The following is a 71,173-nucleotide window of genomic DNA, read 5'->3' as shown; positions in this document are numbered from 1 at the left end:
GTATCATCAGCAGACTGGCTGAGGGTGCACTCAGTAATGAGATATGGATTAATGAACAGTCTAGTTTGGTACCAGCAAACCACAGGATCACAGGGTGTTAGGGGTTGGAAGGGACCTCTGGGAGTGCAGCCCAGTTTGGTATCCTCAGCAAGCTGGCTGAAGGCACACTCAGTGCCTTCATGCAGGTCATTGATGAAGACTCAGGCTGTGCTCACTGACAGTGAGACCTTAGGTAGGTTCTGTTTTTCGTGAGTGGACACTGCCCTTTAAAGCAAATTTGTATCAGCCAGAAGGTGGCAAAGCAGAGCAACAGCTCATGCCAGATTTAGAAAGCAGGGCTGGTAATGGACAGCTGAAAGGATTGGGTTTGTTTATTCTGGGAAAAAAGAGAACAGAGTAGGATGGGCATAAGGCTTTGAAAAGATCAGAGGGTTGCAGAGGAGCTGTGGTGGTGGCTGCAGAGAAGCAAGTTCAGTTTGCACACAAAGGAGAATTTAAGGTTAGATGTAAAGAGAAAACAGTCCAAGCTTTTGTTTTACCTCATATCTGGCTGCAAATACGGATGAGAAAGTGGGAACTTGTACCTGTAACTCATGGAATCTGTGATTTGTTTTCTTAAATGCAATAAAAAGCAGCTTTTAGAGATGATCTTGGTTATTTTGACCTTCTACCAGTGTCAGTGGGCTGAGCAGATTGCTCCACTGAGATCCCTCTTCAGAACCTCTGTAATTCTGTCACCTTAATTGTAGGATTAGTTTTGTTTTGTTTCCCTCCAAACTTTTTCTTTTACTAATAATACTCAGTTCAAGGTATGTGGTATTTAAAGACTTTATGTGGGGCGTTTTTCATTACAAAAATGAACCAAATTACTTTTTTTTTTTTTTTCCTTAACTATAATACTTTGGAAAAGTCTAAAATGGAGTGAAATTCTACATCAGCAACCTCTGGAAGTTTGCCGTGGAGTTGCTTGAATTCAGATTGCTGTTGAGATGCTGAACTGGAGGGCACCATAAGAAACAAACAGACTCTAAATCAGTACGGGAAGCTTCTGTCCTACCTGTCTGTACCTTGAATTCATATTCCTTAAGGTTTTTTTCTCTTCCAAGAGTTTCTAGCATTTGTTCCTGGTGCTGTTTATGGAGGTATTTTAAGTGGCAATGTATTTGTGTTACTTTCCATCAAGCTTTCAATATGTTGTGATGCAGAGCTGACTAAATGCTTCTTTGCCTGTAATAGCTCACTATATTTTAGGCCAAAATATGCTAAATATCTGTTATGTCCCTACCCTCTGATATTGGGAAGAAATTCTTTACAGTGAGGGTGGTGAGACTCTGGAACAGGTTGCCCAGAGAAGTTGTAGATGTCCCCTCTCTGGAGGTGTTCAAGGCCAGGTTGGATGAGGCCTTGAGCACCGTGGGCTAGTGGAAGGTGTCCCTGGCCATGGGAGGGGGTTTGGAACTGGATGATCTGTAAGATCCCTTTCGACCCAAACCATTCTGTGAATGAATCTGCATTTCCAAAAGTATTTTTCAAGCCTATTCAGGCAATAAAGGGATGTTTGAGTTTGAAGTTCATATCTGGCACAACACATTGTCCTTCAACTAGGAGAGAGTGGTGCATTTTCTAGGTTCTCATCTGTTTTGGAGCTTTCTTCTTACTCTTTGATGTCCTGTATCCTTAAAGGGGCACGTGCTACCTGTGGTCCTTACTCTAATTTTTCCCTTCTCTGCTTTGACTAGTGGGAGAAATTCTCTTGGACTTGCTAACCTTGAATGTGAGTCTCCCTTTTGTTTAGCTCCTTCTGAAGAGAATTAAACCTTTTTTTGTCTAGCTAAGCAATGTGTAGTCTATTGCACATACAGTAAAATCAGGTTTTACAGTGAGCATCAAGTGAGCAAATCCATGGATACCTGGCAGGACAGATCTGGGCTTCCTTACCAGGTACCACCTTGCTCTACATTAAACCAAACAACGTCATTTTCAGATGGCAAGGCACCCCCAAGGAGAGTTTCACAACCCCTGTACTAAAGCAGAGACAAGAATGCTTTTTATTATCAGAAAAAACAAATGTTTCATTTTCTAGGAGCCAGACTGCAGTCTTCAGAGTTTATTGGGCAATGAAATTTATCCTTATGAAGGTGTCGGTGTGAATACGTCCAATAATGACCTTATATAAAAATTCAACCCAAAAACACACAGCCACTAGCATTTAGGTACTTTGCTCATTGTTCGTAGGCTAAAAATATCTTGGCTTTCTTAACTCTTGGATTGAAGGAGATGGGACAGCCAGACAGGAAAGAACTTTTTTACTCATTTTTTACTTATTTGAAACTTACTTCAATCAACCTTAGCATGTGTGCAGTCAAGAAGTTTATAGTCTTTGTTGCTAACTGGAGTAGAGAATGTTTCTTAAATATAGGAGTTGCACATTATCATCTACATGTGAGATTGAGGCACCCACAGCAAGTCTGCAGAGGATACCAAGCTGGGTAGTGTGGTTGATAAGTCTGAAGGATGGGATCCATCCAGAGGGACCTTGTCTGGCTGGAGAAGCAGGCTGAGGAGAATCTCATGAGGTTCAATAAGGCAAAGTGCAAAGTCCTGCACCTAGGTCAGGAAAATCCTAGATAGCAGTCCGGGCTGGGGGTGATGAGAGCCCTGCAAAGAAGGACTTGGGGGTGCTGGTGGATGAGAAGCTGGACATGAGCCAGAAATGGATGGACACAGAGGGCCAATGGCAGCAGCATCCAGGGCTGCGTCAAAGGAGGTGTGGCCAGCAGGCAGAGGTCGGTGATTCTGCCACTCTTCTCTGGCGAATCCTCACCTGGAGTACTGTATCCAGCTATGGGGCCCCCAACACAGGAGAGACATAGGAGTGGGTTAGGAGGAACGCCGCAAGGATGATCAGAGGGCTGGAGCACCTCTCCTATGAAGACAGGCTGGGAGAGTTGGGGTTTTTCAGCCTGGAGAAGAGAAGGCTCCAGGGAGACCTTAAAGCAGCATTTCAGTATCTGAAGGGGACCTACAGGAAGGCTGGGGAGGGACTGTTTAGAAGGGGCTGTGGTGATAGGACAAGGGGCAATGGTGTGAAACTGGAGCAGGGGAGATTTAGGTTGGACATTAGGAGGAAGTTCTGCACAATGAGAGTGGTGAGATTCTGGAACATATTGCCCAGGGATGTGGTTGAGGCCCTGTGCCTGGAGACATGGGAGGTCAGACTTGGTGTGGCCCTGGGCAGCTTGGAGGTGTCCCTGCTGACTGCAGGGGTTGGACAAGATGACCTTTGAAGGTCCCTTCCAACTTAATGCAATCTGTGAATTTGCTTAAATCTTAAGTATATTTTTCCTGTGCTTGTGATGTTTTATGGAAATGAAATGTGTACAAAATATGAAGTGGAAACTGTTACTTCAGAGTTTCAAAGGAGCAAAAATATTCTAAGAAAGAAGAAATAGTAAAGAATCATTGAATATTGAAATCTTAACATCCTACATGGACTGTATTGCTTGCTGTTGCTTATTTTCCCTTCCCACTGCTGCTTTATTTTTCAGCTTGGAATGAACAAGATGAACATATCCACCTTCGATCTAATGCTTAATGAGGAAAAAGGTCAGGCTGCTTGGTTGGTTTTTTCTTCTTCTTTTTATTTTAATCCTGTGCCCTACTGTTAATTAGGACTTTATATTTGCATTACTTATTTCCTAGATCTTAAATAACAAACCAAATGTGATGCTTTCATATGAGGGTGAGGAAGTATTTTGAAATGGGATGGTGCATTCATAAAAGAGCTGACTCAGACCAGGGTTAAGTAGAAGCTATAGAAGGAAAGGTCAGGTATACAGATCTTTGTAGGGATTCATTTAAAAGTGATTAAACTCATAATTAATGGACCTCTTGTGTATACAGACAGAAATATTTGTCATAATTTTCAGGGAGTGAAAGCATTTAAAGGGATTAAAATCACCCACGTCTTTTTTTTTTGGTAATTTTAATAACAGAGATTTGTCAGGGTTGGAAGGCAGCTCAAGGATCATCTAGTTCTAGCCCCTCTGCAGTGGGCAGGGACTCTTTCCACTAGATCAGGTTGCCCAGAGCCACATCCAGCCTGGCCTTCAAAACCTCCAGGGATGAGGCTTCCACCACCTCCCTGGGCAACCTGTTCCAGTGTCTCACCACCCTCATAGAGAAGAACTTCTTCCTGATATCTAATCTAAATTTCTCTTCCTCCAGTTTGGATCCATTCCCCCCCAGTCCTATCACTCCCTGACACCCTCAAAAGTCCCTCCCCAGCTTTCTTGTAGCCCCCTTCAGATACTGGAAGGCCACAAGAAGTTCTCCTTGGAGCCTTCTCTTCTCCAGGATGAACAACCCCAACTCTCTCAGCCTGTCCTCATAGGAGAGGTATTCCAGCCCTTGAACTTCTGAGTCTTCAGCTAGCAAACAGAACTATCCATGTCTTAGCTAACACAGCAGGGCAAAGTTCTCCAAATCCTTCTACATTCCATTAGTGTATCAGTGAAAATAATAATCTCCTAATGCTGGTGATTCATTTATCCTACTGGACAGGTTTGTAGCCACCAGATTTCAGAGAGGCAGCCCCAGCTCTCAACCACTCTCCCATTTAAGCCAGATAAGGCTGGAGAGATTGCATTAAGGTGTCTGAATAGCTGATTTTTTGTGTGTGTGTGTTACCATAATTTTTTTTTAATATCTTAAGAGCCTTTTCATTGAGGAAATTGCTGAGTAGAGATGCATAATTCAGTAAACAATTTTTTTAAAAAATAGGACTTGGAGAAGAAATTCCATCTGTCTAAAAATAGCACAGGCAGGTGACTTACTACTTTGACACAAAAGCATAATTTCCAGGTTTCATTTGCAACCCTGCTATGTTCCTGACATTCTCTTGCCCAGAAACTCAGCCTGAATTATTCAAATGATTTAAATATTGCTGTGTCTTGTACTTCAGGTGTCTTAATACAAAGCAGGTTGCTATCATTTATTGAGACCACTGCCTTTAAGTGTCTCGATTTTCGTTTGTTACCATTTCTTCCTTAATTATTGACAGCACAGTTAATGGAGATCTGGGGCTAATCCTGACAGTGTTGTGCCAGCAGCTCAGAGCCTTTCACTGTATTTCTAGCAATCTGAGGGTTTTCCCCCTTTTGTTTAATTGCTTATCTCAAATCTAATTGACTTGTCACGCTCAGGCTTTGAAATGGCTACATTTAAATATTCTTTTCTTTGAAAATTAACTTTTTTCTTTCATAGCTTTCTATTTCCCTATTAACTGATAGCCAGTGATGTGCAGCAAAGCTGTCACGCAGAACTGAACACTTCAAATAGTTCTTACCTATTTATTTTCTTTATCTATTTATTAGATCCCTGGGGAACATTTCCTGAAATTCAGATGATCTTGTTCTAAAACTATATTTAATAACTTCATATTTTTGGAAGCCTGAAACATGAGAATTGGAAGAAGTTTCATGTGCTTGGCTTTTCCTTTTCAAGTAATTTTAACTCTGGTCTGAAACTTTAAAATATTTAGAGCTAAATCATTTCATAATAATCAGTGTGTTGTGATTAGAGTTTTAAGTTAATTTTAAGTTCCTCATTACGTTTTTGGACAGATGTGAATGTCCACAGTGGTCATTTTCTGCTGGGTCTGTGTGTTGTGTTACATTAGCAGCAGCAATCCCACTGTGACAAAGCAGATTTTTCTCTATTAATATCCTCTTCTCTTGTGGCAGCTGGTCTTGCAAGTTGGTCTGAATTCTCTCTCCCTTGTAGGCACAGATTGCTTTTTTCTTTCCACATTTTGCAGTCATCTTCTTTTCTTGCTGTGGAGTCGTGGTAGCTTTCCCTGATAGGCTCTTCTAAAGCTTGAATGTTTCTTGGAGCTTAAAGAATCATGGAATCATAGAATGGTTTGGGTAGGAAGAGACCTCCAAAGGTTATCTAGTCCAGTCAGCAGGGACTTCCTTCACTAGATCAGGTTACTCAGAGCCCTGTCAAGCCTGACCTTGAGTATCTCCAAGGATGAGGTCCCAACTACCTCCCTGGTCAACCTGCGCCAGTGTTCTACCACCCTCATGGTAAAGAACCAGTCTTCTCCTCTTTAGGCTGAACAACCTCAGCTCCCTCAGCCTAATAACATTTCTTCACTCCTTATTAACATCTAGGTTAGTAATTTTGTATTTCACAGTATTCCCTGAGAAAGGTTTTGATTACCTGTGGCAGAGTAACTCTGTTGATTTCAATTGCACACCAAGTATCGGTCTGAATGTTTCAGTAATCCGAGCACTCTCCCCCTTGTGACAGCAGAGCAGACCTATCTCACAGGCACATAGTTTTGACCTATTTCTCTTGTAAAGAATGAAATTAATGTGGTGGAAAGGCTGAAAGAGCATTATGACTCTTGAGTATTCTTCTGTGGGCTCTGGCGAATGACCATTGTGTTTATTAAATTCTTACTGGGGAGAAATTGCTGAGGCTTCAACACAAAATCCTTTTGTTTCCTGCCATCTTTTTTTCACTGCTCTGGAGCTATTGTGTCCAAACCCTTTCAGAGATGCTCTCTGGCACATGTGTGTGCAGAAAGGAAGTTCTTGAAAGGGTGGATGTTGTCCTTTGTTTCATTGGAAGTGAAAACCTCAGGTACTCCCAACTCTGGGGGTTTCACAGATGGGTGCATTGAAGAAAGTTTTGGAGTTGGCTACTAAACATACCCTAAAAAAAGAGTTCTGAGGATATCATCCTCCTTCAAGTTCAGCCACTGCCTTGGACATTTGTAATAACACAGTTAAATCTCCTACATTAAGGATACATCACAGCTCAGTTAGGGTTAGGATGCTGGGGGGAGGCCTTCTCGCTCTCTGCAGTTCTCTGAAAGGAGCTTGGAGTGAGGTGAGGGTTGGTCTCTTCTCCCCAGAGTCTGGTGATAGAATGACAGAAAATGGCCTGAAATTGAACCAGGGGAAGTTTAGGTTGGAGATGAGGAACAATTTCTTTGCTGCAAGAGCGGTCAGGCATTGGAACAGGCTGCCCAGGGAGGTGGTAGAGGTGTTCAAGAGACATGTAGACATGGCACTGTGGGACATGGCTTAATAGTGGTGTTGGGTTGAAGATCGGAATTGATAATCTTAAAGGTCTTTTCCAGCTGAAATAATGGTATGATTCTATGAATTAGCTCTATTTTTCACCAGAACTATGAACATTGGTAGGAATCATGGAATTATTTTGGTTGAAAGAGACCTTTAAGATCATCAAGTCCAACCGTTAACCCAGCACTCCCAGGTCACCACTAAACCATGTCCCTCAGCACCGTATCTACAGGGCTTTCAAACCTCTTCCAGGGATGGGGTCTGCCCTGAGCAACCTGTTCCAGACCTTAACAACCCTTTTATGGAAAACTAGAATGGTTAAATTGGGCTCTTCCAGTCCTAAAAGGTTCTACAGCATCAAAAGCAGCATAAATTAGGAATCCACAAACGTGCTTATAGGACATTTTAAAACTGTCCTTCACACAGTTCCAAAGAATTGAATACCAAAGGTGGTTGGAGTGGAATAAACTGATTTGGCAGCAGGGCAATTTCAAACGTTTCATTTTAATTAAGTTGTTCAGTGCTGATCACTTTTCTGTTTGTTGCCATGTGTTCTCCATACTCTGTATTTACAAGAGAGCTGAAGATGACTTTCTCAAACCAGAGCCCAGAGAGTATCATGTATCCAGCTGTATTAGAGTCCTGGATACCAACACAATGAGATAAGGGTGAAGGAAGAAAGGTTGCCTTTATACTTCAGGCACATTTGTTTGTTGAATCACTCTCCTAAAAATAGGGCTTCATAAAGTATTCAACACCAATCTAATTAGTCAAGAGAATGCTGCTTTTCAAAGTGGAAAAGCATTCCCCAAAAGTGATGCAACATTTGTCTCTAATGAGATGATACAGGAGAATCTGAGCTAATTGCTTTGATAGACTTAAACAGATTAATAATGTGCAAGGGATAACTGAAGAAAAACTCATTTTGACTCTGGGTGGTTTGAAAATGATGCTTTTTATATAGCTAAAACTTGCTGTTAGCTCTAAAACCCTATGACCGTGACTTGAGGGCGTTCAGATCCTGAATGGATTTTGTAGGTTGTTCTTCAGAGAAGGGAAAGCCTGGGAAAGGAGATTGCAAGCAATCTCATGTCTGTAAGCAATGTTTTGTCTAAGTTCTGAGTGTTGGCAAAACTTTGTATCCCAAATCTGGTGATTCCACAAGTGACACTGGGCTTTGTGCATCAGGGGAGCAGGCAGTCATTGACTGCAGACCTTGAAGTAGCCTTGGTGAGACACAGAATGGTAAGGAACACTTAGAAGTTCACCAAAGAAAACATTAAGGAGCTTCTTTGTGTTTCTGGACTGGAAAATTTTGCCTTAATTGCCTTACATCAACTTAGTAATAAACTAAATGTCATATTGGTATTCATGTCATATGTGAGAGATCTCAAGAAGGCCAGTGGTCACCTGGGGTGCATTAAGAAGAGTGTGACTGGCAGGTCAAGGGAGGTTCTCCTCCCCCTCTACTCTGCCCTAGTCGGGCTACATCTGGACTCGTGGGTCCAGTTCTGGGCTCCCCAGTTCGAGATAGGGAACAACTGGAGAGAGTCCAGCAGAGCCTCCAAAGATGCTGAGGGGCCTGGAGCGTCTCTGTGAGGAGGAAAGTCTGAGGGCCCTGGGGCCATGGAGCCTGCAGAAGAGCAGCCCCAGAGGGGATCTGAGCAATGCTCAGCAAGAGCTAAAGGAGCTGTGGGGGGCAAGAGGCTGGGGCCAGACTCTTGTCAGTGGTGCCCAGTGACAGAATAAGGGGCAGTGGGCACAAACTGAAACCAAGGAGGTTCCACACAAACATGAGAAAATTCTTTGCTGTGAGAGTGCTGGAGCCCTGGAGCAGGCTGCCCAGAGAGGTTGTGGAGTCTCCTTCTCTGGAGAGCTTCCAAACCCACCTGGCCATTGTGATGCTGGGCAAGCTGCTGTGGGTGCCCTGCTTTAGCAGGGAGGTTGGACCTGATGATCTCCAGAGGTCCCTTCCAATCCCCACCATGCTGGGATCCTGTAAATCCAGCCTATTAGTATCTAATCTCAGTTTCTTTTTATTTGTACCGCCCTTCCTGTTTCACCAGTAGATTAAAACCTTACCAACATCACAGCTGAATGCGCAAAGGAAAGGGGCTTCCTAAAAGGTGACATTTCCAAAAGTGAGACAGTTGCATTAAAAAAATCAAACCATATTTTTCAGCAGATTAAAATTAAGGAGAAATTTTCCAAGTTGGGGGGTGGGGGGGGGGGGTGAGAAAGGATTTGAAGGGGCTGAAGGGGGAAAACAATCTAAAACTATTTTTAAACATATTGTAATGAAACTGTACTGCAAACCAAATCTAAACAGCATGCCCTGGCCCACAGGATAAAAAGAAGTAATTGGTTTCGATGTGGAAAGTTGTGTTACTCATGGTGAGATAACATGGATTGTCTGGAGTTATGAGATTACAGAGGAGAGGTATTTACTACATGGGCTGATGAAAATCAGGCCTTTGGATAGAATCCAGTGTCTAAAATAGTTTGGATTTGGTCCAAAATCCAAATATTTTCTATCCCCATCCAGAATTCTTCAGATAGAATACTATGATGGAGAACAGGAAAGTGGTTCACCAGAAGAGACAGGACTTTTGTGCCATTGAGTTGGAAGATTCTGGACTGGTTAGAAATGTAGGAATTTGAGTAGTCTAATGCATGCTGTATATGCCAGAGCATCCATGGTCAGGCTGATCCCTCCTGGGATTTAAATCTCTTCTTTCAGTCACAGAACAGTTTGCCAAACCTAACACAGCAGTGCCACTGTCCCTTGCCATTATCCCTTTAGAAGAGAATCACACAATGGTATGGGTTGGAAGGGACCTTTAAAGTCATTGCACTCAGCAGGGACATCTGCAACCAGAGCAGATTGCTCAGAGCCCCAAACAACCTGACTGGGGATGGAGCATCTCCCACCTCTCTGGGCAACCCAGGCCAGGGTCTCACCACCCTCAGTGGAAAAAAATGTCTTCCTTAGATTAATCTAAATCTCCCTCTTTTAGTTCAGACCATCACCCCCTGTCCTGTCATAACAAGCCCTGCTCAAAAGTCTGTCCCCAGCTTTCTAGTCAGCCCTTTAAGTACTGAAAGGCTACCAGAAGGTTGCCCTGGAGCCTTCTCTTCTCCAGGCTGAGTAACTCCAACTTCACAGCAGAGGGCTTCCAGCCCTGCCAGCATTGCTGTGGCCTTCTCTGGCCCTGCTCCATCAGGTCCCTGTCTGTGCTGTGCTGAGCACTCCAGAGCTGCCCCAGCACTGCAGGTGGGGTCTCAGCAGAGCACAGCAGAGGGGCAGAATCCCCTCCCTGCCCCTGCTGCCCACACTGCTGGGGATCAGCCCAGGTCATGGCTGGAGCTGGGCTGGCAGCACTCAATGCTGACTGACATCCAGCTTTGCACCCAGCAGCACCCCCAACTCCTCCACAGGGCTGCTCTCAATAAACTCCTGGTGAGAGCTCTCTTTAAACTTGCAGCTTCTCATCTCAGCTGCCTTATCATATCAAATGTGTTCTAAAACCAGCCTGCACCAGTGGTAGGGTGAAAAAGAGCCAGACCCAGGCTGGTTTGAGTGACTCTCATCCTCTTTCTCACTGCTATCTTCCTTAGCTCCCTTTTCTTTGTTTGCCTGATAACCAGTTATTGAGAAAATGCAAAGGGTGTCCTTTGTTGAACCAGATTTAAGAGGATTAACTCTTCTTGGAGAGCCCTCTGCTCTGCTTAACTTTTCTTTGGTGTTACACAGTTAAAAGGCTACCACACAGCCACTCTACACATGCTGCTGAGTGAACAATTTCTATCCCAAAACATCTTCTTTATGCCATTCCTGCCCAACAGAAAGGTGCAGTAGTTGCACCAAGTGCTAGGTATTGTATAGCCTGCAGCTTGTGGAGTTCAGCACAGAACTGTGCTGGAGTTCAGTGAGAAAACCTCGCTTCCATGAGCATCCTCCTGTAAAGGATGGCTGGTTACGTGCTGATTAGCTGTGTACCAAGAGCCTTGCAGGGAACCTTACCCACCTTTTCTGTCGTTCATGGCACACTGGATGCAGTTCTGGACTCCCCAGTTCAAGAAGGACAAGGACTTGCTGGAGAGAGTACAACAAAGGGCTACAAAGATGCTGAGGGGACTGGAACATCTCTGAGACAGGGAAAGGCTGAGAGAATTGGGGCTTTTTAGTCTGGAGAAGAGAAGACAGACTGAGGGGAATCTCATCAAGGATCTCATCAAGGCCTAAAGGGTGGGTGTCAGGAGGATGGGACCAGTCTGCCTTCAGTGGTGCCCAGTAGCAGGACAAGGCACAAACTGGAACATAAGAAGCTCCATTTAAACACAAGGAGGAACTTCTTTCTTATGAATGTCTATAAATATCTGAGGGGTGGGTGGCAGGTTGAAGGTGCCAGGCTGTTTCCAGTGGTGTCCAGTGATAGGAGAAGTAATGTGTCTAAGCTGGAACACAGGAAGGTCCATCTCAATGTGAGGAGAAACTTTCTTACTGTGAGGGTGCTGGAACCCTGGAGCAGGCTGCCCAGAGAGGTTGTGGAGTCTCCCTCTCTGGAGACATTCAAAACCTATCTGGACATGTTCCTGTGTGACCTTTTCTAGGTCAGCCTGCTTTGGCAAGGGGATTGGACTTGATGCTCTCCAGAGCTCCCTTCCAACCACCTCTATTCTGTGATACCTGTGCTCTGATTCATTTTTAGTTTGTACATCACCTAAATCCTTGTGTCCATTCACAGTTCTTCAGCTACGTAGTCCTCAAGAAAAAAGCCACATAAACAATGAAGTCTGACTGACAGTGTCTGCCTGAGGCAGCCATTTTATTCCAATCCACTGTGCTGAGTAAAAATATTTAAATATTTTCCACAGAAGATGCAGCTGAGTGAATTCTCTTGCTGCTTTTAGCACCGTTTCAAGCTACGTGCAGTACAGAGAAATGATTTGTGTGATTAGCTGGTGATAAGTACTGGGAGGGTGAGGGAGAGCTGAGGCAGAGCATTGCAGAACTGGTAGAAAATACAAGGTTACTTCAAAGCATCTCTTGCTGCTTGTGCAAAAAAATAAATTGATGGCTGTTATTTTCTGGTAATGGATCCAGTGCAATTGCCCTAAATAGCAACCTGAGCCACAGCAAGGCTGAACAACCTTCTCTGCACGGTGTGGTCCTGGCATTTGAAATTGATATTTTCTGATTTGACTGGATTACAAAAAGTTAATTCTCATTAAAAATAATAGAGGAATTATTTACCCATTTTATCCTGACACGTAATGAAAATGCCAAGGCAGCACCCAGCCATAACGCTGAAACTCGACAGGGAATTCTACCTTGGCTTTGATGAAACCTCCTCTGCTACCTTCTTAATCAGGATAAGCCCAATCAAACACCAAAACTTCTCAGCTGAAAACCTGGCAGAGTCCTGAGCTGTTGCCAAGTGCTCTCCAATCCTATTTCTGTGGACCAGATGTGGCGATTAAAGGACAGATTGTTTTGATATGAGAGGTGGCAAGGTGTTCCATGTGACATTCACGCTGACCTTCACTCACCTCTCTGTCAGCAAGCAGCATCTCATCACTCTTCTCATCCCTTCCCCAGTTCTGCCCAGCCAAGGATTATTGGAGCGCTCCAGAGTATGGGAAAGTAGAAAGGGATCCTTGAAAAACAGTGCCAGGCTCTTCTGGAAAGCTTTGTCCTGCAGAAAATCATAGAATCATTAGGGTTGGGAAAGACCTTTAAGATCGCTTTTAATGACTTTTTAATTAATCTTTTAATCACACACTATTCTGAGAATCTCACTCTGTTATTTAGACTTCATAGAAGGGTTTGGGTTGGAAGGGACCTTAAAGATTATGTGGTTCTGATCACTACCTCCCTCTAGCCCAGGTTGCTCAAAGCCTGATCCAATCCGGCCTTGAACACCTCCAGGGAGAAGGCATCCATGACCTCCCTGGGCAACCTGTTCCAGTGTCTCAGCACCATCACAGTATAGAATATCTTCCTAACATCCAGTCTAAATCTCCCCTCTTCCAGCTTCAATCCTTTTGCAAGCCCTTGTCAAAAGTCCCTCCTGAGCTTTCTTGTAGCCTCCTTCAGGTACTGAAAGGTTGCTCTAAGGTCTCCCTGGAGTCTTTTCTTCTCTGGGCTGAACAGCCCCAACTCTCAGCCTGTCCCCACAGGCAGATGCTCCAGCCCTCTGATCATCTTCCTGGCCTCCTCTGGATCCATTCCAGCAGCTGCATGTGGTTCTTGTGCTGGGGGCACCAAAACTGGGTGCAGTGCTCCAGGTGTGGTCTCAAGAGAGCAGAGTAGAGGATGGGAATCACCTCACTCATCCTGCTGATCAAGGGGGTGTGTCCAGCTGGCTCCTTTCTAGTCCACATCCTTCTTGTGAATACCATTATTTTTTTCCCCTTTATGTAGCATCTGAAACTTTTACATTTGCAAGTAGCACATCTGAAAAGAATGTGGTGCATAAGTGTCCTTCAGGGAATATTTCTGAGGACTATATTTATGCCTACTTGTTCTTCCTTTAGTGGTCTTGAAGGAAGGAGCTGCTGTTGCTGTTAAATATAGCTGTGATGTGATGTTGGTACACAAGGAATGCTGTAGGATTCTAAGTCTTTATGTTCCATTTCTACCTCAAAAACCCTTTTCTTATTAAAATCAGCCAGGACTTTAGTAACATTTGCTATTTTTAGCATGACATTTGTGTAAGGAATAAGGCAGGATTGACATGCAATTCTAAATCAAACCTGTCACTGCAGTAGTCCTCAGTGCCATCTTACATTTGAGTTCTACGTTTCTAGTTCTCTTTCTCTTTGAATCACATCACCCAGGTTTGTCTCACATTAATAAGTCATCCCAGCTCAAGAGTTAAATCTCACCTGGTCAACTTGAAAAGCTGTTTTGAGGGAATAACACAATTTACATCATTCTGAAAGTCTTTCATGAAGAAAAATGGGCCCTGGTGAGACCACACCTGGAATACTGTGTCCAGTTTTGGGCTCCCCAGTTCAAGAGAGACTGGAAAAAGTCCAATAGAGAGCTATGTGGATGATGAAGGAACTTGAACATCTCTCCTGTGAAGAAAGACTGAGAGGCCTGGGGCTGTTTAGTCTTGAGAAGGCTGAGAGGGGATCTTATGAATGTCTATTAATACCTGAGGGGTGGGTGGCAGGATGAAGGTACCAGAGCTGTTTCCAGTGGTGTCCAGTGATAGGACACGTAATATGTATAAGCTGGAACCCAGGAAGTTCCACCTCAAGTAAGGAGAAACTTCTTTACTGTGAGGGTGCTGGAGCCCTGGAGCAGGCTGCCCAGAGAGGTTGTGGAGTCTTCTTGGGAGACTTTCAAGACCTGCCTGGATACGTTCCTGTGTGACCTGCTCTAGGTGATCCTGCTCTGGCAGCAGGGTGTTGGACTTGATGCACTCCAGAGGTCTCTTCCAAGCCCTACCATTCTAAGTCTCTGTGATTTGCTCATACAGCATAATCATATGGGTGGAATTACTACTTGTGATGCTCAGCTCGTTTCATAGGTATTGAAAGATCAGTGCATTGCTGCTGGCTTTTCCCTTTTTATTACACAGATCTTTTTCTGTGAAGTGATTATTTTAATTTTTTTCCTAAATGCATTGGGTTTCCATTTTCATGGATATTTTCAGCCCTCGAAGCAGCCTCCTTCAGATCCATCCAGTTTTATAAACAATTTTTAAAGGACATTAATTGAGCTAGTCATCTGTTGATAATTCTGAACAGGAGCATATGTGGAACTATTAAGTTAAAAGATACATCCCTGTGTTCACCCAAACTGTGCTTTAACTCTTTGGTAACAATTGCACTCATGTAGTTTTTAAGATACAGCTGCTTCACATCCGGATATAAATAGAATATCCTAGCAAGATTATATTTACCCAAAGCCTTCTTTTGGTGGTTTTGTTGACATCCAAAATTGTGATTTTAAGCACTTTAAATGGATGCATCCATATACATAGAATCACAGAATGGTTTGGGTTGGAAGGGGCTTTAGAGGTCATTGCTCCAACCCACTGCCATGAGCAGGAACTCCCTCCACTAGCCCAGGTTGCTCAAGGTCTCATCCAACCTGGTCTTGAACACCTCCAGGGAGGGGGTATCCACAACCTCCTTGGGCAACCTGTGCCTGTGTCTCACCACCCTCATCGTAAAGAATTCCTTCCTATCACCAGTCTCAATCTCCCCTCTTCCAGCTCAAAGCTCTTGCCCCTCATCCTGTCACTACAAGCCCTTGTAAAAAGTCTGTCCCCAGCTTACTTGTAGGCCCCCTTCACGTACTAGAAGGCCTCTAAAAGGGCTCTCCAGTGTTCTCTTCTCCAGGATGAGCAGCCCTACCTCCCTCAGCCTGTCCCCATGAGGAGGTTCTCTCCCCATGATGAGGTTCTCTCCTTATCATCTTCGTGGCCTCCTCTGGACCCACTCCAGCAGTTTCATGTCCTTCTTGTGTTGGGGTGCGCAGAACTGGGCACAGTACTCTAGGTGTGGTCTCACAAGTGCAGAGTGGAGGGACAGAACCACCTCCCTCATCCTTGTTACTCGTTCAGTAACATCTTCAGGAGCTACTGAATGGGCCGAAAGACCAAAGTGAGACTTGGTGAGGCTCAAGGTTAGGCTTGATGGGGCTCTGAGCAACCTGATCTAGTTGGGGATGTCCCTGATTACTGCAGGGGAGGTTGGACTAGATGACCTCTAAAGGTGCTTTCCAATCTCATGCTTTCCACGACCTCAGCAAGCAGCTCATGTGTTTTCTCCTTCTGTATTTTTCAGGCTGTTCTATTGGAGCCAGGGAGTCATGAAAGAAGCTCAAGAAGACAACTTGGATAACAAACGGAAGATAAAAAGGAAACAAAAAGAATGTGGCATATAAAGGGTATAATACCTGGAGGTATTAGATCTGACTCATATTTATAAACATGAGACAAGCTTTCACAAAACACAAGTTATCTTAGACAGTCATCAAGCTTGGAGCCATGCTGTTGAACTAGAAATTCTCCTTTTCCCCATTCTCCTTTCTGACAGATAACAAAGGATTGGTGAATTATGATTTTCCCAAGTTGGAAGCACTAATTTTTATCTATCTTAAGTTCATCCTTATGAATATATAAGGATCTAAACATTTGCCTATTTAATGTGGATTATAATGGGAAAGTGACTCATTAACAAAAATGGCCACTTTTAAGGACTTGGTTTCAAACTGAGCTGGAGCCTCCCAATGCACTTTGTACAGTTTGGGGAAAGGTGTACTCCTTTGGGAGGCCATGATGACATGTAGTAAAAGGATATCATCTTACTGTTGATATCTTTGAAGACTCATAAACAGAAGCAGAAAAATGAATGGTGGAAAGGAGTGTGACGGAGGGGACACGGATGGAGGGCCACCAGCAGTGCAAGTTCCCGTTGGTTGGCAGCGACGGGTGGACCAAAGTGGAGTGCTCTATATCAGGTAAGGTTCTCTGAGGTGGTTGCTGCTCCTTTTCTTAGTAGTTTTGACAGAGTGTGTGGGAAATTGGTGACTCAGCTCAACTTCTGTATTCAAAATCTTCAAGGTGCTTCTTATTCTTTTTTTGGAAGCGTGAGATGATTTTTTTCTGCTGCTGTTAGTGGAGTCCTCTTATGTCAGTTGTGTCATTTGCATGCCTTTAACATGCTCTCCAATCTGATGCTGCTTGGTCTTGAATATTTGATAACTCTTACTCTACACTTTGCTTTAGGCATGAATAGTTCTTTATTACTTCTTATTGTTATATCGATTTTTAAAGCCGAGTGGTAGCAGATTTAACCTTACTTAATATCTTTATTATTCAATGGAACTAACCAGAGGTTTAGTTCTGCACCACATGAGATGATGAGAAATCTCTGTTGCCTTTTGCCTGCTCCCAGGTGCAGGGGCAATGCCTTTGCTTTTCACCAGCATGGGTTTTTTATGACAGCCTTCACTGGTTGAATTCAGAGCAGTGATCAGGCACTTGAACAGTTCATGGCAGATAAGGTGGAGTGGGACTCTCCTCTTCCATCAGCAGCAAGCCTTCAGCTCACTTCATGCAGTGCCATATGACTTTATCCTGACATTTTGTAGCTCTGGAACTACTGGAACTGGGACTGTTTAGTCTGGAGAAGAGGAGGTTGAGTGAAGACCTCATTGCTCTCTGCAACTCCCTGAAAGGGGAGTTTGGAGTGAGGTGGGGGTCAGTCTCTTCTCCCTAGTATCATGTGATAGAACAAGAAGAAAGGGCCTGAAATTGTGCCAGGGGAGGTTTAGGTTGGGTATTAGGAAAAATGTCATTGCTGCAGGAGTGGAACAGGCTGCCAAGGGAGGTGGTGGAGTGCCCATCCCTGGAGGTGCTCAACAAATATGTGAACATGGCACTCTGGGACATGGTTGAATGGCCATGGTGGTGTTGGGTTGAAGGTTGGACTCGGTGATCCTAGAGGGCTTTTCCAAGCCAAACAATTCTGATTCCATGGTTCCTCTTCCCATAGTCATTTCTGGGTTTATGCTCCAGGTCCCCAGTACACTTCTGTATTATACTTACTCTCTTTTGGAAGAAAATCTAAGTGGTGTGTCTACCTAGTAGCTGCAGAAAACATCCAGTTTTCTGTGCCCTGTGAGGTTTCTGTGTTCAGTATGACTGACATTCTCCAGCCAGATTTACTCCTATGGATTCCTCACATTTCTCATGTAGAGAAAACAGAACACAAGCCTAAATCCAAAGTTTTAGGCATTTTATTTGTTTATTTTGTTAGCTTATTGGATTTTTTTTGCTTCACCCTGGAACAGTCACAAAGAAATGCATTGCAATTACTCTTAAATGAATGAGTTCAGGCAAACAGACTATAAATTAAATGTTATTGGAAACAAACAAAAAAACAGATCAAAGTTAGCTTTAACAAAATCTGAGTACATCAGGTTTACATCACAGAAATCTAAATGTTTATCAACCCATTATTTGCTTAATCTTCTTATATTCTCTGATTAAAATAACCACATCTTCACAACATTTTCTGTATTACCAAATACAAAATCCTTTAATGAGTCAGAGCACACTCCCAATTTTGCACTAAACCACCATAAAAGATCAAATGCATTCCAGGATTTCTTGTTTATGTTCTCAATTAGCAGAATCAGACAGAATCCGTGTCAGCGATACGCATGTCAGAGAGAAATCTCCTTCCCCTTGTATTGCTCATTACAGCTATAATGTACTGGGCCTCTGCCTTAGTTAAAAAATCAATGAGAAAGAAAAATTGGGGGTTGGTTGCCTTTTTTTTTTTTTTTGTCCTATCATCTCTATGCAGGCATCAAGACAAAATGCTTTGATGTTTTGATATTGCACCCTTAGTAAGTTTGCAGGTGACACCAAGTTGGTTGACTGTGTCAATGTGGTAGATACAGGCTAGGAAAGCTTTACAGAGAGATCTGGACAGGTTAGGCCCATGGGCCAAGGCTAATGGTATGAAGTTCAGCAAGGCCAAGTGCCAGGTGCTCCACCTGGGTCACAGCAACCCCACAGAAAGCTATGGAGTTGGAAAGCTGCAACTTGGAGAGCAGCCTGGGGGTACTGGTTGATAGTTGACTGAATGTGAGTCAGCAGTGTGCCCAGGTGGCCAAGAAAGCCAATGGCATCCTGGCTTGTGTTAGAAACACAGTGGCCAGCAGGGACAGGGAGGTGATCATCCCCCTGTACTCAGCACTGGTGAGGCCACACCTTGAGTATTGTGTTCACTTGTGGGCCACTCACTACAGGAAGGACACTGAGGTGCTGGAGTGTGTCCAGAGGACAGTGAGGCTCATGAAGGGCCTGTGAAGAGCACCTGAGGGAGCTGGGGTTGTTCAGTCTGGAGTGGAAGAGGCTGAAGTGAGACCTCATTGCTCTCTACAGCTATCTGAAGAGAGGTTGGAGCGAGGAGGCGGCAGGCTCTTCTCCTTGGTGTCAAGCGACAGGACCAGAGGAAATGGTTTCAAGCTGCACCAGAGAGGTTCAGGCTGGATATTAGGAAATATTTTTTCACAGAGATGGTTCTCAAACATTGGAATGATCTGTCCAGGGCAGTGCTGGAGTCACCATCCCTGGGGGTGTTCAAGCAGAGCGTGGATCTGGTGCTTAGGGACATGGTTTATTGTTGACCCTTCAGTGCTGGGTCGAGGTTTGGACTGGATGAACTTGAAGGTCTCTTCCAAACAGATATATTCTGTGATTATATACCTGATGATCATACCTGGTTTTGAACTTCATTTTCTACATGAAGCTTGTGCTGCTTCTTCAAGCATTTGGCTTCCATGTTTATAAACCAGTAACTGTTGGTGTAATGCTGGCTGTTATTTTGCTTTTCTATCTTCTTTTTATGGCTGTTCTCTTTGTTCAGGAGATCTTTCTTAGTGTTTCTGTTCTGAAATGCCTTACTCAAAACACTGGTTTTATTCTGGTTGACTCAAATTGACCAGTTGCCTTTTCCACCTTGGGGTAGCTTGTATTGTCTTCCCACATTTTTCCCATGTTTGTTTGTTTTCTCTTTAATCCACTGGTTAATTTTCTGGTTGCCTTCTGTAGGCCATTCAGATTGCAGAAAGGCACTTCATGTGGGCTACAGCTCTTACAGCCTTGTTTGGTGAAAGTAGGAGAGGGTGGTTGGAAAGGTTGGAAGTCAATAATCCAACCTCCTGCTTGACTTGGTCAGGGTTTCACCTGCTGCAACTTCAAGGACTGAGTTTCCTCAACCTCTCTGGGTAACCTGCTCTAGTGCTTCAGTGCCCTTCTGAGGGAACAGCCACCCTGGAAATACGCAGGATGGCTATTGAGAGAGGAAAAGGTCAAACAGTATTGACTCAAAAGCTATCCAAGGGAAAATGAGTGTGTATATTAAGGTCTGACATGCTTTAACTAGGATAGATGATCCCAGCTGAATAAGGACTCCTATTTGTGCTTCCTTATAAAGCACACATACTCTTCTAGCAGCTGTCAACAGTTGCTGTGGATTAAATCCATTAATTAACTAGTTTTTATTACCTGGTTAAAGCACTGAGTTGAGTCTTGGTGCTTCTCTTAGTGAAGCAGTGCTGCTGCCTCAGAGTAGGACCTACATCTGCTCCTCATCTGAGTGCTTGTGAGTATTCATCAGGGCAGGACAGGAGCAGAGCTCACAACTGTCACTAACAGATCTTGATATATTATAATTTACTCTTGCTTCTTTCTATGGGAGGCCAAAAACTTCTGGATGACCTCAGTGCTGAAAAAAAAAATGGTAGTTTCTTACAAAGGAGGCAGTCAGTTGTCCTTTGCAGTACAGGAGTGTGAGGAAATGTGTGGCCAGCAGGTCAAGCGAGGGCATTCTGTCCCTCTACTCTTCTCTTGTGAGACCCCACTGGGAGTACTGCATCCAGCTCTGGAGCCCCCAACACAGTAAGAACATGGATCTGTTGGAGAGTGTCCAAAGGAGGGCCACAAAGATGATCAAAAGGCTGAAACACCTCTCCTCTGGGGACAGGCTGCTAGAGTTGGGGTTGTTCAGGCCGGAGAAGAGAAGGCTCCAGGGAGACCTTAGAGCAGCTGGTATTTGAAAGGCACTATGGGAAAGCTGAAGAGGGACTTTTGACAGGGGTAAGAGGCAATGATTTTAGACTAAAGCAGGGTACAGTTAGATTGGACATTAGGAAGAAGGTCTTTAGTATGAAGGTGTTGAGGCACTGGAACAGGTTGCCCAGAGAAGCTGTGGATGCCTCATTTCTGGAAGCATTTAAGACAAGGCTGGATGAAGTTTTGAGCAACCTGGTTTAGTAGGAGGTGTCTCATCTAAATCCAGCTTCTTCCAGTTTGAAGCCATTCCACTCATCCTATCACTGCATGCCCCTGTAAAAACTCTCACTCCAGCTTTCCTGTAGACTTCCTTTAGATACTGAGAGGCCACAGTAATGTCTCCTGGAAGCTAAAGAAGGGGATACAAGTGATACTGACTGAGTTAAAATATGTTCATGGTAGCATCTTGGTTTAATCAGCCTATAGCTGAAATGAAAAGAAACAAAAATAAAGAGTAATTCCCCCTCTTGACCTCAAATCATAGAATCACAGAATTGTTTGGGTTGGAAAACACCTCTAAGATCATCAATTCCCACCTTCAACCTAAGAGAAAAGACCTCTAAGATCACTGAGTCCAACCTAATACCACTGTGGCCATCAAACCATATCTCCAGGTGCCATGTCCACACATTTCTTGAACACCTCCAGGGACAGTGACTCCACCACCTCCCTGGGCAGCCTGTTCCAATGCCTGACTTCATTTGAGGGGAGGACAGGTTTGGCTTTGCTGATCTGTCACCTCATAGGCCTGCCATTATTTGGAGATTGCTCTTTTGTCTTGCTTACCCTCAGAGCTGTCACTGTCACACACCTAGGCAGTTCCTTCTAAAATAATTATTTCAGGGCAAGTCTGGCTAATAACTTCCTGATTTAAACTGTCAGTGTAACTTTAGATGTCCCTCACAGATGTTGCTTTCTATGTGACTTTGTTCTGATGCAAAATGAGATGTTTATACATTGGGTTTAAGGCAGGAAAGTTTGTCATGGTTTGGAATTTTGACTCTTGGCTGGTTTCATGGTCCAAAGTTGGGTCGTTTTTGTTAAAAGAAGAGCTATTTACAGCTGCCATTAAGAGGCAGTGTTCTAGCCTCATAAATTACCCTATTCTTTCCCCCATAAACAGTTTAGATGGCTGGGTAATAAAGAGCAATCTGCAAGTTAGAGCCTTGTGACAAGAGAACTTTTTTTTTTCATCTTATGAATTAGTGATTTTTGCTGTAACAGAATTTCCAATGTCCTATTTTTGGATCTGGAGATAATGATTTTCTGGTGGGAGTTAGAGAAACCTAAGCATAGTTTATCAGAAACTCACTGGACTGGCTTCTTGGTGTAATATGTCTCACTTGCAGTGAGAGGCTTCAAATTGTAGGTGAAGGAAACCAAACCATTTATGCAAATAAGAGACCTGGGTTTCATGGAATCTTAGAATTGGTTTGGTTGGAAAAGACCTCTGAGATCATAAAGTCCAACCATTCACCTACAATGGCCATTAAACCATGTCCCAAAGTGCCATGGTCATGTTTTTCTTGAACACCTCCAGGGACAGTGACTCCACCACCTCCCTGGGCAGCCTGTTCCTCATCTCCAACCTAAACCTCCGCTGGTGCAACTTGAGGCCATTTGCTCTCATTCTATCACAGTTACTGTTCCCCTTTTTCTCTGTGGGTTTTCTCATACACATTTTGTTAGTTTTTAATTCTTAAATTAGATTCCAGTCCTAAAAAGTGGAGATGAGTTTGGTGCCTACATGGAACTGCAGTGATGAGATGGAGGGGGAGGAGGTCCATGGGGACTGCACTCTGCCCATGCATTACACATTGTAGGAGAGAGGAGGGAGAAAAATAATCTTGGTGTTGTTAAGGCTTTCAAGCAGGACTGGAGTATGAATAATAAATATCAATAATCTCAGTTAACTGCTCTGCACTTGCTGTGTTTGCTTTCTATAGTCAAATCTTCCTTTAAAATGATTAAGGGGGGCTGTTTTTGAGAGGGCTCATCTCAGTTCTTGACTGAAAGCAAGGAGAATCATGAAACAACATAGGAAATTTTAGCTGTGTTATTTTAAACACCCCCAACATGTGCTGTTAGAACAGTAGATAGAAGCCATGACCTGTCAGCAGCTTGTATTCATCATTTCTGTTGCTTTGCAGTCCCAGTGGGTCTTTATTATCCTGCTTGGAGCAGGTGAAGACTTACTTGCTGACTGATGGAACATGCAAGTGTGGCCTAGAATGTCCTCTTGTTCTTCCCAAGGTAATGAAAAGCATCCTTTTGGATCTCTGTGCTATGATCTTATGAACCATATCAGCTGATGTGCTATCTGTTCAGCTCATCCATGTAACATCAGTGGTACAGACCCACAGATTCACCATCAAATACAAAATCAATCTCCCTTCTGCCTTCTCCCCTCATGAAAAAGATCTGACTCAATTGCTGTGGTGTTCAAACATTACACTGGACCCCAACCATCAACAGCATCATGTGAGAATCAAAGCAAGGCACTGCCTTACCTCACCTCACAGCTTGAGTCTCAGCTCCACAATTTTATTGTCTAGAGGCAAATTCTAAACTTCCCTTCTTCATCACAGAGCAATCTCAACCACACATGGTCCTTGTCTCTTAGGTTTTTATACTGAAGAGTGTTAAACTTCTCTTGCTAGCTGACAACTTCCATGATTATTTACTTACTACTGTTATTGTTGTTATTATTATTACTACTACTACTACTACCACCATTACTATTATTGTTGTATTTATTATATTTTATTATTATATTCACTTACTATTGTTTTTCATTATTGTAATATCTAATATTTATTACAAATCTATATGATGTTTGTTATTATATTATTTATAAGTTAGCAATGTATTGTAAAGGTTATCTCTTGGGCAAAGTAGGGGCAGAGGTGGGTCTAAGGAACAGAAAAATTCTGGCTGAGGTGTATTTGGGGAGTTTGCTGCCTGTCATCATGACTTTAAACACTGGAATTATTCACTCTCAGGTCTTTAATTTTGATCCTGGAGCTGCTGTGAAGCAGAGAACTGCTGAAGATGTTAAAGCGGACGAAGATGTCACCAAACTATGCATCCACAAAAGGAAAATTATTGCTGTGGCTACACTTCATAAAAGCATGGAAGCACCACATCCTTCACTAGTCCTAACTAGTCCTGGTGGTGGAACAAGTGAGTAAAATGATGCAGAATAATTTAATTACCTGGTTTTACATATATTTATCTTCACTGTGCAAAAAATAACTCCCCGGTAGTATACAGATCCAAGATAAAAATGGAGACAGTATTTAGAGAGATGGAGGAAGATAGAAAATGAGCCTCAAAAGCAGGTCAGCCCAGACTAAGAGCATGAATTTCTTGGAAAAGATATCAGATTGTTCTAGACAAAGAAAATACATTAGCTCTCATCTTTTGGAACTGTAGTAATATGTCTGATATTCTGTCACATGGGAAATTAGAGAAGCAGAATAAAGTGATTATAAAGGGATTAGAATGTGGCTAAGGACTTGGCTAAATGGGAAATTGTATTGCAAGGCAGAATATACAGCAAGAGAAGATCTCCACTGTAATTTCTCAAGGATTATTTTTGGGGACCAACCTGGATTAGCATTTTAATTATCCACATCAACAAAAAAGGAGGGAGGTTGTTGATGGATGAAGTTGACAGGTATTATCCAAACAAGAGAAGATCAAAACATGTTGAAAATCTGGGGGATCATTGAGACTTGGAGTTGAAAGAAAAGGTGTAGCAACAAATCCTGTTAATTGTGAGGTTATTCACCTGGGGACTAGTGAAAAAAAGCTATTAGCTGTAAATTATTGAGGAAAGAAGCCCTAGATATCATAGCTGATCAAAGATGCCTGTGAGCAGTACCAGATGGCAGTGTGGTGCAGATCAGTGTGACTGGGAGAGAGAGAAGTACAAATGCTGTTGTGTTCTCCCTGCCTTCCTGCACCCTCTTCTTGCTAGCAGTACTCCTGCTGAAATAGAGCAGAGCCTTTTTCTTTTAGTGGACTGCAAAACCTGCCTTCTGAAAGTCATCTAAAAGTCTCTAGGTTGTTCAACCCACCAAAATGGTGGCTGAAAGGAGGCAAAATTGTTGTCAATAAGGGCATCATGAGATTCAGCACTGGAAAATAAAGCTCCTTAAGCTAAAGGGCATAGTCAGCACTGAAATAAACAGCCACAAAACCAGGGGTGCATAAAGATTTCCAGTTAAAATTAGATGCTTTCTAAGGATTCCAAAACAAGGGTTATGAAGTAGTCAAACAAATCCAAATGGGGAGCACAACAGAGAGAAGTTACCTTAAGACAGAGCTCAGTATGTTTCTGGTTGTATACTCTGATACATGCAGCTTGTGGGAAGTGGCCCTGGATAATGTGAGAGGGCCCTTTTGCACCCCAGTCTTGCTGCAGCAAGTGCTGGCTAGTTGCCAACCCCTCTACAGCTTGACCTCAGAGTGGGAAATTTGAAGAGCATAAAAAGAGATACTGAATTTCAAATGTGCAGACAACACTTGAAGATACCACTGCTGGTCATAGTCCTGATGTGCTCTTGCATTTTCAAATTGCTCTGTGATTTTAAAGCTTTGTTTCAGTTGGGTTTTCTGCAGTGCCATTTAGGTTTTTAAAGAAAACAGTGCAAGTTCCTACATTACAATGCATTAATCGTGTTTTATTCTTTAGGAGTAGTACTTAAATTGCATTTCCATTTTCAAAAAAATTAGCAAAATGAAGGAGATCAAACCAGCTAAGTATTAAGAAGCAAGTCACATTTATGTAGTCTCACTTTCTCTGTTGATCAGAATTTTGTGTACTAAGCAAGGAAAAAAATTTCCTCACAATTTGCCTTCATAAACAGAATATCTTTGGATTTGCACACTTACATTTGACCGTTTGCTCAGGTCCAACATCGCAGGTGAGGGTTACATGTTCCATTTTGCACTTCAGTCTTGGGATCTGTCCTCTAAATAAGGCTTGGCTTGTATTTTGGGAAAGGTAATATGTTTGTTTCTCTCATGATGTAGCTGGTTGAGCAAATAGGATGAAGGCAGGATCGTCAGTGCCATCTGTCTCCTATGGGCAGGCTGAAGGAAAGAAGGGAATTGGGTTCTTGTGAGTAGAGGAGTTTAAAGGCACCTCTGGATTCATTTGAACATGGAATCTTTAGCTGATCATTCAAGTTTAAGCTTGCATATTCAGAGGCTGCATGCCAAGCACTCCAAGCTGAATTACAGATTCCCAGAGCAGCAGAACTGGCAGCAAGTCCTCCAGACGTGGAGCTGCTTGTGATGTGGAGCTGCTTGTGATGGTATTCTTAAAGCACAACGTTGGGGGAAAAGCTCTGTTAATGTAAATCTGATTTTGGCAGGCACAAAAATGATCTTGTGCTTCTAGGAAGGTCTAGCCCCCCAGTGGGATGTACAGGAAATGTTTCCATTGTAGAAGGGTACACCTGCAAATATCCCCAGGGTGTTTACCCTGAAACCAACAGGTGAGGTTGAGCCCCTTCAGTTTAGCATCTTCACCCCAAGGAGAACCCCTGTTGCAGAAGCTGCAGGTAGAGCCTTAACTCACTGAAGTGAGAGTACAGTTCCCAGGATCTGAACTAACTCAGAGACCTGGAAGTTAGTGCCTGTGGTGCCAGCAAGTGACACAGAGCTGTAGAAGAAGCTGCACCCTGCCTTGGACAGCCTTGGTGAGTCAAAGTCTCTGCAATCAAGTGGTTGGCTGAAGACAAATCTGGGCCAAAGTTATGTGGCACAGCTCCCCACTCATCCTCATCAAGGCCGGAGTTTGGGGCAGGACTCTTTTCTCTGTAGGGCATGGAGAAATTAGTCTAAGCCCTTGTTGGGCTTTGTTCCTCCTGTACTCAATAGATGGTGCCAGAGGCTCCTTTTCCCTCTGAGAGCAATTGCCTGCTCCTTCTGCCAGCTCTTCTAGCCCTAGCCAAAGTGTTGATGCTGGAGGTTCAGGAGTAGGACCCTGGTGATGATAGTTAGAAGGACAGAAGGCAAAGAGAAAGATTGAAAGCTGTCCATAATTATGCAGCCCTTATGTGGGATATGGAGTTAAAGTCTACACAGCTATACCATGTAGTAGGGCAGCATGGACCATCCCATTGGGGATTTCGGTGGGTTGCCTCTCTTGAGGCAAAAGTTTAGCCAAAAGGCTTCCCAGCTTTTCTGAATATTGCACTGCAATGTGTGATACTGGGTTTCAAAACAGTAACTCTTGTGTTTTCACTCCCAGGTGCAACTCCAGTTGTTCCTACTAGAGCAGCAACTCCAAGATCAGTGAGGAATAAATCACATGAAGGAATTACAAATTCTGTGATGCCGGAATGTAAGACTCCTTTCAAGTTGATGATGGGGGCATCTAATGCCATGGGTAGGCTTTATGTGCAAGAAATGGCTGGAAGCCAGCAACAAGAACTTCATTCTGTCTATCCTAGGCAGAGATTGGGTAGTAATGAACTCGGACAGAAGTCTCCGTATCGTGGCAGTCACGGTGGGATGCCCAGTCCAGCTTCATCAGGATCACAGATATACGGAGATGGCTCAATCTCTCCCAGGACTGACCCACTTGGAAGCCCTGATGTTTTCACAAGGAACAATCCCAATTTTCATGGAGCACCCAACTCTAGTCCTATTCACATGAACAGGACACCTCTCTCTCCACCATCAGTAATGCTACATGGTTCTCCCATACAGTCATCCTGTGCAATGGCTGGAAGGACTAATATACCTCTTTCCCCAACCTTGACCACAAAAAGCCCAGTAATGAAAAAACCCATGTGTAATTTCTCAGCTGGTATGGAAATACCACGAGCAATGTTTCACCATAAACCGCCCCAGGGCCCACCCCCGCCTCCTCCACCACCTTCTTGTGCTCTTCAGAAAAAGCCATTAACATCAGAAAAGGATCCACTTGGCATACTTGACCCTATCCCTAGCAAGCCAGTGAACCAGAACCCAGTTATCATTAACCCAACTACTTTCCATTCAAACGTCCACTCTCAGGTACCTGTGATGAATGTAAGCATGCCTCCTGCTGTCGTCCCTTTGCCAAGTAATCTTCCTTTGCCAACTGTCAAACCTGGGCACATGAACCATGGAAGTCACGTTCAAAGAGTGCAGCACTCTGCTTCAACTTCCCTCTCTCCTTCACCGGTGACATCCCCGGTTCATATGCTGGGATCCGGGCTTGGAAGGATCGAGGCTTCTCCCCAAAGATCACGTTCTTCTTCCACGTCATCAGATCATGGCAATTTCCTGCTGCCTCCAGTAGGACCACAGTCATCCTGTAGCGGTATTAAAGTCCCTCCCAGGTCCCCACGGTCAACAATAGGGTCACCAAGACCATCTATGCCATCTAGCCCTTCCACCAAGCACGATGGACTTAATCAGTACAAGGAGATCCCTAACCCATTAATTGCTGGAATGAGTAATGTATTAAATCCTCCAAACAATGCAGTTTTTCCCACTGCATCGGCTGGAAGCGGTTCCTTGAAGAGTCAGCCTGGTTTGCTGGGAATGCCTTTAAATCAGATCTTGAACCAGCACAACGCGGCCTCTTTTCCAGCAAGCAGTTTACTCTCAGCAGCAGCCAAAGCACAGCTAGCAAATCAAAATAAACTTGCTGGTAACAACAATAACAGCAGTAGCAATTCTGGACCTGTTGCCAGCAGTGGCAACAACGAAGGACACAGCACTTTAAATACCATGTTCCCTCCTGCTGCCAACGTGCTTCTACCAACGACTGAAGGGCAGAGTGGCCGAGCAGCACTCAGAGATAAGTTGATGTCTCAGCAGAAAGATCCTCTGAGGAAAAGGAAGCAGCCCACCACCACAGTGCTGAGTTTGCTGAGACAGTCTCAGATGGACAGTTCTGGAGTTTCCAAAGCTGGCTCTGATTTGATAAGAAAGCAAAGTCAAAGCTCCTTTCCCATCAGTTCTATGTCCCAGCTACTTCAGTCCATGAGTTGTCAAAGCTCTCACATGAGCAGCAATAGTACCACCAGTTGTGGGAGCTCCAATACTGCTTTACCTTGCTCTGGTAACCAGATGCATTTCGCAGACACCAGTATGAACTCTGGCAGCCTCCAGAACTCGCTGGCACAGAGTTTACCCCTGCGAGGGGAAGGTGTGCACTGCCAGAACACAAACACTAACTTTGTCCACGGTACAAGCCCGGGCACCACCAACCACCTTGCAGGGTTAATCAATCAGATGCAGGCCAGCGGCACCTGCGGGATGCTCGCTCAGTCAGGAATGGCTTTAGGAAACTCATTACATCCGAACCCACCTCAGCCCAGAATCCAGGCATCCTCCACTCCAGTGATACCAAACAGCATTGTTAGCAGCTGTAATCAAACAAGTCCTGAAGCAGGTAGGTTTCCTCCTGAAGGGATACCCCGAGGTTTGGCTGCTGGGAAGTACATGGCGACTGGTTTGAGATGGGTTCCTTTCACCTATCTGCTTATTCACCTTCAGTTTGCCAGTATAAAAATCTGCCTGTTTCAGGCTGCTGTCCAGCTCATAATAAAACAAATGAGATAATACAGTGGCAGACAAAAACATGTCCCCCTTCTTCTGAACAAAATCTTCCTCTGACAGCTCTTGCTTCCATTAGCTTCCACACACTGCCTAAATAAAATCCATGACCTTTTGTACCCACCCAGACCTCAGCTTTTGTCACTTGCCCAAAGAAACTGGGATTTTTTTTTTTGCAGCGTGCTCTTGCTACTTCAACCCTAGTGTGCCATGACCAACCTGGCAGTGTATATCCAGGCTGTCCATCTGTTCTTTACTGCTTGCATTCAAGGGCTGGTGTTACCACAGACTGGAGCAGATAGTAGAAGTATAGAAGTTTACAAAATAACCTTTTTCAGGTGCAGCCAAGTCTGTGTTTACTTTTATCATGATCATTTTACTAAGCTGGTAATTAAATGGTTGAATGAACTGTACATTCAGTTGGAAGAGGGTAGAGAGAGACTTCCTGGTTTATTCATCAGTGAAGACTTGGAGAGGAAACAGGTATGTTGCTGTCAAGATGAAAGGGAGTCAGCTCAAAAAGTTGTGTTTCATTTAACTACCACTGGTTGAACAACATTGCAGTTCTGGAAGCTGGTGCTCTGTTAATTTCTTAAGCAGCAGGAAAACCTTCCATCTGATCTTTCAGTCTGCCAGCTTGGTTAACTTTTCAGACCCTGTGTTTGATTCAATCACATCTAAGCTACCTCAGGTCAAAGGGAAGTGACTGGAAGCGTGCAAGCAGTCTCTCATTAACCCAAGGAAGAACCTGATAGGCACTCCTGAGCTTCATTCCTTAAAATACAGGGTGGGATTCTGTAAAACCTGAATTGTATGCAAATAATTCTGTAATGTTGTGCTGCTCACAGTTTCTGATGACTTTTAAGGGTTTCTCTCCTTTCCCTGGGGGAGAATCAGAGTTTCATTTTTTTGCTTTAGCTATATCGGTGGTTTGTGTCGCAAGCAAGCAGCTCTCAGTCCTTGCATGCCTGTTTTGCCTTGTCATGGTGACAAAGAGGAGTGGTGCCTGATATAGCCTGTCTCTTCTGAGACTTTGTTCTCTCTTATGGACTGAACAAAGGGCTGGCTTTGTTCTAGGAGCTTGCTTCCCTGTCCCACTAACCAGATTCTTTCAGCAGGAACTCTGAGTCTCCACCTCTGCTGTGACTTCAATGGGGACCACTGGGATGTAGGAACAACTGATACGACAAAAGGAAATAGCTTCACATTGCACCAAGGGAGGTTTAGGTTTGACATGAGGAACAATTTCTTCCCAAAAAGGGTTGTCAAGCCCTAGAACAGGTTGTCCAGGGAAGTGGTGGAGTCCCCATCCCTGGAAGGATTGAAAAGCTGTGTAGTTGTGGTGCTGAGGGACATGGTTTAGTGGTAACCTGACAGTGCTGGATTAAAGGTTGGACTGGATGATCTGAAAGGTCTCTTCCAACCAGAAGTAGTCTGTGCTTCTAAGTGTAGATTCTTCTGAATTGTCATTGCCTGCACAGTAGAAGACTGCAAAGTTACTGCAACATGGGACTGAATCATCTTACCCTCCAGAGAAGTGAAAAGACTGAATGTTACCTGAGATAAGAGCCTGGACACCAACTGAACATTACCTGAGATAAGAGCCTGGGCACCAACTGAACGTTACCTGAGATAAGAGCCTGGGCACCAACTGAACGTTACCTGAGATAAGAGCCTGGGCACCAACTGAACATTACCTGAGACAAGAGCCTGGGCACCAATGGTTACTGTCACAAAGCTGAGCAGTAGTGATTCACCCTACCTGGGGTAAGGGTTGAAAAGTCCAAGATTAGCAGCAGATGAGTGTTATATCAGATGAAAGACTATTAAAGTGGACTTGTAAGAAGGGGCATCCAAATTCATCCCTGTGCAGGATCTTTGTTCTAGTCCTCTGCTGTGGCCATGCCCTGCTTTGGTGTGGTGCTAGCTGGGACCACTGGTGAAGGCTGCTTTTGGGCTGATGGCATGGCTGGTTGACATTCCTCTGGTAGTTCATCAGTCCATTGCTTGGATCATCAGGCCAGCTCAATTTCTTCCCAAGAAGGCAGATTCATCAGAACAAATCTCTGTGTGCCCAAGCCCCAGCAGGAAAGGTTTCACCTTCACAAACAGCCAGTTCAGTTCCCATTAATACAGGGACAGTAATATCTTCATAACCCCACCTGGGGACTTCTCTTCTGCTGTGGTGCTTCTGCAGAATGTTTCTGATTTTCTGTTTCACATCTTTATCAGTGATCTGGGGATTGAGTACACCCTCAGTGAGTTTTCAGATAACATCATGCTGGGTGGCTGTGTCAATCTGCTGGAGAGCAGGAAAGCTCTGCAGAAAGATCTGGACAGGATGGATCCATGGGCTGAGGGCAACACTATGAGATTTTATTAGGTCAAGTGTTGCCTGCTGCACTTGGACCACAGCAACTCCATGCAATGCAATGCTACAGGCTGGGGGAAGAGAGGCTGGGGAGCTGCTTGGCAGGGAAGGCCCACAGGGTGTTGATTGATGGCCAGCTGAACATGAGCCAGCAGTGTGCTCAGGTGGCCAAGAAGGCCAACAGCATCCTGGCCTTTCTCAGGAATGGTGTGTCCAGAAGGTCTAGGGGTGTGATTGTCCTCCCCCTGCTAGTCATTGGTGAGGCCACACCTCACATAGTGGGTTCAGTTTTGGGCCCTTCACTGCAAGAAGGACATTGAGGTGCTGGAGTGTGTCCAGAGAAGGGCAATGAAGGTGGTGAAGGGTCTGGAGAAGTGACTGAGTCACCTGGGGTTGTTTAGTCTTCAGAAGAGGAGGCTCTACAGCTACCTCAAAGGAGGTTGGAGTGAGGTGGGGGTCGATCTCACATGCAACAAGTGACAGGGCAAGAGGAAGGAGCCTCAAGTTGTGCCAGGGGAGGTTCAGGTTGGATATTAGGAAAAACGTCTGCCCGAAAAGGGTTCTCGGGCACTGGAGCAGGCTGCCCGGGGAGGTGGTCGAGTCATCACCATCCCTAAAGGTGTTCAAAAAACAAGTAGATGTGGGACATGGTCTAGTGGTCAGGGAGATGCTGGGTTGACAGTTGGGCTTGATGATCTTAGAGGCCTTTTCCTGCCTTAATGATTCTTCTGTGAATCTATGTATTGTGAGTTACTCTGTGCTCTTCAAGCGTCATTGGATGGAGCAGGGCAGTGTCAAATGTGCTTTGCAGAGCAGTTCAGTCATCAAGATGTCTTCAGGAATCTCTTGTGCTCATGTTTTAGTTTGTGGCTTGGTTTGTTGGTTTTATTTTATACTTTCTTTTCCTCTTTGTGTTGAAATATTTTAATTGCTAAATCTGTTTTCTCTTTCTGTGCCAGCATTCAGAATAGCTACTAATCAGAAAATAGTTCTGGAGGGAAAAAACATCCTGAGAAGCACCACAATTAGATAGCTGGGTATTGCTTAAGCTTTTAATTACATTTTAACCTCATGGACCAAGGCTTATTGTTGCAGCCTTTGGGTTCTCCTTCCACAGACAGCATCTTTAGTTTCCAGGTAATTTGCACTACGAGTGTGATGGAATGTAAAAGGAATACATAAAAAATAAGCTTTTTCTCTTCAGGCAGTAGAAAGATTTTGTGGTCTTCCAAGTTTGAGCCCTTGGTGTTCAAGGCCAGGTTGGATGAGGCCTTGAGCAACCTTCTCTAGTGGAAGGTGACTCTGCCCATGGCAGGCGAGTTGGAACTGGATGATCTTTAAGGTCTCTTCCAACCCAAACCATTCTAGCCCAGGTTGCTCAAGGCCTCATCCAGCCTGGCCTTGAACGCTTCCCAGGGAGGGGGCATCCACAACCTCCCTGGGCAACCTGTTCCAGGGTCTCACCACCCTCACTGCAAAGAATTTCTTTCACATCTGAGAATATTCTTCAGCAGAAGCAGCAGGCAGCTGCTTGCTAGAGGGTGGAGTGGAGACTGTTGAAAGAACTCCTGTGTTTTAGTGCCTTTTTAGTTAGCCAAATTTGCAATAAAATATTTTCCCTCATCTGCAATGCATCTCCCACAGCTGTGAGTGGGAAATGATACAGGATGAGATCAGACTGAGTGAAAATAGGAAGAGAAAGTAGTGTAAGGCTTCATTTGTGTGTTCCTTCATTTGTATGCTGTTGTCTTGACAGCTTTTTACTAGAAGGCTGCTGCTGCTTTCTGTTAACAGCTGAGCACAGAAGAATAGTTTTCCCAAAGTCATTTTAAAAACAGCAGTGATGGTAGAATGCATAACTCAGAAGAGACAGGGGGAAGGAGGAGAGCCAAGATGGAAATCCAGTCAGGTATTTTCAACAATAACCTTATTTGAAGGATTTCTGTTGTCCTAGAAACTGCTTTGGATTTTTTTTTGTCCTTCCCTCAAAATTCTCACAGGCTTATTCCAGCTCAGTCACTGCTCAGAAGTTGCAGAGAATGCACAGTGCAGGCCTCAGTGGTTGTCATCCTGAAAATAACCTGCTCAAGCAAGAGGTTGAAAACCACTGTTAAGAAGGGGGGCAACATTATAGCTGGTTTGTTGTAAGTGAAGAAAGCTATGACCACAGTGCTGGGAGTCAGAGAATGATAGAACCGTTTGGTTGGAAAAGACCTCTAAGATCATTGAGTCCAACCATCGACCCAGCACCACCATGTCCCAAAGTCTGCATGCTTTTTGAACACCTCCAGGGATGGGGACTCCACCACCTCTCTGGGCAGCCTGTTCCAAGGCCTGATCATTCTTGCAGCAAAGAAACTGTTCCTAATCTCCAATTTCAACCTCCTGTGGTGCAGCTTGAAGCCATTTCCTTACATTCTATCACCTGATGCTAGGGAGAAGAGACCAACCCTCACCTCACTTCAACCTCCTTTAAAGGAGTTGTAGAGAACAATGAGGTCTCCCCTCAGCCTCCTTTTCTCCAGACTAAACAACCCCAGTGTCTGACAGAGGGCATTCAGTGTGGATGTGGAAATAGGAGAATACATAGTGGATAGTTTCTCTTACAGCAATGCTTTGTAAAGTATGATTTGCATTTTCATTTTGAATTGGGACACTTTAAGTGCGTTCTTTAGTACAACACAGATACAGTTCCTGCTCTGTGACTTGGTAGAAATGCTCTGAAGGCTCTACTATTTTGCTTTTGGTTTGGGTTGTCTGGTTTATAAGGAAGCTGTATCTAAAGTCATTCTTGGTCCTTCATGTTTTAATGCAGACCCAGCTCCATTGCTGCTGCAGAAATAGTAGATGGTCTTTAACTCTTTCTTGTATTTTTGGTTGAAATAAGTAGCTCATACCTCAAGTCCTTGTTCTGAGGGCAGCCATTGATGCTTGTTGTACAAATCTTCATGTTCATGTCTTAATGATTGTTAACCAGAACTCCAAACCTTCTTTTGAGTACCTCTGACTATATCCTACCTTCCCAGAATCATAGCCTGGATTCATAGAATGGCTTGGGTTGGAAGGGGCCTTAGAGAACATCTAGTTCCAACCCCTCTGCCATGGGCAGGGACACCTCCCACTAGCACAGGTTGCTCAAGGCCTCATCCAGCCTTGCCTTGAACACCTCCAGGGAGGAGGCATACACAATCTCCCTTGGGCAACCTGTTCCAGTGTCTCACCACCCTCACTGAAAGGATTTCTTCCTAATCTCCAGTCTAAACCTCCCCTCTTCCAGCTCAAAGCCATTCCCTCTCATCCTATCACTACAAACCCTTGTAAAAAGTCCCTCCCCAGCTTTCTTGTTGGTCCCCTTTAGGTGCTGCTGAAGGGGGCCTACAAGAAAGGTCTTCTCATGAGTCAGAAAGACAGAACTGCTCATGTTCATCCTGAATCGTGGAGATTCCATTTTGAAACTGGGGAGGGACATCTGAGAGAGCTCTCTGAGGGCTGTTGTGGTCCTCTCAGAAGAAGAGGATCACAGTATCACAGTATATCAGAGGTTGGAAGGGACCTCAAGAGATCATCGGGTCCAACCCCCCTGCCAGAGCAGGAAGATGGAATTGTGTGCCCTGTTAGTGCAGCACTTTCAGTCACAGTTATGGAAATTATACCTATTTGGGGTGGGGGGGGAATCAGATTTTGTCTTTTGGATTTGGGGCCAGCTGTTCAGCAGGTGCCTGGCAGCACTTTATCTTATCAACACTGGGAGTGCTTGCATTTCTTCCTCTGGAATATTGACTTGCTGGAGATGATATTTTGGAAGAGGTGCAGAAATCATACTGTGGCAATTGAGTCTGGAGCTGTAAATATTGTCTTAGCTACTGCCCAGCTCAGGACTTTGCTGCACCAGTTCCTACCCTGTGTTTCTGTGAGGCAGGTCCAACAGCAGCTGAGGAGGATGTTTGCCTGTGTTTTCTTTTCAAGCTGAAGTCTGGCTGCTCATCGCCTCTTCAACTCCCCAACTTCTCAAGTTTGGATTGAAATAAGGACACATTTTCTTCCTCCTACTCAGAATCCATCAGGCCTTTTTTTTTTTCCCTAGTAGCAATTAATTGTGTAGTTAATCTGGAGAATGGGCTAGCACTGAATGCACTCTGGAGCTCCAGAAGCGGTGTTTGATGGGGGTTAGAAAACAGAGCAGTGTTTGACAAACAGCTAGCAACAGTTTTACAACTTTGAGATTTGCTTCACACCAAACACTCCTCCCTGGGCTTACTTACCTGAGTGGAATGGAAAATGTGGCAGGATGAGAGGGAATGGATTGAAGCTGGAGGAGCAGAGACTTAGACTGGAGATTAGGAAGAAATTCTCTCCAGTGAGGGTGGTGAGACACTGGAACAGGTTGCCCAGGGAGGTTGTGGATGCCCCCTCCCTGGAGGTGGTCAAGGCCAGGTGGGATGAAACCTTGAGCAACCTGGGCTAGTGGAATGTATCCCTGCCCATGGCAAGGGAGTTGGAACTAGATGATCTTTAAGGCTCCTTTCAACCCAAACCACTCTGTGATTCTATGAAAACAGGCTCATAATTTAGAAGCAGAGATTAGGTCCACTTGAAAATACCCCAAATTAGGGTTTATATTCCTGAGAGTTCTGTAGATAGAACCATTTCCTCGTGCCTGAATGAAATCTCTCCCCAGTGCTGCTTCACACATCAAATATCATTACTACTCCCAAGGGAAGCCTCTTAGCCACCAAGAGAAAATCTATTTCTGTCCTTGCCCAAATGCAGAAACAGAGTTCCTCTCAAAGTATGGCCTGAAACCATCTCTTGCCTTTGCAAGTCCTGTGTACCAGAGTGTCCTGCAGGTCAGGCTGAGCTGGTGGTGGCCTGGTTATATCCATATGGCAGTAAGGTTTTATGTGGCAGGGCATAAGATTTTATGTGGGAGGAGTAACCATCTGAAGATGCTCTGGTGGTACCTGGCCATCTTAAACTGGGTTGCAACTGGAGACACTGACCTTAAGCATGCTTCAAAGTGCAGTGACAGTTTTGCTTCAGTGAGCAGTTGCTCAACCAATGTTATTTAAGAGGCTCTATGTATTTTTAAATATGGTGGGCATCCATCTTGTGTCCTGAGTGCTACAGCTGATCCTGCTCTTCAAACCATACAAGAATAGCTTTGTAATGGTGTTTCTAAAATCTGTTCCTTGATCTTCAGGACTTTTCCTAATGTTTAAATCCCTGGAGTGTCAGTTTGCAGAATCCCAGAATGTATCAGGTTGGAAAGGACACTCAAAGGCCACCTTGTCCAACCTCCCTGCAGTGAGCAGGGTTGTCTCCAACTCCATCAGGCTGCTCAGGGTCCCAGCAAGTTTGACCTTGAATGTCTCCAGGGATGGGGCCTCAGCCACAACCGTGGGCAACCTGTTCCAGTATCTCACCACCCTCATTGTTCAGAACTTCCTCCTGATGTCCAACTTAAATCTCCCCTGCTCCAATTTCACACCATTGGCCCTCATCCATCCCCACAGGCCCTTCTAAACAGTCCCTCCCCAGCCTTCCTGTAGGTCCCCTTCAGATACTGAAATGCAGCTCTGAGGTCTCCCTTGAGCCTTCTGCAGGCTGAACAACCCCAACTCTCCAGCCCTCTGATTATCTTCACAGCCCTCCTCTAGACTCACTCCATCACATCCATGTCCTTCTTGTGTTGGGGCTCTGGAGCTGGACCCAGCACTTCAGTGACAGAATCCCCTCTCTCCATCTGCTGTCCAGGCTGCTTTGGATGCAGCCCGGGATGCCATTCTCCTTATGGGCTGCAAGTGTCCATTGCTGGCTCATGTCAAGTTTCTTATGCACCAGAACCCCCAAGCCCTTCTCTGCAGGGCTGCTCTCAATCTCATCATCTCCCTGCCTGATACGGAGGATTGCCTTGACCCAGGTGCAGGACCTTGCACTTTGCCTTATTGAACCTCACAAGATTCTCTTCAGCCCACCTCTCCAGCCTATCCAGGTCCCTCTGGATGGGTCCCATCCTTCAGTCTTATCAACCACACCACTTAGCTTGGTGTCATCTGCAAGCTTGCTGAGGGTGCACTCAATGTGGCTGCCTGTGTCTTTGATGAAGGTATTGGACAGCACTGGTCCCAATCCAGACCTTTGAGGGACACCACTTGGCCCCTGGCTCCATCTAGACATCAAACCATTGACTGCTACCCTTTGGATGCAATCATCCAGACAATTCCTTCTCCACTGGACAATCCACCCATCAAATCCAGATCTCTGCAGCTTAGAGAGAAGGATGTTGTGGTGGACTGTGTCAAAGGCTTTATAGATAGATGGAATCTGTTGGTCTTCCCTTGTCCACTGCTGTACTTACACTGTCATAGAAAGCCACCTGGTTTGTCAGGCAGGACTTGCCCTTGGTGCAGCCACGCTAGCTCTCTTGAATCAGCTCCCTGCCCTCCCTGTGCTCCAGTAGAGCTTCCAGGAGGGAGCTGTTACAGTTGTATTTGAGTTCAGGTTCTCTAGGATTTGTGTGATTGACTTTGAGGAACCAGAAGTCAGAGATGCAGGGAGTTCTGGCTTTTCTGTCCTGCCTCCTGTTGTTGTGGGCTGGGGATTAATCTTGGCTGAGTCACAAAAAGAGCAACAATACTACAAGGGAATGAAATGTGCACACAAAAAATCTTTTCCACATGTCCTCTCAGTGGGTCATGTGTGCCTTGATGGGTAAACACATGCTTGAGGGGATCTTTCTTCTGTTATGTTCCAGTCTGGAGACACTGCCAGAGGTGGCTTCTCTTCCAGGATTAGGATTGCAAAAATGATCCAAAGGCTGGAGCGCCTCTGCTGTGAGGATAGGCTGAGGGAGCTGGGGGTGTTCAGCTTGAGAAGGCTCTGAGGGGACCTTAGCACTGCCTTCCAATACCTGAAGGGATCCTAAAGGAAGGCTGCAGAGGGACTTCTCATAAGGGTGTCTAGGGACAGGGCAAGGGGGAATGGTTTGAAGCTGAGGGAGAGCAGGGTTGGACTGGGTCTTAGGAAGAAGTTATTTACTGTGAGGGTGCTGAGACCCTGGAATATGTTGCCCTGCTTTGGCAGGGAGATTGGACTCAAGCTCTAGAGGTCCTTTCCAACCCCTTCCACGCTCTTGACTCCCTGATTTCTGAGCTGGAAAGCTGAGGAGGGAGGTGGGTACCATGTTCTCAGGATATATGAGGCATTTTCCAGGTCTGGTGATATCAAGAGACAGAACATTTGCTATTCCTGCCTGACCTGGAGTGTTAAACACAGAACTGTAAGTGGAAATCCAACAGGACATATATTTTCAGTGCATGGTTGGGTTTTTGTTCCTCAAGTGCTTATCTGTTCTTTTTTTTTTCTGTTGTTGCAAACTGCTGCCCAGATAAATGCAGTTGTCATGAACCTGCTTTTATTGCTTTGTTAACATATTTCTCCTTGCAGCAGAAGAGGCTGTTCCTCTGTGTTCTGATGACAATTTGGTCTTGCTTTATCTTTTTGTTAATTTATTATTTAGTTTCTGGTCTGAAATGTGGTAATGGTAGCTGGGAGAAGAGAGGGCCTGATCTTTTCTTCTCACAAATTCAATGCAGTGCCTCATGGACTCTTTTAATGTTGTACCTTTTTAGAGTTGTCAGTAGCAGGAAAATGATATTTGTACTTAAAACTGGTGTAAAGGTTTGATTCTGTTCTTAGCAGCTAAGAGCAGAGTTGCACATCCCTTTTCAAACAGCATTGGTTTAGAAGAATGAGAATTGATACTTTCTGACATCATGAAATCTTATTTGGATGATATTTGATCCCTTCTGGTCTCTCAGGGAAGCTGAGAACTGAAAATTATTTTGTTGCATCAATGCCATAGCTAAAGACATTTATAATTATCCAGTTAAGTAGGAAGATCAAATCCAAGCCATATCCACTTGCTCTCCTCTCACCTGTTTTTTTTGTATATGGCCACCCTCAATTCAAGACTGCTATAAGTGAATAATTCATTTCATACTTCACATTTGGAAAGATGATCTCAAAACACCTCCTTAAACTTTATTATGCTTTCCCTCTTTCCATTTAGCCCACTCAGAGTAAATCTACCCAGCTGGGTTTTCTTACCAAGTGGTGGATATATCCAAACCACCCCAGTTATTGACATTTTTGTCTTTAGCAGTTGTTGGAGTTTTCTGCCAGCTAACCTGCCTTGACCATAGCATATTTTACTCATTAATCACTGTGGCATGTAATGATTGATGATCTCTGGAGGTCTCTTCCAACCCCTACCATTCTGTGATCATCACTGTGGTTTTTTCTTAAGGAGTCCAAAATAATGCTTTAAATAATCATTCTCAAAATCTCCATCAATGGAATAGAGCAGGAAATAGAAGAGCAGAAGTTTCACATCTACCTTTAGAACCCAGGAGGTTCCACCTGAAGATGGGGAGGAACTTCTTTGCTGTGAGGGTGCTGGAACCCTTGGAGCAGGCTGCCCAGAGAGGTTGTGGATTCTCCTTCTCTGGAGAGATTCCAAACCCAGCTGGACACTGTGATCCTGGGCAAGCTGCTGTGGGTGCCCTGCTTTAGCAGGGAGGGTTGGACTGGATGATCTCCAGAGGTCACTTCCACCTGGGATTCTGGGATTTAGATGTTACACTCACATTCTTTCACCCAACAACATTCATGTCTCCCATTGATCCTTCTTCTCATATTGGTTCATGACTAACAACATCTAGCTCTGGTTGCTTTAAGTTTGTGCTAATCAAAACGTGCAAGGAGTGAATTCCTATGATAGCCCCACTCAAGGAATCTGAAGGAAAATAGAGTTTAGAATGGAATTGGGTTTTGTGAGGGTGGCAGAGCACTGGAACTGGCTGCCCAGAGAGGTTGTGCAGTCTCCATCTCTGGAGGCATTCAGAACCCACCTGGATGTGTTCCTGTGTGATTTACTCTTAAGTGGTCCTGCTCTGGCAGGTGGGGTTGGAGTAGATGATATTCAGAGGTCCCTTCCAAGCCCCCACCATGCTGGGATCCTGTGTGTGATGAGATGTAGCACAACACATAGTGTCTGAGGTAGCTGATGGTAAATACATTCACGTTTAAAACCCACTCAAGTCTGGATGCTCTTTCTGGATGCTGGATTTTCTTTCCCCTGCATGGGTGTCAAACACTGGTATTTTGGGTTCACTGGGTTGGATGAGACCTTGAGCAACCTGTTCTAATGGAGGGTGTCCCAGCCCATGGCAGGGTGGTTGGAATGAGATGATCTTTTAAGATCCCTTCCAACCCAAACCATTCTGTCAGTCTATGAATCTGTTTACTTCGTTACTTCATCGCTTGGATGATTAACATGCTGAGTGTTGACGGTTTGGGGTTTTTGTGTTGCAGGGGGTTCAGGACCATCATCATCAATAGCCATAGCTGGCACCAGCCAACCTGCCATCACAAAGACAACATCTGTGCTTCAGGATGGTGTAATCGTCACTACTGCAGCTGGAAACCCACTTCAGAGCCAGCTGCCCATGGGGAGCGATTTCCCTTTTGCTGGCCATGAACACTCGCTTCATTTCCCGCAGAACAGCTCTTCAAACAACAATCTTCCACATTCTTTGAATCAAAACCTCCTCAATTCTCTGCCTATCTCTTTGCCAGTGAATCAGCAACATCTCCTAAACCAGAATCTATTAAATATACTCCAGCCTTCAGCAGGAGAAGGCAAGTCTGAGGTCAACCTCAACCCTTTAGGTTTTCTCAACCCGAATGTAAATGCTGCTTTAGCTTTTCTCTCCAGTGACGTGGATGGGCAGGTATTGCAGCCTGTTCATTTTCAGCTTCTAGCAACCCTCCTCCAGAACCAAGCCCAAGCAGCTGCCATGCTTCCCCTACCATCTTTCAATCTGACCATCTCAGATTTGTTGCAACAGCAAAATAACCCTTTACCCTCAGTAACACAGATGACAGCCCCACCTGACCATTTGCCAAGCACTCAGTCAGAAAGCAACAGGGTGGAGACCCTTTTAACCAACCCCCTGGGCAACCCCATTCCAAGCTTTTCAGGCACTGACACTACTTCTAACCCCCTGCTCCTCCCAGCTGTCTCTGGGGCCTCAGCATTAATGGCCTTGAATCCCCAGCTGGTGGGAGGTGTCCTGAACTCCGCATCGGGCAACACCGCTAATCATCCAGAGGTTTCCATAGCCACCTCCTCCCAAGCAACCACTACCACAACCACTACATCATCCGCAGTGGCAGCACTGTCTGTCTCAACCCTGGGTGGTGGGACAGCAGTGGTGTCAATGGCAGAAACATTGCTGAACATATCTAATAATGCTGGGAATCCATCTGGTCCAGCTAAACTCAACAATAACTCTGTGGTGCCACAGCTACTTAACCCTCTACTGGGGACAGGTCTGCTTGGTAAGTTCAATTTCTTCACAGATATAAAAGGAAAAAAAATTAAAAAATGAAAGAAAGAGGGTTGGGGAGGGGGAATTTTGGATTCTAGTTTCTATCTTTAAGGACTCCACTTGATCCTGCTCTTGGGTTTTTGTGAGGTTTTTGTATGTCACAGCTTGTTTGTTGAGAGAAACCTAACTGTTGTTGTCAGAAATTGAAGCCACCTTCTAAGTGAATTCAGTAACATTTTAATACTGGGTTTGGGAAACTTCTTTTCTATTCCATTCTTTTAATCCTGATGCCACCTAGCCCTTAAAGAATGCTGGAAGCAATTGGCCTGGTTCCGTTTCTCAAGCGGTCAGAGCACACAGGCGCATCCCTGGGGTGCAGCGGTTTGTTTCAAGTGCCTGTGGCATCACAGGGTTAGGATGAGTAGCTGTGCAGTAGGGGGAAAACAGCCAAGTGCCTTTTGCCAACTGAATCTAAAGTGCCTAAACCATAAGCACACTCCCCCCTGAAGTAATCCATGAAGCACGCAGAGCAGGTCCTTGCTCAAGTTCAAAGAGGAAAGTTGCCCTTTGAGTCCTTTCAGTGTGGTTTTAGATTTTCTCATTGCTCTTTTTGATTGGGTTTTTTTTTTTTTTTACTTCAGCTTGTAGTTTAGAAAATCAAGGTGGCAATCACCTACATCCCAAAACAAGCCCTTAAAAAGCCCTTCATACAAGGGTTGGGTTTTTTTTCTCCTGTGCCCTGTGATGATTTTTGCCAAGGATATGCAATGTAGTTAGTACTCCTCTGTTGTATGGAGACTGTGTAATATACTAATAGGAGGAATTAAAGAGTGGCAGAGAGCTGAGAAGTATTTTAGCATAATATCTCATTGCTTGCCTACTAATTGGCTCTCCTGAACTTAACCTTGCTTTACATTTTCCGTGTGAAATGAAACTAACAACAATTCCACAAATGGAAATGTTAAGGGAAAAATTAAAACTTTTCATTTACATAAAAAAACCCTTAAAATAAATAAATAAAACCAACTTAGGAAATGAATCTATTTTAAGCTTCTTTAATTCAAAAAGTCAGGTTCAACAGCAGACTTCTTTCTTTTATTTCTTTCCATAGACCTAGAATTTTTGTGTCAAGTGAGATTTTTTCCTGTGATACAAAATGTTAATACAATTGTTTCTCTAGAATGGTTAAAAAAACCAAAAGTTTTTTAGAGTGTTGGCTGTGACACCCTGTGAGCCCAAAAAGCCTTTGCTTATTTGCAGTTAGCTCACTTTATTTTGTCACAATTAATAAAAAACTGCGTTTGTTGGGTTTGGGGTTTTTTAAATCATTTTCTCTTTTTCTCTCTCTCTGCACCTCCTCCTCCCCCTCACCACCTCAGTACTCTTTGGAACCTAAGAGTAAGATTGCAGGACACGGAATATCTTAGAAGCTCATTCTGCCATACTTGGCTGTGTACAGTCATGTCAGGAACCTTTAGAAAGAGCCTAGATAGATGGGACATGCAAAAGAGGCAATACTGAAGAACTAAAGGAATAAAGAGTAGGAGACACATGACTTGAAGACCATTCCATAGAAGATTGAAGGGGAAAAGTGTTGTTTTGCAGAGGCGTTTGCTTAGCAGTCAGTTAACATTTGAGTCAAGGAAATTCCTCCTGACTGATGAAAACCAGCCTGACTTCTGTCTCCCTGTGTTTGAATTTCAGGTGACATGTCATCTATAAACACTACTTTGAATAACCATCAGCTGAGTCATCTCCAGTCGCTATTAAACAACAATCAGATGTTTCCTTCAAATCAGCAGCAGCAACACCTTCTCCAGGGCTATCAGAACGTGCAGGGCTTTCAAGGCCAGCCCCCAATTCCTGGCCCAGCTAACAACCCAAACCCCATGGCGTGTCTGTTCCAAAATTTCCAGGTAGAAAGCAAAACTAAATCGCTATTCAAACAAATGTGCACCTCTCAGTGCAGTAGGTAAAATTATATCTTCTGTAGTTTGGGTTTGGTTTTGCTGAGTGGGACAAGCTGAGAGAGTTGGAGCTCTTCAGCCTGGTGAAGGGAAAATTCTGGAGAGACCTCAGAGTGGCCTTCCAGTACCTGAAGGGGCCTGCAAGAAAGCTGGGGAAGGACCTTTTCCAAGGGATTGTAGTGCTGGGAGGAGAGGATGTGGGTTGAAGCTTGAGGAGGGCAGATTTAGACTGGAGATTAGGAAGAAATTCGTGGCAGTCAGCATGGTAAGACACTGGAACATGTTGCGCAGGGAGGCTATGGATGCTCCCTTCCTGGAGGTGTTCAAGCTTAGGTTGGATGAGGCCTTGGGCAACTTGGTCTGATGGAATGTGTCCTGGCCATGGCAGGAGAGTTGGAACTAGAAGATCTTCAAGGTCTCTTCTGACTCAGACCATTCTGTGAATTACTTGCCTCATTCAATAGGGCTTTGGTTTAGCAAATCAGTAACATTTGTTGCTGACATTTTAGCAATTGGATACAGATTCTTTGGACAGAGTTATGCTGCATGGAGTGGAAAAAATATGCTGTATGAATATGAGCTAGCAGTGTGCTCAGATGGGCAAGAAAGCCACCAGCATCCTGGCCTGAATCAGCAGTAGCGTGACCAGCAGGAGTAGGGAAGTGGTCGTCCCCCTGTACTGGGCACTGGTGAGGCCATGCCTTGAATACTGCCTTCAGTCCTGGGCCCCTCACTCCAAGAAGGACATTGAGGGGCTGGAGCCTGTCCAGAGAAGGGCAGCAAAGCTGGGGAAGGGTCTGGAGAACAGGGCTGGTGAGGAGCAGTTGAGGGAACTGAGGTTGTTTAGCCTGGAGAGAAGGAGGCTGAGGGGAGACCTCATTGCTGTCTGCAACTCCATGAAAGGAGGTTGCAGTGAGGTGGGGCTTGGTCTCTTCTCCCTAACATCAGGTGACAGAACGAGAGGAAATGGCCTGAAATTGTGCAGGGGGAGGGTTAGGTTGGAGATGAGGAACAATTTCTTTCCTGCAAGAAGGTCAGGCATTGGAGCAGGCTGCCCAGGGAAGTGGTGGAGTCACCAACCCTGGAGGTGTTCAAGAAACCTGTGGCCATGGCACTTTGGGACATGGTTTAATGGCCATGGTGGTGTTGGGTTGATGGTTAGACTCAATGATCTTAGAGGTCTTTCCCAACCCAAACAATTTTGTGCTTCTGTGAAAGTTCATAATTCCAGGTGACTGTGTGTCCAGCTCTCCTCTATTGCCCCTGAAACTGAAGGGAAGAGCTGGCAGTGGTGTGGGTTGTGCAGAGTGAGGCAAACAGGCAGCAGAGTGAGCATAGAATTGACAAACTGCAAAAATGCTCCCTCCCTGCTACACACCTAATCAGACAAATCTTCATCATGCCAGTGGAGCTATCAAAGTAACATAGTGACAGAGGCAGCACAGCAACCAAAATAAGGAGGAAAAGCAGAGTTCTAATAGCTGTTTATTACTATTCTGCATTACTGTGCTTGCTGCAGAACTCGAGTTGTGAAGATGGAAGCATGCAGGTAGTGCCAGAAAGTGCTTTTACCCTTCAAGCAGGAAAAAGAAGAGGTGTCATTTTCTCAGTGTAGATGTTTCCCTGCTATTGCAAAATCACAGTCCTCTGGCTGCCTATTACCTCACATTGCTTCTGTATGGATTTTTGGTAGCTTTATCTCAGTGGTCTTTTTCTCTGCAGATTCTCAATTCTATGAATAGTAATGGTAGGTATTTAAAGGAGCTCTGGGAAATATTTCAGCCTTGTTTTTTACAGGTTTGTTTTTTTCTGTTAGAGCACTATTATTGCCATTGTCTTCACTGCCTCCCTGTGTGACAAGAAATAAAAAGCACAGTTACTGGAATCTGAAGGTTACAGTTTCCTCTGGCAGTGCCTGAAATTACAGCTGCACTGCAAAGGGATGCAGGCATAGTTTACAAGGGAATGAAGTGAAAAGAGACCCCCAGAAAGAAGCTTGTCACAGAAAGGGAATAAACTAGAAATGTTCTAGCTCTTCAGCCTGGAGAAGAGAAGAATCCAGGGAGACCTTAGAGCAGCATTTCAGTATCCAAAGGGAACTTACAGGAATGCTGGGGAGGGACTGTTAGAAGGTCTTGTAGCAACAGGACAAGGGGCAGTGGTTTGAAGCTAGAGCAGGGCAGATTTAGGTTGGACATTAGGAGGAGTTCTTTCCTATGCGGGTGTTGGAATATGGAAACAGGTTGCCCAGGGAGGTGGTGGAAACCCCATCCCTGGAGACATTCCAGGTCAGACTTGATGAGGCCCTGAGCAGCCTGATCTAGTTGGAGCTGTTCCTGCTCACTATGAGTGGGAGGGTTGGAGAAGATGACCATTGAGGGTCCCTTCCAACCCAAAGCATTCTGTGATTTCCAAAAAGGACATTCCAGAAATGGAATGAGGAGCATGAAGGAGCCCTGAAGAATGGCTGGAAGGGTGGAAAGAAGCAAAATTAGGGTCTGGGAAGGAATGAAAGGTAATAGCTAAGAACAGAAGTATTGACCTTGGTGAGGTTGCTTAGACTTGAGAGAAAAAAGGAGGGTGCTATGCTTCAGAAGAAGAAATCCCTGACAAGACTCAAATGTAGTCTCAGCAGTGCATGGCAGGTTGTGCCATTTCATGCAAGGCATCTGTTCTGATCCATGAGGCAAGGCCTAAGAGCCAGTGGTTTGGCATTCCTCTAAATTAGGCTTTTTTTTTCCCTTTTCATCTAGTTCAGCGTTGAACTTTGTAACTGCATGCAACCAAAATAAACCCAGGTACTGTAACAAGTAGACACCCTGGCCACCACCCTGACTTTCTGACTAAAATGAAACAAAGTTTGTTGAAAAAGGACTTTTGACAAGGGCTTGTAGTGATAGGATGAGGGACAACAGCTTTGAGCTGGAAGAGGGGAGATTGAGACTGGAGATTAGGAAGGAATTCTTGACAGTGAGGGACAGGTACTGGAATGGGCTGCCCAGGGAGGCTGTGGATGTCCCCTCCCCGGGGGTGTTCAAGGCCAGGTTGGATGTGGCCTTGAGCAGCTGAGCCTAGTGGAAGGTGTCCTTGCCCATGGCAGAGGTTTGGAACTGGATGATCTTTAAGGTCCCTTCCAACCCAAAGGATTCTGTGAATCTATGAGAAGGAACTCAATGCAGAACAGCAATCTCCATCTTTTTCTCTGCGTTTTCCAGGTGAGGATGCAGGAAGACGCTGCTGTCCTGAACAAAAGAATGATCACTCAGATGGGAATGGCACCACTTCCTGAGAGCTCCAGCACTATGCTTCCTCCTTTCCAAGAAACATCTTGTGATCTGCAGCAAAGAACTGAACCATCTCTTGGACAACAGGCAAAGGATAACCTCAATGTCGCTGCTCAGGGTGATACCTCGGTGGACGCTATCTACAAAGCAGTTGTAGATGCTGCAAGCAAAGGAATGCAAGTAGTAATCACCACTGCTGTTAGCAGTACAACACAGATGAGTCCCATTCCAGCTTTGAGTGCCATGAGTGCCTTCACAGCCTCAATTGGTGACCCATTAAATCTTTCCAGTGCTGTCAGTGCAGTAATCCATGGAAGAAACCTCGCCGTGTCCGATCAGGAAGGCAGGACAAGGAACAGCAGAGGGACGCGAGTCCTGAAGAATTCAGAGCACGGGAAGAACGCCAGCGAAGGGGAGGGTTATGAGTATTACAAACCAACCAGTTGTAACACACCCAAAAAACAGTGGGAAGGGGAGCAAAGTCCTGTCAGCGAGATCAACAGGTGGAAATGTGAGGAGTTTCTAGACCACTCTGCCCATATCCATAGCAGCCCTTGTCACGAGAGGCCCAACAACATCTCTGCGCTGCCACTCTTACAGGGCGAGCAGCATCAGCTCCTCTTGTCCCAGCGGAACTGTCAGAGCGAGAAAATGCTGGAGGAGAATTTCAGGTATAACAATTACAAAAGAACTATGATGAGTTTTAAGGAAAGACTGGAGAACACTGTGGAACGATGTGCACACATCAACGGCAACAGGCCTCAGCAGAACAGAGGATTTGGGGAGTTGCTGAACACTTCTAAACAAGACCTGATTCTGGAAGAGCAATCCCCCAGCTCCTCAAACAGCTTGGAAAGTTCGTTAGTTAAAGACTATATCCATTACAATGGAGATTTTAATGCCAAAAGCATTAATGGGTGTGTGCCTAGCCCTTCAGATGCTAAAAGCATCAGTAGTGAAGATGACCTAAGGAACCCAGATTCCCCTTCTTCAAACGAGCTGATACATTACAGGCCGAGGACGTTTAATGTTGGCGACTTGGTCTGGGGCCAAATCAAAGGACTGACTTCATGGCCTGGGAAACTAGTAAGAGAAGAAGAGGTTCACAATTCATGTCAACAAAACGCTGAGGAGGGGAAGGTATATCTCTATATCTATCTGTCTCTGCACACCTGGGCCTGGGCCTGTACAAGTGGTTATCAAAACACTCTTTGTTTTAGTCTTTCTCTCTTATTTTAATAAGGCAAATCACCTTTTTTTTTTTCGTCCGTAACTATACCTTGAAACTGATTTTTCCCACAGTTATCTAATGAGAAGTTTCTACCACTGCTATGAAATGTTATATTGGGGCCAGATTATGCTTTACTCATTAATTTGTGCCTGCCTTAGGTGATCCTGCTTTGGCAGTGGGAGTTGGACCTGATGAGCTCTGGAGGTCGCTTCCACCCCCTAACATTCTGTGATTCTGTGAAAAAATTTGCTACACACACACACAAAAACTGTTGTGAATCAAAAAATGGTTTAACTCACACTGTGTATTTAGTTGAACTTCTGGCTGGGGTGGAAAGAAACTGCTATGGAAACAACCAAAAGGGTTGGAAACCTCAACAGTGAGAAGGGTTCTGATCAGATTGAGGAGTCTGTAACAAGTCAGAGCTTGCTGATTGACACATACACTGCTCCATCTGCATGGTAACCAGCAAAAGCAAATCTCTTAGTTTAATAATTAAAAAATAGAAGTGTCAGAGCAGTGGAGCTTCACAGCTTTGTCTGGCTCCAAGAAGCCAAAGGGTGCTCAGGCATTGGAACAGGCTGCCCAGGGAGGTGGTGGAGTCCCCATCCCTGGAGGTGTTCAAGAAACCTGTGGCCATGGCACTTTGGGACATGGTTTAATGGCCACGGTGGTGTTGGGTCTGGATGATCTTAAAGGTCTTTTCCAACCCATACAATTCTATGACTATTCAATTGAAATAAACAATTGAGATTCATTGGCAAAACTTGATACAAATTCCTCCACTCTCAAAGAGGTGCTTTTGAACCTTGAAAGGAGCCTTGGGCCATCTTTTCACAGTGAGGGAAGCATTCCAATTTGCTCTTTCTTATTAAAATCCTTTTTTTTAGGTCGATAAATCATATGCTTGTTGGGGTAATAGACAGAAAATAGAGTTATCAAGATGTTGTTGGTTATTTCAGGATGATACATACTTCCAATTGTGGCCTCCACTGCTTGTGTAACATTATATTTGTATGGTTGTTATAAAAGATTGCACAGGTAAATGTTTTTAAGTGCTGTTTTACAAAATGCAGTAAGGAAAGGTCAAATGAAATCACATTTGAACCTGGCACAAAGAAATCAAGCCACCTAAAAATGAAGTAATTTTCCCCATAATCTGCCCCAGGACAAGAACATAGACATAAGAATGGTGATTGTGGCATGGACCAAAGTGTTCCTTCTCTCAAAATTTGGTAGAAAATTTTGGTAGAAAATTAGGTAGCAGCAGATATCCAGAAGAGAGAGTAAAAGGGAAGAGAAGATTCCAGGGGGACCTTAGAGCTTTTTTAACAATACCTGAAGGGATCCTACAAGAAGGCTGCAGAGGGACTTTAGCTAAGAGTGTCTAGAGACAGGACAAGGGGGAATGGTTTGAAGGTGAGGGAGAGCAGGGTTAGACTGGATCTTAGGAAGAAGTTCTTCAGTATGAGGGTGGAGAGACTCTGGAACAGGTTGCCCAAGGAGGCTGTGGATGCCTCCTCCATGGGGGTGTTCAAGGCCAGGTTGCATGAGGCCTTGAGCAGCCAAGTCTGGTTGAGAGGTGTCCCTGCCCATGGCAGGGAGGTTGGAGTAGATGATCCCTAAGGTCCCTTCCAACCTAAGCCATTCTGTGATTTTATGAAATTTTAAAGTCCCTTCCAACTTAAGCCATGTTATGATTCTGTCTTGAGGAGGTCTTCTTCACCAGCAGCCTCTGACTTCCATCAGCTCAGGACCTTCTGAAGCTGGCAGTGGTGCATCTGTGGTGTAACCACTGCTGCTGTTGCTGCAGTTCATAATCAGAGGTGTCTGAGGTTGGTGTGCAAATAGAATTTCAAAAGTTTCAAAGAGCTCCATTTTGAGTATGTGGAACAAAAGTTCTCACTTTGTGCCACCTCCCCTGTGAGGCCAGGCTGAGAGTTGGGGGTGTTCAGCCTTGGGAGGAGGCTCAAGGAAGAGCCAGCAGCAACCTTTCAGTGTTTGAAGGGAGCTACAGGAGAGCTGGAGAGGGACTTTTGACAAAGGCATGGAGGGACAGGACAAGGGGAGGGACAAACAAGGCAGACCACCAACTTTAAACAAAGTGGACAGTTAGGAGGTGTACAACATAACTGCCCCATGGGAGCTACAAATAGAGTTCTTGGAGTGTACACGTGCTCCAAGCGTGGATTTATGTGTTACCTTCTCAGAACTGGGTATCCATATCTGTACCACTGGCTTGATATGCTTTGTGAGCTTCATTTTTCACTCCCAAATTTGTGGATGCCAGAGTGCAGAGTTGTGCAAACCCATCTGCTTTAATTTCCTGTCTCCTCTGTACATTGTGTAAGGGTTGTGTGGCATTATATTCAGTGGCACTGGTTTCATTGTGTCCTGAAGCACAAACAGGGAAGCAAGCAACTCATGCAGTTATGTCTGGAGGCAGCATGAGAAACCATCTCAAATTCTTCATCACCAAGTCCCACATGATGGATCACCTGTCACTTCAGAAAGCCTTTAATAATAATAATTTTAAATTAGAAGGGGAAAAAAATGAGTCTGATTTTCTCCAACAAGAAGTACAGAATGAATCAGTATCCCAAGGCCAGGAGTTGGCTGAGAGGGTGGGATACAGGAGAATATGAGAGGTGAAAATGGGCATGTGGTGCCTGATGGTTCTGCTTCTAGTGCAAAACAGGCAGGGACTCCCATGCACACTTGTTCAGACAGGCTGTGACATGTTGTGCAGCTCCATTCTTCAGGTGTTTGGACAGCCTGGTCTGAAGAAAAGAGCAAAGAAAAGAAAACATGCCACACCAAAAGAAATCAGCTTGAAAACCAGGGAGAAATCACCTTGAAAACCAGGAAAAATCACCTTGAAAACCAGGGAGAAATCAGCTTGAAAACCAGGGAGAAATCAGCTTGAAAACCAGGGAGAAATCACCTTGAAAACCAGGGAGAAATCACCTTGAAAACCAGGGAGAAATCACCTTGAAAACCAGGGAGAAATCACTCTGAAAACCAAGGAGAAATCATTTTGAAAACCAAGGAGAAACCACTGTGAAAACCAAGGAGAACTCACCTTGAAAAACAAATGGTCTCCAGAAATTCTGCTCCTTAAAACATCCTAAAAAGCTGATTGATGGGAAGAATCACCACTGCTTGTGCCCCTTCCTTAAGCCATCTTGTGCAGTATCTGTGTAGCCAAATCCGTGTAGCTCCTGCATTGTAACATTGGTTTTGCTGTGCTGTTGGGATTTTGTGGTGCTTTCTATATTCACTCTTCTTCCTATCACCCATAATTTGATTTTTCTTTTTTGGTGTTTTTTTTTTACTTTTGGTTTTTTTGCTTCCATTGAAAAGACTTTGGGTATGGAACGTAATAATGCTTCTGTTTGAAGAGCAGCTAGAATGGTGTTTCCCCAGCAGGAGAAAGCAGCAATATTGCACCTTTGTTCCCTAATGAATGCTTTAGGGGGGTTGGCTGTAGGCAAATGAAAAGAGGAAGCCAGGGGAAGTGCAGCAGAAATCTCTGAAAAGGAAAGGAGCAAGCCTGAGACCACAACATGCATTGTGAAACTGAGGATGGGTGTTTCATTAAGTGATTCATTTGAATATTACCCAAAGCAAATCAGCTAAGAAGGAACTATAGGCCTTCCAGCACCTGAAGGGGGCCTACAAGAAAGCTGGGAAGGGACGTTTTACAGGGGCTTGTAGTGGCAGGATGAGGGGGAAAGGATTGAAGCTTGAGGAGGGCAGGTTTAGACTGGAGGTTAGGAAGAAATTCTTTCCAGTGAGGGTGGTGAGACACTGGAACAGGTTGCCCAGGGAGGCTGTGGATGCTCCTACCCTGAAGGTGTTTAAGGCCAGGTTGGATGAGGCCTTGAGCAGCCTGGGCTAGTGGGAGGCAGCAGGGTTGGAACTGGATGAGCTTTAAGGTCCCTTCCAACCCAAACCATTCCATGATTCTATGAATGTATGGAAATAGAAAACTTGCCTCCCTACATGCAGGTTTCACCACAAATGATTCTAAGCATCAGCATTCCCCAATTTCATCATCAGATGCCTAAGATCAAGACCTGTGAAATGTTGTCTCAGTGTGCCACACCTTGAGTGCTGTGTCCAGTTCTGGGGCCCTCAGTTCAAGAGAGATGTTGAGATGCTGGAAGGTGTCCAGAGAAGGGCACCAAGGCTGGGGAGGGGTCTGGAGCACAGCCCTGTGAGGAGAGGCTGAGGGAGCTGGGGGTGTTTAGCCTGGGGAAGAGGAGGCTCAGGGGAGACCTCATTGCTCTCTACAACTACCTGAAGGGAGGTTGTAGCCAGGTGGGGGTTGGGCTCTGCTCCCAGGCAACCAGCACCAGAACAAGAGGACACAGTCTCTCTCCCCCTGCACCAGGGGAGGTTTAGGCTGGATGCTAGGAAGAAGTTCTTCACAGGCCATTGGAGTGGACTTCCCAGGGAGGTGGTGGATTCACCATCCCTGAAAGTGTTTAAAATAAGACTGGATGAGGCACTTAGTGCCATGGTTTAGTTGATGAGAAGGTGTTGGGTGACAGGTTGGAGTTGATGATCTCTGAGGTCTTTTCCAACCTGGTTCATTCTGTGATTCTGTGGGTTTTGAGCCTTATTTCTAGAGATTGGTGACAAGTTGCTCACTCGTTAAAGTCACACTGCCACCTCTGAAAATCAGCTCCCTGGTGAATATCAATCATTTAATAATTGAAAGGCTGGCTTTAGAGGGCATTTGCATTTCAATTTCTTTTCTGGGTTGCATATGGGCACACTTAATAAATCTGTATCTGCAGCACTAATTTTTCCTGGTGTCAGAATGCAAGCTGTACTTTTTTTAATGAAGGGGTTTGGTGAAGTTGTGCAAAGATGAGGAAATAAGCCCAGCAAAATGTAGCAATGCTTGACAACAAAAATGCAATCCAGCCCTTCATGTTCTTTAAATTGATGTGTTTTAAATACCTTGGGTTGTTCTTACAAGCAGAAGTGCCTGAACCAAATGAAAATAATACACAGAGTTCAATGGATTCGTGTTTTGAGGATGCAAATGATGAAACCATATGGATGAGATCATTCATTTTCTTCTTGCTTGTGTTGTCTGTATCAGTACTAACTGGTAAATGTGCAGGGGGTTATGTTAGGATGGTTTAAAAGAGGATAATTCTGGTTGATTTCAGGGAAACTTAAATTTCCAGTTCAAATACTTCAAATACCATTGCAGGAGCCCTGTTGAGCACAGCCTTGGATTCATCTTGACTCAACAGATCACTAAAGCATGTGCTTCAGTATAAACAAACAAACAAAAAAAAAAAAATTAAAATACCAATAAAGGCACAGAGTGATGAGTTCAGGGGGGATGGCTTCAAATTGGAAGAAGCTGGATTTAGGTGAAACATTGGAAGAAATTTTTCCCCATGAGGGTGGTGAGGCACTGGAACAGGTTGCCCAGAGAAGCTGAGGAGGCTCCAAGCCTGGAAGTATTCAAGGCCAGGTTGGCTGGGGCCTTGAGCAAGCTGATCTAGTAGGAGGTGTCCCTGCCCATGGCAGGGTGGTTGGAACTAGATGATCTTTAAGGTCCCTTCCAACCCAAACCATTGCATGAAACGTGAAAGATTAGTTCCACAGTGCATAAATCAAGCTTGTCACCTTCCCACCCTCCCTTTTGAAGGCTGAAGCCTTTTAACTTAAGCACACAGTGTGGTTCTTCTGACACAGGGATGAATCTGGCTGTGCCATCAGCACCAGTTTGTACTGGGCCTTTAAATGCTTTATCCAGAGATGTGAGGCATCTGCAAAAACTGTCTCCTGTGTCACAGGCAAATTGGTATTTTAATGCCTTCCAGGGGATCTGAGGGGTGTAAAATGTCAGTGCAGAGAATGAGGCATTACCAACAGAGTTCATTTTAACAACATAAAGACAGACAAGGTGTTAAAAAAGTTACTCTCCTTCTTAATTTTGTTTTTGTGAGTGTCATGGGTCTGGTTTTTTGTGTGCCTGTTGTTAGTGGTGTGGACATCTAGAGAATTTCTGGTACCTACATCCATGTCTGAGGGGGTGTGCACAGGCAGAGGTGAATTTGTTCTTTGCTGGGTAGTTCTGTATGGCTGCAGTGCAAATTAGGCTCCATACTAATGCATGTCTAGCAGCAAAGTAAAAGCAGTGTTTAATAATTGCAGGTCTGGGTAATGTGGTTTGGTGTTCATACCTTCACTCAGGTGGAGCCAGAGAAGTTGAAGACACTAACAGAAGGTCTAGAAGCTTACAACCGAGCCAGGAAAAGGAACAGAAAGTAAGTAACTGCTGATTTATTTCCTAGCAAAATGGAACAGTTGGATTCCTTTCCTTCCTAAGGCTCTCATCTGGGGGAGCTGAGCAGACCCACCAGGCTGAAGAGTTAATTTTCTGAATCCCTTGTGTTGGTTATGATAATCACCCCAGATCCTTGATATCTGCATTTTTATTGCATCTTCTGATATTTACAGTAGCCTTTGTAAAATGTCAGCTTGTTTGAGCTTTCATGTGTGGGATTTCTAATTTACAGCAAAAAAAAAAAAAAAAACAACCCAAAGGTTCTTACATCAAAACTATTCTGACCAAATACACTTTTCTGCCCCTCTTATCTCAGCTCTCTCCCTCTGGCAGCTGCTGCTGCAGGCAGAGTGCAGGTTTGCTCAGGTAACTCCAGTTGATTTCCCATTGCTGAGAAGTTTTGCAGAGTTTGTGAAGTGCTGGAGCAGACAAGGGGCTGACTGCAGAGCTCCCCTTATGCTCTGTGTCAGACACCTATCACCTGTTTGGGGTTATCTTGTGTTTTAGCTTTTGTTTACCAACAGACATGGATAGAAAGTGTGAAAGACTAAATACTGGGATGTGAAGCATCAGCATCAGACAGAAAGAGGAAAATCATAGAATCATTAAGATTGGAAAAGAACTCCAACATCATAGAGTCCAAAAACAGGTGACTTTAGGTGAACCAAAAATAATTTGGGCAGCTAGAAAAGGACAGAAAACTAGAAATTGTGCTCTGGTTGGATTTGTTCCTTGCTGCAGTGAGAATTTGTGCCTTCAGATCTGTGTGAGAATTCAAAGTCTGCTCACACTACTTGTCTTTAGCACAGTAAACACAGGCCTAAAGGAATTAAATAATTATTTGTCTCCAGCTCCTTTTAAGGTCTAAGCTGTTCTTCTATTTATAAGTCACAGGGCACTTCAGAGAAATATTTTTTGTGCCAATGAGGCAGTGCTGGTGTTTGGGGTTTTTTTCCAAGATCATCCTCAAATTGTCTTACTGGGGTTTAGGGGTGTGTGGTGAGAGAGCATCAAAGGGGTTTTGGCAACTCCCCACTCGTTTGCTCGTGTTCTTGAAGTGAAATACACGACTCGAGTAAGGTGACACCAGCAGCAAATTTAAAGAGGTGCTAAAGTTGAAGTAAACACAGCAATTTCCCAGAAATTCCCATCTGCTGGTTTGCATTTGTGTATTTAGCAGGCTGCAGGGCTCCTTTGCTGTCCCACTGAATCCAAGGACCTTTCTTTGTGCCCCCTTTGGCTCTGCCCCATGGCTTCCCGTAAACAATCATGGAATCATCTGGGTTGGAAGAGACTTTTAAGATCATCGAGTCCAACCATTAACCCAGCACTGCCAGGTCACCACTAAACCTCAGTACCACATCTCCATAACTTTTCAATCCCTCCAGGGATGGGGACTCCACCACTGCCCTGGACAGCCTGTTCAACCCTTTCAGGAAATAAATCGTTCCTCATGTCCAACCTAAAGCTCCTCTGGCACGACATGAGGCCATTTCCTCTTGTCCTAAGTTGAACAGTAACTTCTATGAGGTCCCTCCTATTGGACATGTGCCATGTTCAAAGTGGAACGGGACTCCAGGAGGTGAAGAACTAATCCATCTCTTCCAACATCTTTCCAGCTTCCAGCTGAGTTCAGTCCCCATCCTGACACAGACTAATTTTCTCTGTCTTCTCTAGCTGTGAGTTGGGTAATGGCTCGCCCCATACGGCCGAGTCAAGCAAGGTTGGTGCACTCACATGTCCCTGTTAGTGCTGCTCACAGGCAGCAACTGCAGGTGAACTCTGGATTATGTCCACTATGGGAGGGAGGAGGAGGAGGATTGTGCCAAAAACTGTCAGCCAAGTTATCAGTTACTGAGATAGCTCTTCATAAATGGAGTCACCTTACCTTCATAGCAGGTTACATCGCCACTAAACAACCTTCTCTTCATCAGTTATAAGAGCTCAGGGGGCTTCACTTGCCCAAGGTCCAGAACTTCAACTTGTTCTTCTTGCAAGCAGCCAAGCTCAAGCAGTTCAAAACCCTGGGTGGACATGTCAGGCTGTGTGTGAGAAGATTTGTGTCAGTTTATCTTATGCTCTCTTTGGTTGATTTAAATTACATCAGGATACGTAATGCTGAAGTTATCATAGGGTCACACAATGGTTTGGGTTGGAAGAGACCTTAAAGATCATCTAGCTGTCCCCCACCCTGCCATGGGCAAGGACACTTCCCACTAGACCAGGTTGCTTAAAGCCCTGTCCAACCTGACCTTGAACACTTCCAGGGAGGGGGCATCCACAACCTCTCTGGGCAACCAGTGTCTCACCAATCTCATGGTGAACAACTTCTTCTTTCTCTCGAATCTAAATCTACTCTATTTCAGTTTGAAACCGTCACCCTTGTTCTATCACTCTACTCTCTGATCAAGAGTCCCTCTCCACCTTTCCTGTAGGCCCCCCTTAAGTTCTGGAAGGCTGCGGTAAGAGCCCTGGTTGAACTTGAGCAGCTTCCTCTGTGGATGAAGCCCTGACACACTTGAGTGTAGTCAGGGCAGTGAGGGTTTTGTGCGGTTCCTGCCCAGGTACAGTGCAGGTGACCGATGGACAGTGGTGGCAGGGAATATCCTAGTGGAATAATGATGAACAGCCTCTGTGAGCTGCAGTCTTTGATCTCCCAGCTGTGTTGATGGGCATGGAAATCATTTTGCTGAGCTAGGGGGATGGAGTTCCTGCAGAGCACTGCTTGTTGGATAATTCATCAGGGCTGCTTCTTGTCACTCTTCTGCCAATGCTGTTAGCTGCTGTAAATCTCTAAGTCCCAGGGAAGAAGATCCCAGCTGACACTATGAGCTTGCTTCATGAGAAGGGAAGATTTGTTTAGGAACTGTCTCCTGTGAGGGACAGCCCTCTTGACCCAGCCATCCATGCCAGCTCAGGACAAGCTGTTCTCTTACCTGTCTCTGCCATCATCTCCCCTTGTGATGCAGATGGCTGTAATCCTCCTCCCCTGATTTCTGCATCTCCAAGGCAGGGACAACAGGACTTCCTGAGGACATTGTGATGGATGCTCGTAGTAAAGTCTCTCATCTCTGGGATCCTCATTCTCTCATCTCATATTCAGCCATTTCTCACCATGTTCATTACTCTTCTAAATGGACCTGGTCAGTTGAAGTCATGAATGAACCAGCTTGTCTAAGTAGATAGATAGATATAGACAGAGATAGAGATATATAAAAAGAGCTTTTAAGTACAGACTCTGAAAAAGCTGTCAATGAGCAATGAGAACCTGCTCAAGTATTGTTTGCTAGCTTGAAAGTCCTGAGTGTGAACAGGGAGCCTCAGCAGTATGAGCTGTCATGCAGAGCATGGTCTTCAAGTAGGAAACTTCTTTAAAGAAGAGCTAGACATAAATCAAAACTGTCACTGACATCAGATGTGTATGGAGCTGCCCAGTGACTTAGGGTAACTTCTGGGTTGGAAGAAGTTGTCAAGCCCTGTTCTAGGCTGCCCAGGGCAGTCCCAGGGGGTCCCCATCCCTGTAGATGTGGTGGTGAGGGACATAGTTTAGTGGTGGCCTGGGAGTGCTGGGCTAATGGTTGGACTCAATGATCTTAAAGGTCTCTTTCAACATAAATGATTCTATGATTCTGCTGTGATTCTGATTCTAAGAAAGTCTTCTCCTTACATGTGTCATAGCCCTTGCAGCTCATCCACTGATGTTTCAAGAAGAGAGCAGTGTGTGTAGTCCTTCACAGAAGTATAACTCAGATCAAGAGGATGGGGCCAGACTCTATTCAGTGTTGCCCAGTGACAAGGGGCAGCAGGCACAAAGTTCCACCTGAACATGAGGAGAAAATTCTTTGCTGTGAGAGTGCTGGAGCCCTGGAACAGGCTACCCAGAAAGGTTGTGGAGTCTTTTTCTCTGGAGAAATTCCAAACCCAGAGTAGCTGGAGCAGTCCTCCTCATCAAATCCTATGAGTCATGATTTGGACAAAAGATGGCCCAAAATGCTGTGTTGCCATGAAGTACTCAGCTGGTTACTGCTGAGTGCAGCCCATCCTGTGGATGTTGTAACTAACCTTTAATTTTTCTTCTGTAATTACACCACCAGCCTTTAGTTTGCATCATGCTCTCTCTCTCTAGGTCTGATCTTGCTGTTTGTGCTGGAAGCTTTGCTGTTAGTAGGTTATGTCCAAGGAGTTAATGTGTTAATCATTCATGAAGTTTCATTTTCTCTTACTAACAATGTTAATTTTCTCTTCCTAGAAGTGGAAAGCTAAATAACCATTTAGAAGCTGCTATACACGAGGCCATGAGTGAACTAGACAAAATGTCTGGGAATGTAAGTTCCTTTTCACCTCAGCAATCATCTTCTCCTTTTCCTATGTCTCTTACCCATGTGTCAGTGGAAGTGCTGCTTTGAGTTGCTTTCTACATCCATTTTGGGTTCATTTTCTTTAAACAACATGGAATTGAAAACCTGTTTGCAAATACCTGATCACTGAGAAATGAGAAAAGTTGGAGAATTTTAGTTGTGTGGCCAATTTTATGATTGTTTTTTCCTCTAGAAGAGATTCCTGGAGGTAGTTGTACCTGCTAAACTTTGGCTCAGTTGCAGTCCTGCTCATATTTCTGACTAGTGACACAAGCCCAGGCTTGTTTGGTTTTCACTTTGAGTAGCAAGCTCTTTGAAACCACATTTTAAAAGCATCGCTTTTTTGAGTGGAAAACTCTTTGTGTAAAGTTTTCCTCCTGTGAAATGAAAGACATTGTCATGTAAGGTAAGTTTTAAAAGAGTAAGAGTATTCCTAATCCCAAATCAAACAGCCTTCTTGCTCCAGTAACTACACTGTTGCTCTGTAAGCCCAGGATCCCTCTCATACAACCTTTGGTCTTCATGTTTAAAGTCATGTTTTAAATTTCATCGTAGCACACTTAGAAATGCAGAATTCTTTGTCACGGCACATCTAACCTCCATGTCTTAGAGTGGCTTAATGGTAAAATAATTCATTAGGAAAAAAAAAGCCCTTTTCCTGTGGTTGAGTGCTCAGTACTGCAGATGTTTGTATTTAGGAGCAGTGGTGAAACTTGAGGGGAGCTTCTGGAGCCTATAAAAGGAAATTTTATACAGAACTGATTTTAGAACCACCCAAAAATACTAACTAGGTTACTCAGTAGCTTCTAGTGGCTGCTGTAAGCAGAAACAAAAGCAAAGCTTGTGTTTAAAGGTCTGGATTGTGCCACCTGAGGCTCAATTTAAAACAGCCTGTGTTTTCCTCTTGTCTTTGGAAGAAGGAAAAGCAGGCTCTGCTCAGGGGTCTGTCACAAGTAAACCTGGGAGGTGTCTGGCACACAAAGCTGCTGTGTGGGCTACTCCACCACTCCTCTGCCTGGACTGGACCATCCTGCTCATCCCTTTTGTTCATTTTCAAGTCCAGTAGCACTAAAACCTGTGTGCTGTGTGCACTTGACCTGGGATAGACTGGCCTGGGGGAAGCTGGTGCCCTGGGGCTTGCTGAGCTGGTTTGGTGATGCAGAGGAGATGATGTCCCTGCGTGTCACTGTATCCTCTTGATTCAGATTCTCACTCTCTGGTCACAAAACGTGTCCTCAGGGTTTACTTCCCTCATGATGCCAATTCCTAGAAGCACTCATGGGAGTCAACATTGCCATGTTTAGTGACTTGGCATTTTTCTCAGCTGCTGCTGCTGCTGCTCAGGCATCAGTCTGGTTTCCAGTTAAAAGCACGTGCAAGCGAGCCCATTAGCTCCCCAAGTTCTTGGTAAGAGCCAATAGATGTGGAGTAAACACTGGGGGGCTGGAGCAATCCAGGCAGGACCCGAGGAAAGCCTGGCTGCTGCTGGCTGGGAGCTGCAGCCAGCTCTCCACAGCTCCACAGCTCTCTGCCACCGACAGATGGTGGTGGCACCCCGCGCCTTCCCGTGCTGCTGGCGCCGTTGCCGAGCAGCCAGCGGTGAAAAGCTGTTTCACACTCCAGTTAGCCTGGCCTTTAGCTGCAAATTGAATATTTCCCTTTAATTATTAGACCAAGACAGAGCTTGCTAAACACAGCTTGTTCCTGAATAGTGCCACTACAGACCTGCAGCTGGCTTCTCCTGCTTTCCCCTCTTAGCGGTGTTGTCTCACCACCTCCTTCCTCCTCTCTGGCTCTTGCCATGATGAGGTATAAAGGTTTGCCTGCAGTAATTGGACAGAATGGCAGTTTGGGGTCAGTTCCTCATGATGCAGTTTGGGGTCAGTTCTTCATAATGCACTTTCATAGTTTCTATAGCTGGTGCCTTTTCATAGATTCATAGAATGCTTTGGAAGGGACCTTAAAGATCATGTAGTTCCAACCCCCCTGACACTGGCAAGGACACCTTCCACCAGACCAGATTGCTCAAGGCTTCATCCAACCTGACCTTGAACACCTCCAGAGGGGGGCATCCACAACCTCCCTGGGCAACCTGTCCAGTGTCTCACCACCCTTGCTGGAAAGAATTTCTTCCTAATCTCCAGTCTAAATCTCCCCTCATCCAGCTTCAGTCCATTCCCTCTTGTTCTATCTTTACAAGCCCTTGTAAAAAGTCCCTTCCCAGCTTTCTCCAGGATAGAGAAGCTTTGGGATGTACAGGTTGCAGCATCAACCTTTTTTTTCCCTAAGTGCAGTTCCTTTTAATTCATGCTTCCAGGTAGTCATGAGATAATAAGAAGCATCTCATAATGGAACAGGATGCCCAGGAGGTCGTGGAGTCACCATCCCTGGAGGTGTTTAAGAATCATGTGGCCATGGCACTTTGGAACAAGGTTTAATGGCCATGGGTGGTATTAGGTTGATGGTTGAACTCAGTGGTCTTGGAGGTCTTTTCCAACCAAACCAATTGCATGATGCTGTGACAATTCTTTAACACCACCTCAACAATCCTCATATTTTACTAACTGGTTACTTCGACCAATCTTTGGTTTTGCTAACTTCTAACTATACTTATTTTTAGGTCCACCAAATTCCCCAGGGAGACAGACAAGTGAAGCCTCCAAAACCCAAGAGGAGGAAGATCTCTAGATAACATTGAATGTCTTTGTTACTGGTCCAGTGCTTAAAAAACTGAACGTGCACATCAAGTCTATCTGTAGGTATTGATATAGATGTGGGTATATCAATATTTATGTGAAGACAGCAGGGGTGCTCCGTGGATTTTTGGTGATCAAGGAGGGGGTTTTAGTGGTTGCTGGATAAGCCAATCAGAAATCTGGAGAGGTTGCAGTAACAATTTGTCAGATGATTATTATTATTAAAAATTCTTTTTTTTTTTTCTATAATACTAAAATTGTGATTATAAGAAATAGTCCCAAATGTTTTTTTTGTTTTTCCTTTCCTTGTGTACATAGCTAATACAGAATTTCATGGTGATAATGGAAATGTAAATATTGTACAATATTGTCATGTACAAGCGTACCTAATGCACACTTTATCTTTTATTGTACAAAAAAAAAAAAAGAAAACAAAAAAAAAAAACAAAGGAAAAAAAAAAAGAAAACAAAGAAAAAAATGACCAAAAAAACCCAACAAACAAATAGTGTACAAAATTCTTTGGTTTCTATTGAGTACACACACGAGAGACTACCAGTGTAAAGTGATAAATAAAAATACAGCCTAAATGCTTTTCTATGATAATGTAAAAGATGCTGGTTTTGTATTTAACAGCAGAGAGATGGTTCTGTAATACCTGAGTTCTGACATCACCCTTCACGTCACTTGAGTGTTCATCAGTCCTGTCTGCTTGCAATCAACCTGGCCTGCCTGGATGTTGACTCCGGTTCAGGTCTCTCTGTGTAGGGGAGATGGCAACCTTGCAGATTCCTAAGGGGATGTGGGATCACAGCTCTATAAATGAATAACTCCCAGGCTGCAACCACAGGTTGCATTTGGATTTCCTTAGCTGTTAAAGGTAGGATGCTGTAGACTTTGTTGCAACAGGAAGAAGATTAAAAAAAAAAAGGTAGATGGGCTTATTTTAGTCAACCCTTTTTGTAGTTAAAAGTTTCATAGCCACCTGAGAAGCTAAACAGTTTATAACCCCCCATAACCTTGACCTCCCCCCACTCCACCCCTAGATTAATTAGCTTAAATTATCTAAGGTCATTAAGCATGGTGTTTCCTTGGGAGGGGGCAGAGGCCCTGCTTGAGCAGCATGCTCAGTGCTGGTTATGGTTTGGTTTCGCAGCAGGATGGAAGGGGCCACGCTCTGTAGCGTTCCTAAGAGGAATTCCAGCATCCCATCTGGCAAGGCCTCGAGGGTGGCTTGCAAATCCCTTAGCAGCAATGATTTTTATCAGTATTATGTAACATATCAGATTTATTTTATTTAAAAAAAAAAAGAAAAAAAAAAGAAAAAGAAGAATTATTTATACCATTAACAGATTCTTATATATATTAACGTGGCTGAAAATGTGCAGGTGAAATCTTATTAACCAAATTATTTATGTTATATTAAGTGAGAAATGTGAAGCCTATGTAGAAGAAAGAAAACACTACAGAGTTCCATGTCTAAAGCTATGAGCCATGATGGCATTAGCCAAGAGAAGTGTAGCACAACCTGACTGCCATTCGGTTTCATTCCCCTCTGGAACACGGATGGTGGCGGAAGCAGCGACGTCCTCTGTCGTCAAGGCTTCCCGAAATAACTCTCAGCTCACCATTCCCAGTCCTGGAGTGGAGTCTGTACCTCCTCCCTCTCAGTCCTGGACCATCACTTACCTCAGATTTCGTTTCCCCCTCCCCTGAATTCCCATCTCACTCTCTAGCTAAAGACTGGCAGTGATCAGCATCCCGGGAAGCTGGAGGTAGTGTTGCTCTCCAGAGAGCTGGCGCCAGGATCCCAGCTCATTGCTCCTATTCCCATCCACCTTGCCCAAGTCCCAGGCTCCTCTCTCTGAAGGATGTGACTGAGCTCGGCCGTCCCCAAGGACGACAGGACCTGGTGGCCTTCCCAGCCTTGGCCCTGGCATGCCCGAGCACATAGCACTACCTCTGGGCTGGCCCCTGAGCTTCCTCATGGCTGGCAGGCAGCTCTCCCCACTCCTTATCCCCCCGAGCCCCAGAGATTGCAGTGGCCACGCTGGCCATAGGGGCCTGGAGGCAGGAGCCCTTCCTTCCACAGGGTAGGTTCAGTTGTCTTCTCCATAATGCCACCATGCTCCACACCAGCTCATGTCAAGTGATCCAACTTCATTGACTTTGTTGTTGTTGATGTGTAACATTCTTTGTCGGGGTGTTTTTGGGGTGCAGTTTAGCTCAGCTTTTTCTGTTCTGAGGTGTTGTGTCCATCTCAGGAGTCTGTGTTGACCATTTCCCACCCCAGCCAGCGCATTCTCCTGCCGTCCTACCTGGGCTGGACTTCACCATGACGTGCGTGCCTAGGTGTGCGAGCGCCTGCCTCCACTTGGCTCCTTCTGCCCTCCACTCTTCTGTCCCAGAGCTGAGTCTGTACCCAGACACCCTTCTTTTGGCACTTGGACTCCTTAGCACTTCTCACCAAGGTGTAGATATGTCAAGGTTTGGCTTTGTAGTTCTCACCAAGGTGTAGACATGCCACAGTCTAGCTTTGTAGTTCTCACCAAGGTGTAGACCATGCCAAGGTTTGGCTTTGTACTTTTCACCAAGGTGTAGACATGTCAAGGCCTAGCTTTACACTTCTCACCAAGGTGTAGACCAGGTCAAGCATTCTGGTGCACTTGATTTCAGCAGTTCCTAAGGGCAATGATGTGGGTGCTAGGAGCAGTTTGTTTCAGTCCATACCAATCCTTTTTTTTTTTTTTTTTTTTTTTTTATTCTTTTTCTCTCGAGGTTTTTCTGGTTTGGTGTAAGCAGTGACTGTAAATATTGTGAGCATCACAGGTCATGCAGTGCTTTCCAATTAAAAACCTTGGTCACTCCTATTTGAATTTTGCCCATAGAGCCATTTCTTTCTCTTTGCATTCAAAGCATCATCTACTTTTTTTTTTCTTTTGATGGAGGCCCAACCCCTTCTTTCTACTTTATTATTTTTTTGCTTTAATAAATCTCTATTTTTTCTAATAGAAGACTTAAAAAAAAATTTAAGAAGTACTTTTTGCCTACTTTCTAATTCAAGAGAGAATTCCTATATTTAAACAGTTAATAAAATAAAATAAAATAAAAATAACAAATAACCCCTTTGTGGCAAGTGGAACAAGACTTCAGTTGTCATCAACAGGGCTTGAAGTGGCCGAGCAGGCCTTGGGTAGATTAGGTTGGGGAGAACTTGGTGGTTCTTGGAGGATGTAAAAGTTGTTGCCTTTTTTTTTGGCCTTTTTTTTTTTTTTTTTTCCTCTTTTAATTTATTTATTTATTTGTGATGCTTCCTTTTTGAGAAGTGGGCAACGATGTGGTCGAGTCATTCAGATGACATTTTGATTTCAAGGAAAGAATTCCTTTTATGGTGCATTTTGTTAACACCATACAAAAAAAAAAAGAATAATATTTGAATTTATTTGATTTATCTTTTTTTTTTTTTCCCTTTCTTCTTTATTTCTTCTACATTTTCACTTCTGGTGGGAAAACTTTGGCTACAAAAATTAAAACAAAAAATATCCACAGGGTTTAAATGAAAAACAAAACAAAAAAAATCCACCTCTGATGTCCCAGGTCTGTTTTTTCCCCTCATGGTCTTAAGGTTTTAGGGGTTAAAAAGAAGTTGAAATTTCAAGGTGTTTCCTACCCTGGCTTTGCAGAAGGTTTCTAAGCAATGTGATATCCTTTTGGAGTCCCTGAGTTTGACGGTGTAGAGCTGTTAGTGGGCTCGTGGTGGACTGGATGACCTTAGGACTGCGACCTTTCTTAGCTACAGTTTGTATTTTGCTATGTAGGGTTGTTGATGTGAGAGTTCCAGAAGAGCAAGTAGCAGAAAAGTGCTTTTCTATTTTTTAAACAAAAAAAAAAAAAAACCCATTCTAGTCTTACTAAGAATTAGAGAAGTTTTTTAATATCAGTTTTGTAATTTTTTGATAAAAGTTGTCAATATTATGATTAAATCACCAGAAAAAAAAGTTCCTGTGATGTTCTCTTCGGGGCAGGGACTACGTCTTCTGATGTATTTGTGAGATGCCACCATGGGATGCCCACTCCCCAGTGGGGTCCATGGACACTGCTGTCAAGTGAAATAGCCCCTGACAAGGTGGAGGTTGATTTAAAGGTGTATAAGCCAAGAGAGTTCACAGTTTCAGGCTGCAGATCCACTTGCCTGTCCTTCATTTGCCTGCTGTGTCCTCCAGGAAGGCCAGGGCATCAGGTGCCATGTCCAGTGGGTAAGTTGAGGAAGCTGATGGCCATTGAAGCTTTTGCTCACGCAACCCAAGACCTCATCCCAGTCACAACTGCTCTGCTCCCTTAACACAGCCCTCAGTCCTCTCCCTCTCTCCAGTGTTTTTAGGAGTACTAACAGGAGCTCAAGCCTCGTGTTTCAGAATTCCCCCAATCATGCCATCATCTGGGTGGTTAACTGGTGGACAAGACCCCAAAGACACCAACATATCATTTAGCTCCAAATTCACCACAGCTTAACACTGCTGTTGAATCAGCTATAGAAAAAAAAAAAAAAACCAAAACACTTTGAGACTTCAAAAAACCAAAAATTCTACCAAAGTATCTACTCCCAGGAACAATCCATGGGGCTTCCTGGGGGCCCCTTGAGCCCTGGAAACCTGCAATCCCCCATGCCAAGGATGCCTGTCCTGCTGCTGGCATCCCTCAACCTGCTTATCCTGCACTGGAAAAGAATAACCCTGTGCTCATGCATTGCTCAAACCCAGAGCTTACATCAGGGGCTGCCTTTGTGCTGCTGCAGTTGATGCTGCCCAAGAAGATGTGACCCCAAAAAGTGCCACCAGCCTCCTGCAACTCTGCCTTGCAAGCAACTTTAAACCTGGAATTCAAACTTGAAATTTAAACTTGAAATTTAAAGTTGGGATTTAAATTTGGAATCTATATTTGAAATTTAAAATTGGGGTTGAAATTTGGAATTTACATTTTAATTTTATACTTGGGATTCAAATCTGGAATTTGTGTTTGAAATTTAAACTTGGGATTGACATTTGGAATTTATATTTTAAATTTAAACTTGGGATTCAGATTTGGAATTTATATTTTGCATTTAAACTTGGGATTCAAATTTGGAATTTGTATTTGAAATTTAAACTTGGGATTGACATTTGGAATTTATATTTTAAATTTAAACTTGGGATTCAGATTTGGAATTTATATTTTGCATTTAAACTTGGGATTCAAATTTGGAATTTGTATTTGAAATTTAAACTTGGGATTGACATTTGGAATTTATATTTTAAATTTAAACTTGGGATTCAGATTTGGAATTTATATTTTGCATTTAAACTTGGGATTCAAATTTGGAATTTGTATTTGAAATTTAAACTTGGGATTGACATGTGGAATTCATATTTGAAATGTAAACTTGTGGTTTAAATTTGGGATTCAGATTTTGAATTTACATTTGAAATTTAAACTTGATATTTAAATTTGGGATTTAAACTTGGGATTCAAATTTGGGATTTGAATTTGAAATTTTAAACTTGGAGTTTAAAATTTAAATTCAAAGTCAGGATTTAAATTTTATTTAAAGCTAGAATTTAAGCTTGGGATTTACTCTGGAATGGTTATATGTTGTGTTTGCTGTGCAGTGAGAGGTCAAGACTCCCATAGCTCATTTTCTCTGCTAGGTTTTACACTTTATTGGCTGTGAAGGCTTAGAAGCAGGTTTGGACGTTGTTTAATACCAAAATAATAAAGATTTTATTTCAAATCTCCCCAGTGAAGGCATGTTCTGAGGAGATTTCATCTCTCAGATTTTTACCTGCTGTGAGAAAAGTGTTTGTAACTGAGTGCCAGCCCAGGAGCAGATTTAGAACAAGGTAAAAAAACATCTATTAAAAATAGTTCTTTCTGGAAAGTCCTGGTTTGGGGAAAGAGATGGAAGTGGAAAGGGTGTTGAGACGTTGGCCTGGAGCAGGCAGAGCGAGAGCATCCCCAGGCACTCCTGTGCGCAAACCCCAGAGCAGCACCGGTGCGGGTTGCCACAAGTGACAGAGAACAAGCCTGCAGCTGCAGGTTCGAGAGGCAGGCAGAAATCTGTGCCAGGCAGTGAGGAAACTGTGTCTGAGCTGCAGCTGGAGCAGTGCTGCACCACTATGATACGGGATTGGAGAGCGCAGTCACAGCCACGTCCACGGCCAGGTCTGGTGGTGCAGAACATCAGCAGGTAAGTCCTGTGGGCATTGATAGTTCCACTGGAAACTGCTGTTTGAAACCAGTGGTCACAGCAGACACCACAGACAAGGGAAAATCAGGGAATGGTTGGAAGGGACCTTAAAGATCACCTAGTTCCAACCCCCTAGTGGACACCTTCCACTAGCCCAGGTTGCTCAAGGCCCCATCCATCCTGGCCTTGAATGCTTCCCAGGGAGGGGGCATCCACAACCTCCCTGGGCAACCTGTTCCAGTCTCACCACCCTAGTTCATGCTGCGAACGTTTCAAGAAGGGTTCAGCTCTGCTCACATTCGTGTTTTACAGGGCAGCAACAGAGTATCTGTGTTTGTTCCCAGGAGAGACTGAGAGAATTGGGGCTTTTTACTGTGGAGAAGAGCAGCCTGAGGGGGGAATCTCATCAATGCTGATCAATACTTCAGGGGTGGGTGTCAGGAGGATGGGACCAGGCTGTCTTCAGTGATGCCCAGTGACAGGGACAAGGGGTAACAGGCACAAACTCGGACATGGGCAGTTCCATCTAAACATCAGGAGGAGCTTCTTTATTACGGGTGACAGAGCCCTGAAGCAGGCTGCCTAGAGAGTCTTCCATCTCTGATGAATTCAAAACCCATCTGGACGTGTTCCTCCTTGGCAGGAGGGTTGGACTCGATGATCTCCAGAGGTCCCTTCCAGCCCCTACCACTCTGTGGTTCTGCTAGGCTTGATCTCTGCTAAGAGCAGAGCTGCTGTTCCTTAGGAGCTTAAGAAAGGCAGCAAAGCACAGCGAGCAGGAAACGATGAATTATTCAACTGAAATGTCAAGTTTCAGGAGTGAATTCAGGATGTAAATCTCTGGGTTGTTTTGAAGGGCTGTGTTGCCATTAAGCCAGTCCATCTGATGCTGCATCTGCTGGCTCCCTTTTATATTTGTATCATTTTTATTTTTATGTCTGCTGCAGGAAAGTATTGGGAATTTCCACGTTAGAATTTCAATAACATCATCTCCCCAGCTTCTCTTGTCCTGTTGCTTTAGTGTTTGAGGAAGGGATGATGTCTCTGGCAAGAGGTTAAATCTGTAACCACCTCATTAACTACCCAAGCCATAGGTCTGCAAAGGAAAATTTGCTTTTCTGGAGGAATTTTAGTTTCCCTCATTTTAGTTTTCCCCAGAAGTCAGATAAATTTAACTGCTTGCCATTTGCAGAGCATCGCCTCCTGATCCAGAGCTTTTAAGTGATCTTCCACTGGGATTCCTTTTGAGTCACTCCACAGGTGTGGGGAGGGTGCAGGCTGGATCAAAATCTGTTTAATTCCCTCCTCAAATCAGAAGTTACTGATGTCTCCAAACTTTTACCTTGCATTGGATCACTCTTGCCCTCAGTAAGGTTGTAGACCACACCAAGATGAGTGGCAGTGTTGATCTCCTGGAGGGTAGAGATCTGGCTAGGCTGGATCAGTAGCCTGAGGCCGATGGGATGAGGTTCAGCAAGGCCAAGTGCTGGGTCCTGTACTTGGATCACAACAGCCCCAGGCAATGCTACAGGCTTGGGGCAGAGTAGCTGCAAACTGCCCAGTAGAGAACAACCTGCTGGTCAACCACTGGCTGAAGATGAGCCAGTGAGTACCCAGGTGGCCAAGAAAGCTACCAGCATCCTGGCCTCAATCAGCAACAGCATGGCCAGCAGGACCAGGGCAGTGATCATCCCCCTGGAAGTGGGCACTGGTGAGGCCGTGCCTTGAATCCTGGGTTTGGTTTTGGGCCCTCCCCCACTCCAAGATGGACACTGAGGGGCTAGAGCAGGTCCAGAGAAAGGTAACAAAGCTGGTAAAGGGTCTGGAGAACAGGGCTGGTGAGGAGCAGCTGAGGGAACTGGAAGTGTTTAGTCTGGAGGAGGCTGAGAGGAGACCTCATTGCTGTCTGCAACTCCCTGAAAGGAGGTTGGAGCGATTGGTTTGTTTTCCTAAAAGTAGCAATTGATGAGAGGAAATGGCCTGAACTAATACCAGAGGAGGTTCACGATGAGGAGAGACTGAGAGAGTTGGGGCTGTTCAGTCTGGAGAAGAGAAGGCTCTGAGGTGACCTTCTTGTGGCCTTCCAGTATCTGAAGGGAGCCTACAAGAAAGCTGGGGAGGGACTTTTTAGGATATCAGGTAGTGAGTGATAGGACTGGGGGGAATGGAATAAAGCTGTAAGTGGGGAGATTCGGGCTGGACGTGAGGAAGAAGTTCTTCCCCATGAGAGTGGTGAGAGCCTGGAATGGGTTGTCCAGGGAGGTGGCTGGGGCCCCATCCCTGGAGGTGTTTGCAGCCAGGCTGGATGAGGCTCTGGCCAGCCTGATGTAGTGTGAGGTGTCCCTGCCCATGGCAGGGGGTTGGAACTGGATGATCCTTGTGGTCCCTTCCAACCCTGACTGATTCTATGATTAGGAACAATTTCTTCCCCAAAAGTGTTGTGAGGACCTGGAGCAGGCTGTCCAGGGCAGTGGTGGAGTCACCATGCCTGGAGGGATTGAAAAGCTGTGTGGATGTGGTGCTGAGGGCCATGGTTTAGTGGTGACCTGGCAGTGCTGGGTTAACAGTTGGACTGGATAATCTTAGAGGTCTCTTCCAGCCCAAAAGATGGGGTGGTTCTAAGACAGGAGCAATTCAGTGCAGTTTTTCCTCTCTCCTCTGTGTGTCTGTATTTCACCCTCAGCATGCCTGCCCCCAGCAGCTGCTCCCAGACAAAGCCAGTCTGATTCCTCCTGAGGCCGTGGAGCCGCCCAGCAGCAGCATGAGGAGGGATCGGTTGCTGTGCAATGTCCCAGCAGCCAGCGCCGGGGGACTCCTGCCGACCAGATACCATCAATCTGGCCAAGCCTTGCTGCAGCTCTCATTATCCTGCTGCCTCCAGGATAAGGAGCTGAGAACAATCACCCATTGTCAGTTTATGAAGCAACTTTTTCATCTTCCTTCCCCAAAGACTAAATAGTTAATTAAGTAAATTAAAATTAATTACGGACTCAGTACAAGATGTTATCGTGGCTGGCCCCCAGACTGAGCTCTCTCTGCTGTTCTTACTTGCTT

General features: G+C 44.6%; 1 protein-coding gene across 1 annotated transcript; it reads left to right on the top strand.

Moving 5' to 3' along the window:
• Positions 1-15,939: 15,939 nt before the first annotated feature.
• Positions 15,940-62,100, top strand: MBD5 (methyl-CpG binding domain protein 5). The gene is made up of 11 exons (XM_054380743.1): positions 15,940-16,023; positions 16,447-16,581; positions 22,861-22,963; positions 23,713-23,893; positions 26,976-29,114; positions 41,025-42,053; positions 43,748-43,959; positions 47,226-48,434; positions 54,751-54,824; positions 59,094-59,169; positions 61,823-62,100. Exons 2-11 carry the CDS (start codon positions 16,469-16,471, stop codon positions 61,892-61,894), a joined length of 5,208 nt encoding a protein of 1,735 aa, XP_054236718.1. The 5' UTR covers positions 15,940-16,023; positions 16,447-16,468; the 3' UTR covers positions 61,895-62,100.
• Positions 62,101-71,173: the final 9,073 nt, after the last annotated feature.

Source organism: Indicator indicator, chromosome 5 (genome assembly GCF_027791375.1).
Source record: "Indicator indicator isolate 239-I01 chromosome 5, UM_Iind_1.1, whole genome shotgun sequence".
NCBI lineage: Eukaryota > Metazoa > Chordata > Aves > Piciformes > Indicatoridae > Indicator > Indicator indicator.
Note: the sequence above shows the minus strand (reverse complement) of the source record. Positions and strands in the feature narration are given on the sequence as shown.

Bases quoted from the DNA above. Each gene is read 5' to 3' on its own strand.
- MBD5 (XM_054380743.1), top strand. From the start codon at position 16,469: ATGAATGGTGGAAAGGAGTGTGACGGAGGGGACACGGATGGAGGGCCA. The intron at 42,054-43,747 runs GTAAGTTCAATT...TTTGAATTTCAG, and splicing joins ACTGGGGACAGGTCTGCTTG to GTGACATGTCATCTATAAAC. The intron at 59,170-61,822 runs GTAAGTTCCTTT...ACTTATTTTTAG, and splicing joins TAGACAAAATGTCTGGGAAT to GTCCACCAAATTCCCCAGGG.